Here is a 72,089-nt window from a genome sequence, read left to right on the forward strand (position 1 = left end):
AGACCCAATTTTGAATTTCCCACGTGTTTTGTACCATGCTATAGAGGCATGAACCTCCTCAGGTTGTTTATCCTTCTTTTTGTACAAATATTCAAGAATGCTGACTGAATCTTCCAGAACAAATCAGGTGAAGGCAGCGGTTCTACAAAGAGTGACATGCTCATATTTGACATGCTGTTTCACGTTTTATAAAAACAAAACAACAACAAAAATGACACAGCTCTTCTTAAACATTGTTTCTACATTTTAACAGTTAATATAATTTCAATTTTATTTAATCAATCAGATAAACTTAAATAGTTTAAACATATTAAAAATATTAATTGATCAGAACACTTCTTTTAAACATTTAAAAAAAATTGTAGGTCTCACTGGGTGATCAATCCATAATTTGTACATGTTAGGCACATTTCCGTTGTAGGCCTATTATGAATTAGGCTAGCTGTTACTTCTAGGCTAAACTGGCTCTGACCATATTACAAAAGTATAAAAGTAGGCAATAAAATCATCACCAAGAAGTAGGTTAATAATAGGTTACTATGTTGCAAGTGCAATTCCGTAAAGAAGTTGATCTGGAGTTGGGTATTTGGGTATGTCATTACATCTTGTCTCCCTAAACCTGTGACCCGCCCCCCAACCACTAGATTACAGGCAGATCCACTCCAGAATCTGATAACATTATTGGATGTCATTCAACATGTAATTTCCCCACTAGCAGTATCAGCCTGATACTATCAGGTAAACTGTTTAGACTGATCGGACATTCATCTGTTAAAAGTTTGTTGACTTTTGCTCATTTCATTCGTGTTAGATAATGGCAAGTCCTGAAAAAGTCCTGTCAGGTTCAAACCTCAGGTGTCAAACACCTATAACATTACATATCAAACTGGCACCAGAGGCAAAGTTTCAGCTCTCACAACTGGAATCTGGCACTTGAATCTTGTTCGTCCGTCCATTCCCCATGTGAAGACCCATGTCCACAATCCACCAGGACTTTCCCAAGGGTAAAAATAGTGCTTTTTTATTCAAATGGGTAATCGTAATGCCATAAGAATATATTGTGTAAAGCCTGATTGGTGAGAATGTTGAACTTTAATTTAACTTTTGTGTGGGAAAGTCTCACTTTGACAGTGCTCCTGTCACTGATTTTGTAAAACATGACACAAAAGACTATATCGACTCTGCACACTTGTACCAGCATTTTACAGAGGGAAAGCGCTCAAAGTGAGAAGCATTAAGATCCAGCTCACTATCAACACATATTAAATATCTTTCCTCTGCAAACTGTCTTATTCCTCATTTTCTCCCTAATATGTAGTACAATGGGATTTTCACACACAGAAAATACAGAAATGTCTTTTAATCAAAGATAAAGGGTTCCTCTGTAGACACAAGAATAAACATTAACTGAATTTACACTTGATTCCTTACACCTGAAAACACTGGTTTATACACTGGTCTTACCTCAGTTTAAGGAAAAAATCTTTTTAGATTTTACATCAGTTGTATGTTTCTCTGTTAAGACACATGACATTGTCTATCTGAACTAAGCCACAGAGAAGTGATCTAGTGTGGACTAGAAAGGCCTCATAATTTTCCAAGAAACAGGCCCATGTGAGTTAAACCCTTGCTAAGGGTCCGGGGGAAACTAGGTTGCTTTGCAGATGATGCCCTTGCAAATAGTAATAAAATAAGAGCTGTGAGAGGTCAGAGGTGAAAGGTTAAAGCAGTGTTGCGACCCCTCCTCAGCAGGGACAGTTTCCCATTGAAATGCAATTCTTCCCAGAGTGCGGCCTTTCTCCACTCTCCTCCATCCCAAGCTGAGCGCCCAAGTTCCAGAAGCTGATCAGGAAGGGGTGAAATTGGCCTGGTAAGTTGAAAAGGTTTAAGCTCTTTCTACAATAACTCACAGCTATTCAGGCGTGGTGTAGGATCATGCTAAACCATGCAAAAATGTACCATGGTTCACCTGACTCACCCCCTCTTCAAATCTAGGAGTGTCTTTACTCAGTATTGACTGACAAAATATCTAACCAGGAAACTGTTGTGAAAATGGAAAGGACTTCTGGTAATCAAAAAGAAATCAGACGTCACACACACTTTGTCGATTAAATAATTGGTGACGTATTTAAAGCTAAGGCTGATAATTACAGGTTTTGTAAAACATCTGAGCTGTCAGCAGTGAGGTTAAATAAGCCTATGACATCCCAAGGATGTAGTCTTGTAAACTTGTAGTTGCTTATTTCTCTGTCTTTTGATTGTTACCTTGTTAGTGTTTGGTATAAAATATCTTAAAACCTTTAAGATGCAGCAATGTACTCTTTACTGTATTCCTACTGATTCTACTGGTTTGGAATGCACATCAGTCTAAGAAAAAAAGAAGTCCACAAGGTTATGCTTGGATTTTAAAAATTCTTTATGTGGTAACAAATTACTCCACATATATAATTTTACACGGCAACAGTTGTCACCACAGCAGTTATTGAGTGCTTTTATTTACAGGAAAAGAGTGACTACAGATCATAAATGTTACATTTTTTTCTTACATAGATTTTCATTTTTATTTCTACCCATAGGGTAATAGATCCACAGGAGCTCGGAGTGCATTTAAAAACACACAAACCTAGGTTATTCAAGCGTTTTTCACACTAACCATACAAAACACCAAACAAACACTGCACCAACACAGCCAAATAGAGCAAAAGGATAGCATGTTATACAGCTACAGAGTATATATCTATGATAAGTCCCTCCACAGATGCAGTCAAGCCTTCCTATTTCAAGAGAGCTCACAGAAGCCTGTCAAGGCAAAGCATAAACTCATTCCAAAACACTTACTTATGTGAAATGACAACTTTCACATTTGAAAATGAGCTGCTGCAGTGTAGATGAGACTGATTGTGGCTGCCGGCGGTTTGATTTGCAGTGACCCTCAGGCACCCGTTTGTTTTGTGACACGCTTGCGTGTGTGTGGTGGCTCCCACACAGAGAAAAACTCACAACCCCTACACTTCCTGGTCCCCCTCCACACAGCACTGGAGCAGAAACAGTTTTGACGTCCAACAAATAAGTCGAGCAGGTTGAGGTCGCTGCACCAGAAAACAGCTGAGGGATGAGACGGCTTTAATGACATTGAACAATTGCACTGACGTCAAGAGAGGCGCCGAGGGTAAACACAGTCCCGTGAATTGCGTAGTTCTGGCCATGGCTCTGCTCCAACTTGTTTGCTGAGCTGAGTAGCAGACCCAAGCCCACACTTAATAAGGGCACGGGAGAGGCGGGGGAGTGCATGTAAAAGGCACAGAAGAGCAGATTGTGATTCTCACTGAAGAGAAAGACATTTAAGAAAACAAAAAAAAAAGAAGGTCAGAGAAGTTTGCAGGCAAGCTATCTCTCCTCTCTCAGAAGACGTCTTGGCGGTCGTCGAGTTGAGACTGTGCCTTGTCTGAGATGAGATGGATGGGGCGACCACTCGTTCCTCTCCTCTGGCCTGGCTGGAGCCGTTGTACAGTCCTCATGCACAGGGCTGGCTGGGTGTGGGGGGGTGCGCCCCCTCTGATGAGGCACGGCTGTATAGAGGGCCCCCACCTTTTACTTGGCCCAACCGGTGGTGGCCTCCCCGTTGATGTAGGCGAAGCCGGAGAAGTGTTGCGCGTGCTCGTACTCGGTGGTGCGGCGCGGGGCGAGTGGCGCGTAGACGTCGGCACTGGCGCTGTAGCGAGACGAGTGCATGGGCGGGGTGGTGTAGCAGCCGTTGGCGGGCGGGATGTCGGGCCAGCGCGGGGCCATAGGCGAGGGGTGCAGCCTTGACGTGCTGCCCATCAGGCAGGGCTCCATGCGCGTCATAGGGCTGTTGAGAGGGTACTGCAGGGTAAGCAGAGGAGAGGGGGCATGGGTTAGTGCACTAGAGAGTGAGAGAGTGTACTGTACAGGATGTACAGGAAACGTAGGACAGTGAGCTAGGCCCCACTTCATACAGAATTACCTAAACCTAAGTATGACAACAAACAGCTTTTACATTTTTTTTTTTAGAGGGTGATATAGTTTTTTGTCATACTTGTATAGCCAGTATATCCTACATTTCCCTCGGGATAAATACAGTAACCATCTATCTATCTTTCTTATCAGTGGCTTTCAACTGGTGACATAAAAGCATCTTAATCTGTGTACAGGACACTGGGTGTCTGTAGGTTGGATGACAGGAGATATGACTACTATATGAGGTCAAGTCTGAGCTTTGAGTTTGACTTCAGTGAGTGGACAGCTGCTAGTATTTGTGTTGCCATAGGTTACCAGCCCGCAAACACTGAGGCCCCAAGTGGAAACAAGTGATACTTAAAAAAAACTCCACATGCACGAGAGCGACCGTACTACATAACGCTTTACTTGTGTACATCAGTGTCCCTTCCTCTTGACAGACCTCCTCAGGACAAAGCCTGTACATTGTGACCAATTTAATTTTAAATCGGGGAGGGAGAAAATAGGTCTGGGCGAAAAGATTCACCCTCTCGTTTCTAAATATACAGCCCCGACAGTCAGTCCCATTATGGTCTTCTGAGCGACGGAAGAGGAGAGTCATCCAGGGTCAGAGAGCAGGGCAGCCAGCTTAGTGACTCCTTGTTCATGCACAGAAAAGAGACTATTGAATAACAATATTTTAATAAACACGCTTCCCTTTCCTCCCTGACGCAAGCACTGACTTGGGGTGTTAGGGTAAGGAGGGGGGGCAATAAGCCACTGTTGAGTCCTGTGTGGGGTTGGGGGTGGGGGGTGCATTGGGAAGGGGGCATTAGGCCGGGACATGCTGGGCTGAGGCCAGGCCACCCTTCACTGGGGCTTCTGCTGTGTGGAGAGGGGGCACTGAACCGACCGCTGCAGAGGCACTGAGGCCCAGCTGATCCCTGCTCCACACAAAGCCTGTGTGTGCTGGAGGGCCCTTGACAGGAAATTACCATAGACACTGTCAGCTAGCTAACCCCCCGCTACCACTGACAGTGCACCCCTACAAACACACACACACACACTCACAATCCCTCACCGCCTCCCAACTTTTCAAAACTATTTAATGTATTTGCCTCACTGTTTCCTTGAACTGCTGACACACCAGTAGGGAATGGGCAGTACAATTGACAGGATCAGAGTAACTGTGACTAACCAGCAGTAGGATTAGGTGGAGCAGGATATTGCACCTAGTACACACACTGTACCCAAAACACTGAAAAGATGTACTACACTCTCATGGGACTTGAAGGAAACGAGAAGGAGAATCAAACCTCACAGCATAGAGTTCTCCCTCAGTGTGTCTCACTAGTGGAGACGTCCACCTGCTGGTGAGTGAGAGACCGACAGTGCGGTGCACTGGGAACAGGAGTCTGCCGTTCAGTAATGACACAGGCATACTGTCAGCCCCACAGACCTTTACTGCCCCTCACCACCTGCATTCAACGTGCTAACGAGCCCATCCGTCATTAGCATCCATATTAACATTCCTTCCTGACTTACGGGCCTTGTAAAATTCAACCTTTCAAAGGCCAGCAAGGAATTTACACTCCCGGAAGACAAAAGAGGGTGAATACACAACACCGAGCTTCCATTATTCAGCCATGAATACATACACACACACACACACACACACACACACACACACACACACACACATATGTCATTATGGAGTTACAAAAGGATGGATATAGGAGTGACTATAAATACTAAGAAGATAGGCTTGTGTTCATCTGGACCTCTTGGTCAGTTTTCATGATCACCCTCACAGGTCAACAGAACTCCTCTCATTGAAAAGCATAAGCATTTACACCACTTCCATAGAATCTTTCCATAAGACAGACCCCACAGACGAATGCAAAGCTACTTTGGATTTAACTGTTAACAAAGAAACATTTATGAGTCAAAGAAATCTCTTTAGCACCTCTGAAACGCTGTCATCCAACAAGAAAAGAATCAAAGATGTGTGTGTGCGTGCATTTGTAAATACCTGTTTGCGTATGTGTGTGTATGTCTATCTTAATATACTATGTAAGTGTACACCAAAATGTTAAAACCTGTCCCCATCCCAAAGTACAAGGTGCAAACTACTACACTGCGGTAAGGTTTGTCATCACTTACAAAAACATTTTCAGAGGAGATATGTGCAGTGCAATGATATGCTTATTTATATTTCACATATCCTACTACTATGTTAAATATCACTCACGCTTACGGGGATGGTTGTGTATCTCTGTGTTTGTGTGTGTGTGAGACTGACCTGGGTAGGGGTGCGGTGGTAGGCAGGGTAGTGGAGGGGTGTAGGAAGGCCTGTTTCATGGGGCAGACTGGGGTACTGGCTCTGGATTGGGTGATGGTGCTGGTTAGTGTAGCTGCTGTAGTTGTAGCTCCCCGTGTACCTAAAGCAGGCAGAGAAGGGAAACAAGAGAGTTAATGTCTTAAACCCTCCCAACACATCCTACATTTGTGAGGACAACCGAGACACTGACAAAAGTATTAGGATGTTCACATTTTTAAGCAAGCAATTTTATAGCCAGTGAGAATTTTCAGTGCGACTGTCTGTCTTTAGTGAAAACATTTGGTGAGACATGTGTGTGTAAGTGTGTGTAAGTGTGTAACAGTGTGTGTGTGTGTGTGTGTGTGTGTGTGTGTGTGTGTGTGTGTGTGTGTGTGTGTGTGTGTGTGTGTGTGTGTCTGTGTGTGTGTGTGTGTGTGTGTGTGTGTCTGTGTCTGTGTGTGTGTGTGTGTGTGTGTGTGCTCACCCGTGTTCATCCCGGTGTGGGTAGACTGGCATGCGGTGGCTGGCGGCTGGAGGGGTCACGGAGGGGGGACTGCGCATGCAGGAGACCTGGGATCCGCCTTCAGATGGAGAGCCTCCTGATGTTGTCACTGTGTACGTAAGGGACCAGGTATATGACTGAACAGCACCTGGCACATGCACACACACACAGAATACACACATATGGAACACATGTGTTGCAACTGTGCTTTTTAACCATAATGTAAAAGGCAGTGACCAGGTTCCCCTCAACTCTGATAACTTCAGGATACTTTCTATACTTGGTAGTACAATGTCTATCTCTTGCCAGTATTTTATGCATTTCAATATTCATTTCCTCTAAAACATGACATAATTGTGCTGTGAACAGGAAGAGCCAGACATGTGCTGCTTACCTGTGGTGGTGGCTGCGCCGGTGTATTCGGGAGACTGGGCAGAGGTGGGCGAGCTGAGGGCCGGGACTCCGACCGAGGGAACGGATTTGGCGGGAAAGTAGACCGCAGGGGATGAAGGCGTGGTCTGTGTCAGCATCATGTCTTCAGCTCGCTCGGCTACGAGGAGGGGTAACAAAGGTCAGTCACTGCCAGGATGATCACACACTGGTTGGTGTGTACTTCCAAATGATAAAGATACAAGAGCAAACTTGTATCTTGTACACTTTAAGTGTTTGTTCAGCTGAAAACAGTGTTTATTTTATTGTTTTTAACACTGAGTGTATGTTGTCATTGTAAAGCACCCTCAGATGCAAGGGTCTGCTAAGGGTGAGGGCATTGAGACATCCACTCAAATAGATGAACAGAGGTAGGTGTTGCGCTGCTTCTCCATTGGGTGAAGCTCACACAGAGGTGTCTGAGGCTGGGGCTGATGGCTGGTCTGGACTCACCTGTGCTGGCCTCTCCCTTCATGGCCCTCATCAGCTCGTTGGCCCTCTCCTGGCAGTGCAGGGACTCCAGCAGGTACAGGACATAGTCATCAAACATCAGGTGGATCAGGTGAAACGAGCCTGAGACGAGCAGGAGGAGCAGAGGGGTGAGACCATGAGGCACGGAGAAAACACTGCATGCACATAGACTGCACATCAGACTGCTTGTGAGTGTGTGTGTGTGTGTGTGTGTGTGTGTGTGTGTGTGTGTGTGTGTGTGTGTGTGTGTGTGTGTCTGTGTGTGTCTGTGTGTGTGTCATATTTTGAAATTACTGGATTAGCCATGTATCATTCTACTAAAATGAGCCAAAGATGATAAAAGGATTGTCATATTGCAATTTGCAAGGAACTGATGCTATTAACAGCTGATCATTGAAAAGTATCAACAAAGAAAATATCAAGAGAGACATACAAACATTTTACAAAACACTATCAAGAAATGTATCAACAAAATACTTGAGACGAATATGTTTAGAAGCATTTATCTTGTGTTAAAACCCATACTGCTGACCAGACTCCTGGGAGGGAAACTGCAGCTGAAATAGTTTAACTTAGTCCCCCTTCCAAAGTCACTAGCACAGATATGACGTCTGCACCACAGTCCATGAATGAGAAGGAGTGCGAGAAAAAGAGAGAGGGAGAGAGAGAGAGCTTGGGTGAAGCGTGACACAATTCACACATTGTGTTGGTGGTTGCAGCTCCCCGCACGCATAATAAACACCGGCCGCTATTCAGCGTGCGGGCGGCAGCACTGCCGGCTCGTAAAATGGAGAAAGGAGGGAGACTCGGGAGGGGGGTTAGCCTTTGTTAATTAGCTGTTTTCGTACAGGGAGCTGCATTATCAAAACACTGCAACCAGCTGTGTCTTTGATATTCACAGACAGGTCCGGAGGGGAGGGGGCCTTCTTTATTCTTTCTTCCTTTCGCTCTCTTGCTCTCTGGCTATTTTTCTGCCTCTCTCTTTTTCTTTAAAAAAGGAACTCTTGCCATGAGTGGCAAGTTGGTTAGACTGGGCCACTGCCTGGCCTGTCGGCCATCTTGTCTGCAAATTGGAGATTGTTGGGAGAGTATGGCCAGCTTCACTGGTCTGACGTACAGTGTATGCTCGTTAACTACTATGATTTGAGTTTACTGTTACATGGTCAATAAACAACAATAAACAACCTAAATGCACGTTCAAGGTTTGTTTTGTTTCGTCAAGTAAAAAAGAAGGCAGTTGAGTGTCCCAAACATCTCTAGCCCTCCCTCCCACTGTGAAGCCCCGGGCAGGTGGACTGTGGACTTACCGAAGCTTGGTGCGCTGTGGAGGGTCATATCACGGATCACCCGCGTCCCAAAACATGACCACATGAGCAGGAACTGCTGAGCTACCCTCTTCAGGCTCCCGGGTCGCTTCTCGGACTCCTGAAGGAGACATTAGCATGAGAAAAGCCCTGGAGGAGAGGAGGAGGTGGGGGAGCAGAGCTCCGAGGAGTGAAGAGGGGGTCGCTTTAACCTATAGGTCCACATCGGCTTAACCACCAGGAACGCCAAACATGTCAACAAGTCAACTATTTGATTTGCCCCTGGGGACACACCCACCCATTCAACTATTGTCTGGCAAGTCCGGGATGTCGCCATGGCGACCAGATTTTACAAGCCCATATCTTGGACATAATGGACGCAAATAGGGGCCATGAAGACATCATTAAGTTGGAGAATTGCATAACAAGTGCCCTGGTGTCAGTACAAGGTGATGACGTTGGCATTCACATGCACAGCTCACATTCCCAAAGGCACTATTCTAAATGACTGGCTATTCCAAAACATTCCAGGTTCCTCAAGAATGGTTCCTCAAGAATGTTTAAAAAGAAAGATTTACACACCACAGTAAAAAATCATACAGATTGTGGAAATTGTTACATGGGTTAAATGTCTTCTTAATTTGTAAACAGACCGCATATAGATGCCAGTGTTGGTGATAATGCGTCAAATAAATGGAGTATGCTTACATTGTTTCTCCATATTTATTTCCGAGGAACTAATTATTGAGGAACTAATTATTTTCCTACAATTCTAAGATGACTCCAACCATTCAAACAGAAGCATTCTGGTAGCCATTAATTCCCTTAAAGGCACCCAGTGCAACTTTCGAGGCTTGAGACTCGAAAAATAAACATTCAATTTCTAGTCTTTTTTACACGTAGTAAGTTTAAATAAATCCATACCATTACATATCGACATTCAAAGAGCAAAGATGAGACGTCGTTGTGTGGGGAGAGGCCATTTTTCCATTGACTGGAATCCTGCTTTATTTATTGGTGGCACCAATAAATAAAGATTGTTGGGGCGATTGTTGTTGTTTACGATTTTCTATCAGTTCTCACCACACAACGACGTCTCATCTTTGCTCCTTGAATGTCGATATGTAATGGTATGGAGTTATTGAAACATACTACGTGTAAAAAAGACTAGAAATTGAATGTTTATTTTTAAGCCTTGAAAGTTGCACTGGGTGCCTTTAAAAACTCACACATTATCATGTCCAGAGTAGGATGTTAGTAACTCAAACATTATCATGTCCACAAAAGGATGTTAGTATCTCACACATTATCGTGTCCAGAGTAGGATGTTAGTAACTCACACATTATCATGTCCAGAGTAGGATGTTAGTTACTCACAAATTATCATGTCCAGAGTAGGATGGTAGTAACTCACAAATTATCATGTCCAGAGTAGGATGGTAGTAACTCACACATTATCATGTCCAGAGTAGGATGTTAGTAACTCACACATTATCATGTCCAGAGTAGGATGTTAGTAACTCACACATTATCATGTTCAAAGTAGGATGTTAGTAACTCACACATTATCATGTCCAGAGTAGGATGTTAGTAACTCACACATTATCATGTCCAGATTAGGATGTTAGTAACTCACACATTATCATGTCCAAAGTAGGATGTTAGTAACACACACATTATCGTGTCCAGAGTAGGATGTTAGTAACTCACACATTATCATGTCCAGATTAGGATGTTAGTAACTCACACATTATCATGTCCAGAGTAGGATGTTAGTAACACACACATTATCGTGTCCAGAGTAGGATGTTAGTTACTCACACATGATCAGGTCCAGAGTAGCATGTTAGTAACAAGTGGAACAGACTGAACTCACCTTCACTACACATCTGTCCACCATGGAGTCCAGCCATTCAATGTAGGCTTCAATGGGCGACTGGTCCTCCAGCAAACGATCAAACTCTTGATAAACTGACCAAAGAGGGAGAATTAAGTTAGTGACAATCTGCTTTTGAGAGGATGAATATAATTCAGTTTAAAGCCTCTGAAATGGGAGCCAAGTCGGCCCAAGCAGAGATGTCAAGTCTCATTGTACATGCTTGGAATGACAGAGCAACTGCCAAGAAAGTGACCCACATGGCAGCTAACTCATGCCGGATCCGCGCCAGATCCGTGCCAGATCCGTGCCAGATCCCTGGCAGAGTCAACCAATATCAATAGAGAGAAATGGGACTTTTCTACTGAAGCTCCAGACAACATCCCCAATCTGTCCTAAGCGGTGGTCCTCAATACATACTTCAAATCAAAGCTGGCTTTCTCTAACCAAACGCTTCACTGCAGATTAAAACATCAGCCATGACCACATAAAAGAGAAACACAAGAGGAACTCCAAACTCTCTGTCTGTCACTTTATCTCTTTGGAATGACACAAACAAACAAATCTCTGAACTTAACACCCCACCCCCCACCCCCGGTCAGACAGACAGAGCCGACACTAAAATGAATTTGAAATGCTTCGGCAGGGTGTCAAGGATGTGGGTGAACCTGGTTAACCTCTGAGTGTGCATAATTAAATCTTGATCTGGTGGTCGTGGGAATGATCTAGCACTCACTGACAGCCACTTAACCAAATTCAAAACAAAACAAAGAGTTATACAATATTAAACCTATGTTCTACCCATAAATTAGACTTTCAGTTCAGATGAATAGGATGGGAAAGTGCTGCTCGGTTTTCATTCTGCAAGGCGTAGACAAAGGCAAGACATCGCAAGGCAAGAGACCCAAAATCTAAACAACTAACCAACCAAGTAAAAAAAACTGACAGCTCTGCAGAACTCACTGTGCTGAAAAAAGAATGCAAGCCGTAATTTTCCATGTTTATTGAACAAATCACCAATTAACCAACTAACTAACCTACTTAAAACTATTTTAACCACTAAACGACCAATTTTCAGAAGCTTGTTAACAAACTAACAAAATTCTCTAACTAACCAGTTAATCAACCGACGCAAAAGAGAGCTGGTGTGTGTCTAGCTTACGCTGGACGATGAGTCTGCGCTGGTCCTCTCGCGAGTCCTCCATGGTATAGAGCGTCTGCTTGGTGATGCTGTTCAGGTCCACGTTCCGCCAGTCTTCCAGCATCTGAAACGTGATGTCCGCACTATGGATTACTGTCCGCGAAGCCTAAAACAACATACACACAAACATACACATACATCAACACAGTCAAACATAATTAACATAGGCCATTACAAGTAATGCAATAAAATAAAAAGTTTATTTTTAGTTTGTGTTTTTTATATTTTTAATATCATCAGAATAGAAAAAAAAATGAAAATATACTGTATATGCTACCTGGCATAGGTGGTTTAAAGAAGTCTGCCTCTTTAGAATCTGGGAGAATCTTCGAGCCACTGAAAAAGAGAATATATTTTGTTATTTCTTTATATTACTTGAGTGAGAATTGTCCTCTGGGAGTGTCAGTATTTCTCACTGCACAGACTGTGTATTCTGAGTATACTGAGTGTTGTACGATGTGTGTTGCTCAGGCACATACACTCAAACTTGATGTTCCTCAGGTTCTCCGGCAGGTCATGCAACGCAATCTTCAGCCAGTCATCCAGCTGTTTGGCAAATTTTCGAATCACCTGCGTCAAACTTGGCAAGAAAAGGGGTAAAAAAGAAAAAGCAGTCCATTTATTTAGCATTTCAGTCAGTTTAAAATGTTTACTTCACTTACAGATAGTTTATGTCCGAGCCTCACTGGACTTTTATTTTGGCATCTTTGTTTTGTAATGGGCTCATATAGGTTTGAGAGGGCTGACTGAAGGACCCAATGGTCAGATCTGATTGTATTATTATATAGGACTCATTATATGAAGATTAGCCCTTGATACGGTAAGTACATGACTCCGTCTTTGGAAGCCAGGTGGTAAAGCTGAATGCAGCTGTTAATGAGTCAATTCAAAAAATATTATAGAATTACACGAAACTACGATGAAGGAGAAGAGAGTAGTGGTATTCCAAAATAATCCAGTGGGGGAAAAGGAAGTCTCTCTTTCTTTCTTTCTCTCTCTCTCTCTCTCTCTATCTCTTGTTCTTTCTCTCTCTCACACACACACACAAATACTCAATCACTCACTCACTCGCTAACTCACCTGTCTGGCAGTGCCTGGAGTACAGTGGGCATGAGGACCCCAGAGATGGCCTTGTAGAGGATGGAGTCGCAGACCCCGACGATGTTGACCACGACGGCAGAGCACATCACGGGTAGCATGTGGGGTGGCATGCCCTGCCAGAAGTGCAGCAGGAAGCTCTGGACCTGTAGACAGCCATGGCCCAACGTTAGAAACACAGACAACCACTCAAGCATTCACCGGTGCCGGTGTAAGACATGCAGAAGCCACGGACAAAATGTTTTACTTCATGTTAAAGGACAGTTGGTGAGAAAAGACTGAAACTGGTCAGTTTATTTGGCACAAACACTTCATCTCCTTTTAAAGGTGAATTGGTGCACTGTAAACCTGAACAAGTTCAGAGAACTCAAAACTTTTGATGTAACTGATTACATAAGAAAATTTGAGTACATATTAGAGGTCGACCGATATATCGGTCGGTCGGTGTATCGGCCGATATTTGTCATTTTTTAATCTATCGGCATCGGCCGATTTAAAAAATAAATAAATAAATAATAATAATTTCTTGAAGTAACAACACATGAAAACATAAAATGTGACGGATTCAAGTTTTACAAAGAATTCTCCCTTCCCCCCTCCCCCCTCCCACGGCCCACACAGCAACCCTAAAATAAAAACAAATCATAGTCTGTACACATACATATATGTATATACATTGAAGAAAAGAATTACTAAAATAATAATAACAAAAATAATAAATAATACATTAAAAAAAGGGGGAGGGGGGTTCTCTGGATTCCTAGATTATGGATGTTTGTAAGTATTAGGCTGTGTGTGTGTGTGTGTGTGTGTGTGTGTGTACGGGGGCACGGACTTCAGACTTAAGATACTAGTAGGGGAGTAAAATTGTGTGCATCTACTTATTATTAGTGTGACGCTTTAGCATGCAAATTAATGGGAAAACTGATAGATATCGGCCCTAAAAATCGGCCAAAAAAAATCGCCAGCCCATATCGGCTATCGGTTAACCCTGACCTCTAAGTATCGGCATCGGCATCGGTTATAGAAAAACCCATATCGGTCGACCTCTAGTACATATATTATTATTTTTAAGTGAACTTAACTCAAAAATTATACATCGGCATCGGGTTATCAATTTCATAATTTTTGAGTTCTCTGAACTCATATTATTCCAAAATCGTAAAGGATTTAGCCTCGTCAGATATTTGTGTTTCTCTGGGTCTTTCTCAAACTAGTTATTACGCCCTTACAAGTTTTTGAAAGGGTATCTTCCTTATGTTCCAACTTCTTGCGCAAGCTCTTACTGTAGAGAGAACTGTCATTGGTTGACCGCCTTCCCAGTTTTGCCACTGCATTTACATTTACATCTGTGATTTAGCAGATGCTTTTATCCAATGCGATTGACAAGGAATTTTGCATTTACAGATCATGAGCAGTTTAGGTGTTCACACTTATACACTTGGTTAGGAGGAGTGGGGAATCGGACTAGCAACCTTCCAACCTCTGGATTACTAAACGACTCCTCTACCTTAAGTCTGCTGTGTCCTTCTCTCATCACAAGAGCTTTGCAATGGTGTTCTCAACGACGTTGATGACGTCAGATACTAACACTTTTTGAGTTATCAGTCAATGTTAACTCAAACAAATACATTCCAATAAAATTAAAACGTCTGCACTTGCTCAGAAAACTAATACATTTTAAGTTGGGTCAACTAAATACCAGGTTTTAAGTACTGAATACATAATGTTAATGAGTTAGTAGAACTGTCTGGGTTTACAGTGTGGATGCATATATAAACACATGCAAATGAGACACAAAGTGGTCGCTAGGAGGAGGGTGAAAGAGAAGAAAGAAATGATTAATAGACAAAAACTGTCTTGCCTCATCAAAGTTGGCCCGTATGACCGTGTCCAGTATCCTCTGGCAATGGGTGCGATACATCATAATAAACGTGGAGACCTGGGGGAAGAAAACAAGATGGTCGTTAGACATGTTGCTAGCGCTTTGTTTGATACACTTTTTCTGAGGCTTAATACTTTTTTGTTAATTATTAATCCGTCATTTGATTTAAACAAAATTAAAGTACAATCTAGGCATTACACAAGTTAACAGAGGTGCAAATTATGTGACAACCAAACATACTCTCACATTGAACAAATATACGCAAGAAACAATAGATTGCAAAATGCTTGTGCAAGATAAATTCCCTACACCAAGCCATGCCAGGAATACACTGCACTGTATAAAAAAAGGCTTTTGAGATCAGCAACACCACAAACCATTTAAAATGACTGCCTTCTCTTTAAAGCTGGACAGCTAGGGCCTGTCCTTTGTCTGACGCGAGATCTTATTATCTGCCCCCAAAAGATTAAGAGTTCGCCAGGACCCAGCACATAAATCCTCCAGGTCCTTCTTTAAATCCCAGCACGGTGCGGGGCAGGTCCGGAGGCCAGATGAAAGGGACAGCCGGAGGGGTGTGAAAGTGTGTGTGTGTGTGTGTGTATGAGAGAGAGAGAGAGAGAGAGAGAGAGAGAGAGAGAGAGTGAGAGAGAGAGAGGGAAAGAGAGAGAGAGTGTGTGTGTCTGAAGGGCTCGATGGGGATGTTAGTCAGAGGGGAGGGAGTGTGTGGGGGGGGTGTAGAGGCTGAGCGTTTTAGAGTCCTGTTTACCTTCTCCCCTGGCAGGCTGGCAGGCAGATTTAGGTCTTTGACATTTGGAAAGTCTGGCAGAAGCGTCCCCAGCTTGGAGCGCGGTGAATACGCCACTGTCTGCTTGGTCACCTCCTTCTTGCCCGTCTCGTTCACCCACGCTGCGCCCTTCTTGGAGTACATCACATCGTAGTACTGCGAGCTCTCCTTCACCGCAATGCCATAGTAGTGGTACCTGAGGGAGAGGACACGGACAGCAACAGGCTTAAATCTCTCCAACCTTAGTCGGGGAAAACATTAATCATTGAAAAACATATATGTTTGTTCCTGGGTTGTTAAGCATTTAATGCTGTAAGCCCATTTTGGCTGCACGGGCGAGAACACAAACTGCCCTGGGAGGCAAGGAGTGTCATTTGTATGGGAAACACAGGAGAGAGTTGGCTTACTTTGACTGGCCTCTGGTTCCAAGTCTCCGTGTGGTGAGCTGAGGGAACTGTTGTCTTATGATCTGTTTAGCAGAGTGATAAAGAGAAGTTCTACAATGATTTGGTTGTTCAATACAGGGGTAATTGCTTTTGTTGACCGAGAAATATTAAAGGAGTCAGCTTAAAAAAAACAGTCCACATGGAATAAATACAGAGACACTGCAGGCCATTGAAACATCTGAAACATTGAAAAGCATGAAGGATTGTTTCTGCTTAATATTTTGTATAAAAAAAAGAAACATTTTGGGGTAGTTCCTCTTTTCTCTTTTTATGTGTGCGTATGTGTGTGTGCGTGTGTGTGTGTGTGTGTGTGTGTGTGTGTGTGTGTGTGTGTGTGTGTGTGTGTGTGTGTGTGTGTGTGCATAAGACTGGCTCCTCGGTCCAGTCCAAACTTTAGCAAACAGTGGAGCTCTCCATTGTGTGGGATGAAAAAAGAGGCCAAGCTGTGAAGTTTCTGTCAGGCCCCGTTTGATAAATGAGCCCAGGCTCCCTCTCTGCTTTTTGTCCTGAATCAATGAAGCCTCCCTAAAGGATACCCCTCGCTGCTCCGGCCACTGATCTAACATTCCGCAACATCTCACCCTTCCAAATTTCCTTTAATTACACATTAATCCAAGCCCCCACTCTTTTTCAATATCCTCCGACAGGAGCTGGGAGGGGCACGGGGGGGGGAGGCATCAGGGGTGTTAGGGAGGTGTGTGATGGTGGGTTGAGGGGTTGTGGGAACAGAGGACATGGTGTCTCTGGGGTTAGGGTTGTCCACCCAAAAGGTTTGCACAGGCATGTTGATGTGTCAGGTCACCCGTGTCTCATGTTAAAATGGATTGATCTCCATGGTTTGCATGATAACCAAAATGATCAGAAGCGCATGTGTCTACCTAAAAATCACACAACAGCAGACAACTTGATGTGGTTGTAAAATCATAAATGATTCCTTCCTGTGAACCCTTTTTGTCCCAGTTTAGTCTAAGACCTGAGTTTCATACTAGATGCTTTTTTTCTCTTTTTTTTTTTTGAAAAAAAAAATGTAAATTAGGAAAAAAAGGGTACCACTCAGCTGAGCAGTGGGGAGCTGCTTACCTTGCCGAAGCTGGCTGCGTTCACCGGCTGAGAGTCGTGCTTCTCGCAGAAGTCCAGGTAGTGCATGTAGAGAGCATTGCGAGGGACGCACACTCCTTCTGCTATCTCATAGTTCTCCTCCAGCCTGGACACACGCACACACACAGGCCTGGTCAGATTAGACCACACTCAGTGGACAAGGGTTTGGCCGCTCAGATAGTGTTCTCTCTAAAGTCCAAATTAGCCAATTAAAATGCTCCCAGCATTACGTGGTGCTGTTACAACTTTGAAATCGAAATGACAGAAATGGATATGAACATGTTGTTTTTCTATGAAACACGACATAACCATGTGTATAACAGTGCTCATACTCACACTGAAGGTTAAAGGACAGGGATTCCAATCATTTCTGAACATCAGGACACATTCATTTTCTTAAATTCTTTTCAATAAATTCAGCAGGGATACAATTTGAGGAAATGGCCAAATACTTTGTGAAGAATCTGTTTTAATTCATAACTAGACTATTGCAAAGTTTTGAGAGTGAAAACATATTTTGAAACCTGTTCTTTAGACACAGTAAGTGATAAATGAAATGTATCTAGATGAATTCTGACAAGAACTGTCTAGATGTTACAAACATTACTGCGAGTTATATAATAGACATTGACTTTCCTTTAATGGGATGCAAATTCATACATGAATACAATTGACTCTCTTCCATACGATGAATGCTTTCTGTATAGAGGAATGTCTAGTGGATTTCTTTGGATCCAAAAAGTTAATTTCCAAAGCAATATTAAGAACATCCCATTTCATATATTATGTGTTCACCTTGCCTCCTGTTGCTTTTCACTAAGTCTCTTCTTTAAGCTCAACACAAACCCTACTCTACTGATCTGCTCACTGCAAATTCAAGCTTGGCAGTTTGCCAGAAAGGGGGGGTTTTCTGCTGCAAAGTCCGAAATGGGATGATCAGTGGATGTCAGTCACAGAAATGAATGCAAACATGACTACAAATTACAAAATGACTAACTGCTTCCCAGTACAGCTGATTAGGTCCCGAAAAATTCTTCTGATTTCAAAAGACAGGACCTTTTTTCAACTAACTGTAACTAACTTTGTTCCCCTTTCTGCTTTTATTCTCTCTCTCCATGTCACTGGCTCAAGCAGACAGGCAGGACATTAGCATGTACGAGCACGACACAGGCAGTGAATGTAAGATGGCCACTTACCACTGGAGTGTAGCTGGCGTGGAGTGACGCTTACATGCTCTGTTGTTCTCCTTTTCCTCATCTTGTGTGGGGGAAGAAAAACACAAAACCATCAGATGGATTGAAAATGTAGTGCTAGCTGAGTTAATAAGCTGGTGATCCTGCTGATCATATTCCACACTATGTTAATAATACACGCAATTGGTATAACAACACTTTTTTGGTAACAAAAATCTTGTTTGAAAGTTTTTTTTTAGCTCATTTGCTGATTTATTATAGCACATAAAATCGTGACATTTATTTTACAAACATATGATTAAGCAAATCATTTGCAATATTCTGTTTTAAAGATTTGACTGCTTGCTGATTAAGATTAGTATCCTAAGAGAACAATTCTGAGGTCAAAATAATAATAATAATAATACTCAAAGAAAATATTTGAAGACTTTTGGAAATCATTAAAACGTGTAGCCTATGACAATATGTTAATTCAGCAATTGCATTATTTTGGCAACTTTTGTTTTGAGGTTGACTGTGTTAGGGTGGTCTTACTCTCATCATTGGACAAATTCCCCAGAGACGTGTGGCTGGAGTACCGCTTGCTCTCGCTCTCACTGAGGCATCTCTCAATCCAACTCTCTAGAGAGGGGTGACAAGGTCTTGGGGTCAGATACGATCTTAAGGGAATAAATAGCTCAAACAACAATCTGCATGTGATCCTACTGACACGGTAGGACTGTGAAGGAATTCCGCCATGCAACTGTGAGCGGATTTATGATGAAATCGGCAATCTGGACTGTAGCAACAGGTGCATCAGTGACGGTGCGATCTGAAAGGAGTTACATTTGCATAATCAAACGAAGCAGCATTGCGTTGAATGATACTTCACCACCATTAGCTGATTCATCGCTTAACTGTTACTGAGACTATGGTAAAAAAAATACATTATTTTTATTTCAAAATATGTGCAATATTAATAAGTGTAAGCTACATAGACCTGCCTACGACTGCTCTTCAAACCTCAAAAGAAAAGGGACAATTGGACAACAATTTATTGTGTGGGCTTTTGAGCAGCTGGGATTCTCTTTGAAATGTTTTCATCAGAACGGCAGGAATCCCGCATTGTTCTGAAGGAAGCTTACAAGCGCGTGCATGTTCCACTAGGTTCTGTTCTGCGCCATACCGGCGCCTTTGTTCCTTTCTTATTTTTTACTACGGAATAGCGCGACTGGTGTTCTCTCTAGTGGCAGAAACAATTATTAACAGTTACAATGTTTGGGTAGACTTTGGGCCTACCTTAGTTCCTATTTCCCAGACTGGTTGTGACAACTATTGCCATGGCAGCGGTTCCCAAGGTAGACTGTGGGCAAAGCAACAAGTTCCGGTTGTTCCATTAGAACAGGTTAAAGTTCATAGGAGAACTTTCGAGACTGAACTTTAAGTGGTTAACTTAAACCTTTGCAAAAATGTACGTTATAGTAGAGTCTGAGTGGATTTGAGAGAGTGTTTGGTAGGTCAGTTGGACAAATACTTTATCTCACCACAAATATTGGGTAATCTAGACTGCTTCACAAGCAGTGCCGTCACTGATGGAGTTTTGCGAAAATGCCTTATTTTTGGAAAACAAATAAATAGGCTGTGCTTTAAGATTCGGCCTACCTGTAACAATCTTGCCTATATAGGGGAGACCGGGTAGGGGTCATATACACAGAAAGTGGTATTAGTGACACCTTTAAACTTATGCAACATAGACCTACATGATTCGTCTCTATTGGCCTTTTTCCTTCACTATTTCAAACACTTGCCTCAAAATGCAGCAGGTGCCATGGGGACAGTTAGCAGTGGCCAAGGACAACTGTAACATTTAAGTTTACGGCAACAGTCATGCATGCATTATAACCAAAACAGTAAAGTAATAAGGTTTTTTTCTGTAAGGTTGTAGCCTTCAAAGCGTTTGGTTTCAAAATGCAAGTGAGATAGATAGTCGCTTACAAAACAAGAGTAGGCTATCACATTGTTTGCAATAGTGGCTAGCCTATTTCTCTTGCTAGCTATGCTTGTTGGCTGCAACCTAAGGTAATGCGTAATTCAATTGTCCCCAGCCGACCTCCCCTAATATTTGATCCGATATAATTGGAATATAACACACTGAATGCAGCGAATGAAATACTAGCATCTAGTTCGGAAACCACTGATCACAAACCACCTGTTACTTGTGTTCTAGTAAAAACGCATCAAGTGTGCAGTCATAATCTTGCGCAAATCTTCAAAACGACTTAAGCTAATAACTTTTGACTGAGACACAAACTGAAAATTTGAACGTAGCATGCTGATACCATCGCACACGTTGTCTGTGAGTTTCATCGCATTTCCTCAGACACCAGTTGAGAAATTGAGCAAGTTACAACTGTCCCCATGATACCTGGTCTGGCAGGGCTATTCTGAGGCTATATATTTTAGTTGTGATTGTAATGAGTTTTGTCCTCATTTTCGTTCACGGATAATGGACGTTTAAATCTACAGTTTTAATCTCAAACTACTTTTTATTTATTTTTTCCTCATGAATGTAGACCTAGTCCTACAGTTGCCAAATACATAATTTTGTATGTATAGATTGGTATAGATTGGCCTACCTGATAAAAATGAGTCCTTAGTTACTTATATTTTCAGTTTGCCATTGCCCATTAGATATAGGCCTATTAGACTATTGCCTGTATATAAACAATATCATAGCCTATTCACTGGCTCTCTGCAATGCTCCGTATATCCTACACTGCATTAAACATACGCCTATGAATTTAATGTAACTAAGATAGCATGTTAATTTGTTCTCTTTTTAATATGTCTGATTCTGACAAGACTTAATTGTACCATGGTGGTCTGTTGTCAGTCTATGGAGGATAAGATAAAGGTGTAAGCTAATTGAATCATTGATCGCATGCACAGCTAAAGTAGAGCTCTAAATAATTGGATTAAATTCCATCTAAAGTTGAGACGGATCTAGGATAATTTGTTGCAATGCCCCTTTAAATTAGGCGTCTTATGTTCTGTCGCATTAAATAATTAATATACAAATAAACGATCGAAAAAGTAATAGGAAAAATTAAAGGAGGCCATCATATCTGAACTGTTTTTAATTTCTAAACTAGCCTTACAAACATGTTTTAAACTCAGAAATATGTCCTCCAAATTCGACAGGCTGCTTCATTACACTGTTTACAACAAGATGTAACTATTGTGCGCACTCAGAACTTTCAGTTCTGCCTAGGGCAGCAGTCCAAATCCTAATGCACTAAAATAAAATAGGAATTATTTTGTCTTAAGGGCCTGATGTTGCAACATTAGAGCAATATTATTAATACGTTCAAAACCCACATTTTTATTCTACTTTAATGACACAATTCCACTGCATTCTAATTTACTACACTTTTACGAGCAGGTGCACCGTAAACAAACTCGGTTCCGGCCTCCGTCCAGGATGTGATCATGTTGAGTGCCAAAGCAATTCAAACCTGTCATTAAATTCCTTTTGCATCCAAACTTATGTTTCATGCATTTCTGTTGAGATTCTTTCAGACTTGTAGAGGTTATTGTATTATTTTAGATTAACAGACTGGAGGATAATCTGTTTGACAGGACCAAAGGCCCTCACTCCCTCTTCAGCTATGAACATAACACTCAGATACACCCTTAAACAAGTTAAATAAACCAAAAATCTTTGATATCAGAGATGAGGTCCCTTGCTCCCAGGCCCCAGTATCCATGAGCTCCAGAAACCTCCTAGCCAGCTCTCTCAAGCATCCCAGCTTTCCAATGCATCTCGGCCCCAGGGAGAGAGTAGACGGACCAACCTGTGGAATCCATATCCGGCTCCTCCAGCAGCCCACAATGCATCCTCTTTCCATCCACAGTGCTCACGCTCCTCCAGCGGGGAAAAGAAAACAACACAACACCGCGTTCTTGCAGGACTGCCCCTCTTCAGCGAGCGTTAGTGCCTCTCCCTCCGCCCGTCCGTCCGTCTGTCCGTGTCTCTCAGCCTGCTGCTGACCACGGCACAGGAGCATGGGGGAGAGACAGTGAGAGGAGAGAGAAGAGAGGCTGGCGTTGGGAGCCAGAGGACCCAAAGGAGGTGGGGACAAGGAGGTGGGGTGGGAGGGGGGTCAGAGTCTCCAGAAATCCAGCGGGGGGAAAAGCCAGAGCCGTCAAAATGTTTGCTGATGTTTCATGGGAAAGGCTGTGGTTTTATAGGAGCCCTGATGGGGGCATGTCATTGATAGGCTGGGAGGCTGATGAATGGCTGCGAGTCAGATGGGGATGTGGCAGGGCTCACTGGAGGCCTTTTGTGGGGCTGTTTTGAATAAGAAAGGCTGCCTCCCCAGAAAAAAAGAGGCTTAGATCTACGCAATCCTTGCACTGTGGCCTCCCCGTCTTCCATTATAGCATTTAATACGTTTTCATACCCCCTCCTCTCTCTGTCTTGCTCTCTCTCTCTCACTCTCACACACACTTTCACTCAAAACACTTCCAACACCCGCAACTTTTTAAGTCTCCAGTCACTTTTGCAGACTTTTGCTTGATGTCTGTGTCCTATTCCTCCATGCCTACGAACCAGGACATTGGTGGACACAGATATTTCTCCTTTTAAATTCACCACTGTTGTGAGCAAAAAAGTGTCACCATCTTTACAACTATATTAAACCATTCTTCCTCTACTCACAGAATCCACATTTTGAATATGTCCCCTTGGAGAGAAGGTAGGCCTGTCAAAACTTTGGGGGGACGTTTTTTGGACTTTTTGCTCGACTTTTCACAGAGTTTGGCGCACACTGATCTGGAGGGGTGGTGGGGGGACTCTCTCTCCCCTCTCCCCTCTCCCTCTGAGGCAACCTTATTTGAGTGTGCCTGGGAGGAGAGCAGCGGCCACAAAAGAGGGAAGTAAAAGTGCAAAGCCCGAGGCTGGGAGGCTCTGATGGAGTGCCTGTGAGCTGGAGAAGAGAAAGCTGTGATTAGAATATGAATGGAACCATGGGGGGAGAGAGAGAGAGAGAGAGAGAGAGAGAGAGAGAGAGAGAGAGAGAGAGAGAGAGAGAGAGAGAAAGAAAGGGAGGGTGAGAGAGAAGCCAGAAGAAGACAGAGTTGGAGAGTTAGACAGGGAGAGGATAAGGCAAAAGGAGTTGAGCGAGAGAGAGAGAGACAGAGCGAGAGAGAGAAAGAGAGAGAGAGAGAAAGAGAGCACGCATGAGTCAGTTGTGTGAGAGAGTGATGGAGGGGGAACGTTGGAAGGAGACCTGTTCTAGTCCCAACACATGCATTAGACAGCAAGGCTCTTCAGAGCCACGGATACTCAGGCATGAATATACACACACACACACACACACAAGAATGCATGCACTAGCAGCTTCAACCTCTTAAGTGTGTAGCTACGCTTCGTTAGCAGGTACATTTGGGAATGTAAGGGCAAAATGTGCAATAAAAAAAACATGTCCAACAAATGATTAATACTTTTCTATGAAAATCACAAAAGCAAAAAGGTAACTATAAAACTAAGAGCAGACTGAAATACTAAAGTGGTTCCCCAGCAATGCAGTGTACAGTACTACTGTAAGAATTTACAGATGTTAAATTGCCAGGGGCTATTTGACCAGTTGGGGAGAAGAACAAGCTGTTTAGCCAATACTGTCTTTCTGTTTCTTTTTGACCAGCATCATGTAAAATGGTTGAGTTGAATTACAAAACTCCCTATCTGGGTGGCCGATGGAAATGAGAAGGTGTGTTTGTGTCTCCTTTACATGAACATGTATTATCCGTTTGAAGTACATTCTGTCAATGGTATGTTCTTGTGCTTTAAGCACGTCTGTGGTTTGTAGGCAGAGTTGGCTCCTACCATGCTAGCTGCTCTAATTGCCTTGTGTAGCAGTAAGGCATTATAGTGTAGGTACTCTTGTTGAAATGGGACATCTTTTTTAACTAGCAGCCCCCTCATTTGATAGTATACACCACCTATGCTACGGTTTGTCTGAAGTCTGAACTTAATTTAGGCCAAAGTGGAAAATTGACATTTTCCACAAGGTTACTGGATATGCATCCACTATTGCAGTCTCCTCTCTCTGATATTGGATGTTACATGAAGGGTTTGGGCTGAACACTACATGACTGGTATTGCAACAGGTGCTTACTGCTGGTGTTGAACTGGTCAGATATGATTTTCCAACTGTCGGTTTGATTCTTTGTCATGTTAGGCAGGAATTGGGTAACATCCTTTAGGAATTATAGGAACGATTCGCAAGCTTACCAATGATTTCAACCAGTAAGCTATTATTTTGGTTGACTTTTGTCAGTCAGCCTGCTTTGATATTTATGCACATTGATGTATTTCATGAATGCTTTGTATTGACACAACAAAACGACCACCAAGCAAGCGTTCAACATCTTTTGTCAGACATGGAAACATGTTAGTTGCCTGGCACAAAGACAAGTAGCACACCCATACATGATTAGAAGGCGTCCACTCCCCTCTTGAAGCATCATCATCCCCATTCAGACACTCAAAGTCTGTGATTTCTCCCCCTTCTGATCTCTGGGGCCTCAGGCCTTTCACGGCCCTGATATCAAAAAGCACAGCTGCCAATTACAGTGTTAGTATGAGGTGAAGGGCCCGGCGCGACCTCACATCCCCAACACCAGCACACTGCTGAATCCCACATTGGGATTGAATAGGCATTGACGCATCAAACATGTCTACAGAATGGGTTCAGAGAAAGCGAAAGGTCCAATGAAGATCTAATTAATTTGAGTTTGAGAGACAGGGGAAGAGCAGACATGGGGGTAGGGTGAGGTGAGGTGAGGTGGGGTGGGGGATGGTCTGTCCTTCCCTTCTTCTCTGCACATCCTTTTCTCCTTCCTGAGACTGTCACTGTATCATTAGCCCCTCATTAGCTGGGGCAGGTGCAGTTGCGGCAGAAAAGGACGCCCCCTCAAAAATGCCCCCCCACACACTCACACTCCCGACTCACTCACCAAAGGGTGATTCACTGTTACCAGTAGCTCTGCTTGTGTGTGTGGTGTGAGCTTTTGTCCAATCAAAGACCGGCAGTGATGTGGGTGTGGGTCGGTGGTTGTATGTGTGTGTGTGTGTGTGTGTGTGTGTGTGTGTTTGTGTGTGTGTATAGGGCAGAGCTCAGGACTTGTGTAAAAACAGCGGCGGAAAAAGGGAGGAGGTGGTCCATACAAAACAAGCCTCTTTTTTTCCTGCTGTCAATGTTGTTACACTAGCACTTAATCAAGGACACACAATACCTTTCAGCAGAGCTCCGACACCAAGCCTCCACTCCAGCAGCTTTTGTGCGACTACGCTCAGATTTGCTGTTTGCACCTCTTTAGGCTAATCATAGGCAGGGCCTGAAGGAAATCCGGTAACAAAATCAAATGAATGAACGAATGAATGAATGAACGAACGAATGAATGGTGCTCTACTTGAAATAATACAGTTTATTCACCCATTCACTCCCCTAGTTGTGGTGTCCAGCAGTAAATATACACAAATAAAGCCTTTGACAGCTTAATATTCATAACAGCAAACAAAAAAGTACTCATGTAAAAGTTACATGAACTCAGTCAACCAGTGGTTAGTCACAAAAACGTGCTAATCTCCTCAGTTCTATTTATTAATAGAATCATAATTATCCAATTCCTCTGTGTAACTGGCAGAGTCACGATGAGGTAAAGACATCTGATATATGTAAACAGAAAAATGTATATGGCACATCATTGCGCCATCCGAACAACAATCGACGTGATGACCACGAGTCAGCGCCCAGTGAGGGTCTGCACAGGTGTGGTCTGGTCCCAGATCAGTCGTTGTAGCGGGACAGTTTAAGGCGTGGCACAATGTTCATGGACTGCAGTTCCTGGAAGAGCAGTTTGCAGGCGTAGGGGATGCGTAGGGAGGACACGTGGCAGGAGGACTTGCAGTAGTGGCACCTGCAGCACACAAACACGAGCATGACTTTAAAGGACGGTTGAAATGTTTGAGAGGATTTTAAAACATACTAGCATCAGGGATCATGCAATGCTGAAGGGCACACATAACAAGGTGCCTAGATGATAGTGATGATACAAATGAAAACTATACCAATGAATACAAGATGACATACCAGCCTGAGTACCCTAGCAGGCCACACTGTCCACACACGTCCACTTCGAAGGCATCGCTGGAGATCATGAGCCGCTCCAGCAGTAACATGCTGGCACCGTAGCCAATCAGACAGTCCCTCTCCATCTCACCCAAACGCAGGCCACCGTCTCTGGAGCGACCCTCTGTGGGCTGCCTGTGGTGCATCAGCAGCAAGCACAGACCAAAAAAGAAGAATGTGAAGACACAACTTAGGAAAGTCGCAGCTGAATAGAAAGTACAGTTGATTCAAGTCATAAAATCAGAGGAGGCCAGAAATCAGTGGACTGCTTGGATGTACCTGGTGAGCACAGCCCTGGGTCCACGGGCCCTGGCATGCATCTTATCCAGCACCATGTGCTTCAGCTTCTGGTAGTACACGGGCCCATAGTAGATGTACGCCTCCAGTGGCTCTCTATAGCAATGCACAATGCAAAATCAAACAAACATTTAGACCACATACAGGATTAATTCACTGCCGTGTGAGTCTGTACAGAAGTGCTGGTGTTGGTGAAGTGAGGCTGTGGCTAATTACCCGGTGATCCCGGAGGTGACGTAGTCCTTGCCCTGGTAGTTGTATCCATAGCGGATGAGGTCCTCACACACGTCCTTGACCTTGCTGCCCCCGAAGGCTGTGCCGTAGTGGAACTTGCCGTCCAGCACACCTGCCTTCCCTGCCAGCAGCTCAATCAGCTTTCCCACCTGGCCATCATCAATACCGTGTTACATTACAGCAATGGCAAATATTACCACATCACTACTCCATATTACAACCCAATTTCCCTCACCAAAGTCCTTCCTCATATACTTACTCATTTTTGGTGTCCCATATTTGGGCATTAATAGTATGTAATAACACCCTTGTAATCATGTTATTAAACATAACAACCTTAAGAGAAAAATAAATATGAACAGTGAATAATGAGCAACATTTCTTAAACCCCACAGACAGATGAGCAATCAGGACAGACAAAGCTAGGCCAGCTCTGACTCCCAGAGCCTCCACACACATCATGTAGGTATGAATAGGGCTGTGGAGTAAGGGGTGGGGGCATGGTGGGAACTCATTAAAAGAGTGTATCAGCCCTCTGCGTCACACACAAAGCAGCTGCCATTCATCCCGAGACCAGCCGGGTCAGGGGCAGGAAGAGCCATGGGACCTTTAACCCTACTGCCCCCTGTGCATCGAGGGCGGGGTCAGGAATATTACTTATTGATAGTTCATAATCTATGTCATTAATATCTGCACAATAATAATGACTTAATAGCAACATCTTAAAATTGTTGTCAGACTAGTTTTTGGCACGCACACACGGACCAAAACATTTTTGAGAGCCTCTGGCTCGTCCCACAGGTGAAGGGCATCTTACCGTCATACGGGAGGGATAGCCGTGTGGGTTCATGATGATGTCAGGGCAGATGCCCGTGTCACAGAAGGGCATGTCCTCCTGAGGGACAATCAAGCCACACACTCCTGAGGGGGACACAGACACACAAATAGACAACTTGGTTATTCAAGAACACTTAGAAATCAGATGTCAAGTGGAGATGTAAAATGTGGAGAACGTGTTCAGTACATGCATCCTTGTACTTGTATTTTAAAAGCAAGAGAATGCAAACAAATACAATTAAATGCTGGAATCTTATACATAAGGCACATGAACAAACTCCATATTTCTTAATGCCTTCAGAGTGTAATTACTGTGAAGCATCTATATTCAGTGTTTACGTGCTATACATCTCATACTTTTGGTTTTCAGAAATGTCCCTCCACAATTTGCAGATACTTTCTGTGCCCAGATCTTCTAGGATGCCCTGACTAGCCACGACCTGAGATCCCTCCAAAACCAAAACGGTTTAAATCCCAAAATCTAGCCTGGACCTAAAGTCTATGTCACTTGGCTGGAGCAGTACTGAGAGTCTCCTTGCACACATGCACTACGGGCGGGGAGTAGAGAAGACACCCACCGAGAGGTGCTAGAGGAGAACCATTAGGAATTCACATGATGGGACAGCCAACCATAGCTGGCCCTAAGTGTGAACGCAAATGTTTACTGAGGGACCAGCACATACACACACACACACAGGCCCCCTCTCTCTCCCAGCCCGTAAGCAAACACATCACTGGGCCATTTGCAAGTGCTAAAGAGAGAGAAAGTGAGAGGGGGCGGGAGGAGGAAGTAGGGGTGGGGGGGTGTGTGGATGAGGGCTGCTGGGATTATGGAGGACAGTGAGAGGGGTAAGCAAACAGCCAGCACCCAATACAGCTCGGAACGAGTGGCTGACCTGACTACAAAACCCAGCGCACCATTCAGCAACCGCGAGGAGGGGATAGGGAGAAGAGGAGGGACGATGTTCTTTTAGCGGGAGCGGAGCCTCTAGTGGGCTTCCCACTGCTGGTCTAGGGCCGCCTTTTTCCTTTTTTTTAAACATGGGCCACACACACACACACACACACTCAGAGGACGGAGTAAGCACACAACCAGTGTGATTATCTCTACAGGTGAAATGGTCCTTTGTGTCGAAAGGCAAGAGTGAGAGGATCTAGCAGGGTCTGCTGCTCGGTGAGTGGGACCAGCTGAGAAGTCAGAGAACCGATAAGAGCAGGAAGGTAGAGAGAATGTTGAAAGAGAATGGCGAAAGAGAGAGTGCTAGAAAAATAATACATAGATAGTTGAGAGAGAGAGAGAAAGAAAGGGAGTGATATAGGTAGAGAAATGAATTGAGATAGAGGGGATAGTGTTTTTGGAGCAGGCATCCACTGGGTTGTTTGTTTTGTGTGAAGGCTAGTGATGAAAGAGCCATGAAATCAGCAGAGAAAAGGACGACAGGATCGAGGGTCCACAGCAAACCCCCCACGCCCACTCACACACACACACACACACACACACACACACACAGACACACACACACCTCCCAGTCGCCCCCACAAATCCTGATTTCCCCCCACTAACACACACACACACACACAGACACACTGAGTAGAGCCTTCCATCACCCCCTTATTGCCACACTCTGGCACCTCACACAATAGAACCCCCCGATGCGGACTCTCCCCTGCACAGTAACACTGCCAACACAGCTGTGGATGTGAATGTACACATATATATTTACCTATTTGTGTGCGCATGTGAAATCACTGGCAAATTATTTGCTCATCATGCTCTGATGACCAGAGTGGGTGACAAGTGAGAGACGGACAGTGGCAGGGGTGCGCACAAGAGACAAAGAGAGGGGAGAGGGGACGGACAGCAGTGGAACTCATGTCCCCTCACGTGAAGGCTGCTGGGAAGACTAAACACTGCATGCTCCTCAGTCAATCTCAACACTGCCTTTAAGTATGTGACTATCTATTATGTCTGTTCACTGTCTCTTATGGCCCAGAGCTAGCATAAACTAGCATTATTATCCTATGAACACATGCATTTAGGTAATACCATTTCGAATGGAATGCTACACATAGGGGAGGTGAATACGTTTACGCTATACATGGATATTGAGTTCTGTGCTGAACTATGCAAAGGCTCAAAATACTAAAGACACTGATGACATGAGATGGAGGATAGCAGTGTGTTAATTTCTCCTGAAAGTTTATCAATTGTTGGGAAGTACCCGACAGTTCTGTTCAAAGTCTACCAAAACTACATTAACTCTAAGTAGCTTGTATAATGACTGAAAAAAAATAAGGAAATGATAAAGAAAGGGCTCTAAACTCTAATCAGTGACACAAGCTTTGAGTAATGCTCTTCTTCATACCCCACTGACAGCGGCTCTGTAGCCCAACTCAGATGTGCCTGTGATGAGTGGCCCATTTAACCCTACAGATGACCCCGGCATGACCTCTGTGTTTAGGTGCCACAGCCATATTGCTGTCAGACCCAGGGGCGGCCTTTCCTACAGGCGGGGTAGGCGGCCGCCTAGAGCGCCATCTAGAGGGGGAGCGCCAAATAATGCGCCCGAAAGAAGAAAAAAAAACACAATAATAATTTCCTTTTTTTTCCCCGGACGCATACATTGGCGCCCCTTCTATATCTCCAACCAATATTTTGACATTAAGAACTAAATCTAACATTCGGGTATATGAGACAAAAATCTAAAACGGAGGGGTATGTTCTTCATTGGTATTGACAGAACGGCGTGCATGAATAGACGGGCCGGATTACAGAACACACCAAATTGCTCTCTCTACCGTTGTAAAGACAGGTGAAATTAATGATGTTGTAACCTCGCGAGGTGCAGGCATATGTACTTATGATGTACAATACACATTAAGGGTTGCTACAATATGTTATCATGAAAACATTAATGAACACAGTATTTCAGAGATCAAACTAATTTTGGAGAAACAGTGTATAATGAGCAGATAGACAACACGTGGGAAAAAATTTATACAACTTCTTCAGGGGGTTATCAAACATTATTGTGAATGACGAACATTAACATGGATTTATGGGAACAGCCGCTCAACAGCGCCTCGTCTGCTGCAACTAATTACAAAACCAACTTCCTCCAACAATGTCACGTAGGCCTATGCGCAAATTAACTTATTCTTTTAACGACATTGAAGCGAAAAAGTAAATTTCGCCACAAAGCTAAATTTAACAAATAATGAGAATACATACTGTAGCGTGCCGGCATAGTCGCCCCATAATGCCTTGCGGCGGGCGCATCATTTTCTATGTGTGATGATGAACTAAGGATGTACCTGTTCTTATTGCATGTCATTGTACTGTGTTGGGACTGAGTTTATACAGGTGCGTGACGGTAACACAGTCTATTTGCTGCGATCGTTGTTGTGTTTATGTGAAATAATTGCAGTCTTACAAGGCAAAATAGCGTTTGAAAGTTTTCCGTTTTCGTGGGGGGGGGAGGGGGGGCGCCATGAGTGAAGCTCGCCTAGAGCGCCAAATGTGCTAGGGCCGCCCCTGGTCAGACCCCATGGCTGCCCATTCCAGTGCCTATTCATTATTAGCTGGGTGAATTATGCATGGCGCCAGTTAGCTTTCTGATTAAAACATCAGGCTGCCCCTGCCTTTGTGGAGCAGCCATAAAACAATGGGGGCGGTGAGCAGTTTTTTCTTTCCCAGGAGCGGCCCAACAACACTGCTGTGGTGGTGTGAAACATTTGCATAGTCTGGATCCGGACAAAGAGCCAATTAATCCAAAAACGGCCCCTCGAGTAGTTGGGGGGGAGGGGGGGAGGGTGGTTCTTCTTAGTAGGATCGGTCTTGACACCACACTCGGCTCACACCACTGAAACTGCTCATGTCTGGAGAGAGGCGAACAGACCAGAGGCTTACTTTGGGGCTTTTCTAGCTTTTACTCGAAGAGGCGCGCAGACAGAAGAGAGAGAGAGAGAGAAGGGAAGAGGGCTCAGGAAACGACCTCAGGACGTACTGGACCCTGGACCCATGCACGGTGTGGGATGCCACCACTGTTGCTGTCACTGCCGTGGTGCTACGGCTCCCAAAACACACCTGATTCCACGCGAAATGAAAGCGTGTGCAACAGTGTGTAACACACATCTGGGACAGGTGTGTGTGTGTGTGTGTGTGTGTGTGTGTGTGTGTGTGTTAGGGGCAGTGCACACTCAGTACACCTGTCCTGTTTTTCACCCAGTGTTGAGAACCATTAGCTTACCTTTTTCCAGGCAGCATATCAAGTTAAAAATAGTTCAACCTACAAGTAATTAAAAGTTCTACTTTTTTTTCAACCATCCCGTTGCATCCTACCATTTTAGGTATGAAGAACGTGTGTTTTTCTGTACTAGCGTGAGTTCTGTGGTGTGTAAGGTGGCGAGCTCTGTGAAGTAGAAACAGGTATCCCACCTTTCTGGCCGTGCCGGCTGCTGAACTTGTCTCCGATCTCGGGCCGTCTGGTCTGCCGCAGCAGGATCTTGATAAGAAAGGCGTCCTCTGCGTTGGAAGAGATCATCACCTTCTCAATGTACGAGTCTGTGGAGCCCTTATAGCTGCAGCGAAGCAACACAAACCAACCACTCACTTCAGATAGGATAAAGGCCTGGAAACACTTCTGAATAAGATGCTGCTGAGACTCACTGAAGGGGTGTGTGTGTGTGTGTGTGTGTGTGTGTGTGTGTGTGTGTGTGTGTGTGTGTGTGAGTGTGTGTGTGAGTGTGTGTGAGTGTGTGTGAGTGTGTGTGAGTGTGTGTTTCCTCACGTGATTGGCACATCTCTGTACTGCGGTTGGCCAGGCTGGGCAGTGCCCTCCAGTGGCGTCTGGGTGACGGTGGGCATGTACTTATTCACCAGCACCTGCTTATTCTCCACCTTCTCACCTGAAACACAACCCACCACACATACAGAGTGAGCTGAATAAAGAATGAATTGAGTTCCTGGTTTAACGTCTCTAAAGTCCCAAGCCCTCACCAGGGGAGCAGATGCCATCAGCGTCCAGGTTGCTGTGCCTCCAAATAGGCTTGCGTGTTTCTGCGTCCAGCATGGGACCCATGACCTTGTCAAACGTCTGGTTAGTGTAGCGCTTCAGAGTGCACTTAGCATTCTTGTAGACCAGGCACCGTCCAAACCCTGAGAACATCAATCACAGAGCCATGAGCAGATGTGAAGACGTTGCAATGGAACAAAGTACTAGCGGGAACAGTCTCTGAGAAAGGGGTATGGTTCATTAAGAATCTTTTGGCAGCAAACAGCTACAGCTTAAAGTGTTTGCAAGTCAATTCAAGTCTTAAAACAATATCATATCAATTATTAATCAATGTATCAATGAGTACAAGAAATTTTCTTTTTCCATAAACAGACTGGCTAACTTGACTCCTAAATAACCCAGGCTTTCTAGATAGAGCTGGTCCTGTTGGGTGTTGAGCACAGCCCTGTACGTGTCCAGTGGGCTGAGGCTCCCCTTGGGTCTCACCTCGGTCCAGAGAGGCCTTGTTGAGCACCAGCGCGTCCTCTATGTCGTAGCCGCTGTAGCTCATGACTGCCACCGTGGCGTTCTGGCCCGCCGGGAGCTTTTCGAAGTCGATCAGCTCGATGGTCTTAGTCTTCACCATGGGCTTCTGAGGGTAGCCCAGCAGGTACATGAGTGTGTCGATGCGGTTCCTCTGGTTGTAGCCGATGGTGCCTTGGGTTCAGGACGAGAAGATCATTAAAATGAAGGCTTAAAGTGCTTCCTGCATTGTACCACCACACAAAAGTTTAAGAGAGGAAAACTACATTTAGTATGCATGCAGTGAGCTGTTGGCGACATGAACACACTGGGTTCTCTGGGTTCTCCAGGCTCTGTTGTAACCATGCAAGTGGTCATTTCTGATTCAAAGCTGCTTGTGGATTTGGACACTTGGTTCTGTTGATTAACTCCACCAAGGCGGTCCTACCACATGGCACTACCTAATGAAGATCAGTTACCCTGCTCAATCACAAGCAGATGAAGTCACCAATAATTGATTGAATAACTTCTTGAAGAACATCTCAAGGAATCAACACTACGCCTATCCCAGATGGCCTTGATTTAGATCATCAATCTGCTCAATAGGTGTGGCAGAGACATAATACTACATGGGTGGGGTGGTGGGGCAGGATCAGAATTACTAAGGAACACTGGGACAGGTTTAACAAACAGATAATCCTTTTTGGAGAAGCGATTGCTTGTCACACAAGCCATCCACCCGCTGAATACAGTCCTCGCTTGAGTGGTTTCACCCTGCCTCTGATGGGATACATCTCTAGTGGCAGAATGTGCTTAAGCTACTTTGTTTTGACAGGATGGTGGGGGGGTTGGTGTGGGGATAGTGGAGATTGGTGTTTGGGTCGTGGGGGGGGTTGTGGGGTTCTGCTAGAGTTTGGAGCAGCAAAGCAGGGCAGTTTATGGCACAAAAGCCCCTGCCCCTTGGGCCTTGACATTTGTCAGATGCTATTATTGCACAATCAGACTACAAGTTCAGATCCTGCCATTATAGGCCAGGGGCCACACAGATAGATTTGCACATGTATAGGACCTGTCCACACACACACACACAGCAGAGGGCACTGGACCAAATAAAGTTGCATTCCCTGTGTTTTTTTGTAAAGATTTGTGAGGGGGAGGGGCGGGGAGTGGAGAGGGGTCTGAATGGTAATGGTGTGTTTGGTGGGCTAGCCCAGAGGTTTGGAGTCGTGTTGGTAACAGGGGCTCCCGCTCCCTCGTCCCCTCGTGCAGCTGAGCACACTGACCCCACTGCACTGGGGCCGCTACACAATGACAGGGCCCGCCTGCGCTCGCAGACAGCGGCAGGGAAAGGGCCCCTGTACACACAGCACACAATGGGACCCCTACGCAAGCACGCCAAAGTTTGATGTGTGCGCACAAACACACACACACACACACACACACACACACACACACACACACACACACACACACACACACACACACACACGAACATTATGATGAGTGTGTGCACTGGACCTGGTGAAAGTCTGTGGATAAGGATATACAAGGCAGCCAGTGAATGCTGAGAAAAAAAGAAAGAATATTGGTGTATGTGTGGGACGGGTGACTGCTTCTATCAGTGTGTTGTGGATAGTGTCATGTTGTGTGGGTGTCTGCATGTTGTGATGTGTTCAACGTGTGAATATGATAAAAGGATTCAAATATTAACGATATTGTAAATGCATTTAAATGGGACTACAGTGTCTGGAACTGTTTGTGACTGTTTAGTTTGTTCCAGAAGCTGGCTACAGCAATCAGAGAGATGCCAAAGCAGATCAATAAAATTACCACGACTACATTCAAACAGGCAAATGTTTGAAATCCTGCAGAATATTAACTCATTCTTACAGGCAAAGTTGTAACATTTACAGACATAATTAAGAGACATGGACAGGACTTTCAGAATGATCAAGACACTAATCTTGTGTTAGACTACAATACATAGTAGATCTATAGACACCTATAGTGGAGAGAGTGACAGGAGGAGTGCAACAAGGAGTGAAAGTTGCTTGGCTCTACTATTCACCATCACAGACATCATAATATAATCAAAGCCGCTGTGCCTTACCCATGGCCTGCTTGCCCATAGCACACTGATAGGTGTTCCTAGGGGACTGGTTGTGATGGGGGTATGGGATGAGGCCAGCACACACACCCAGCAAAGTGAACGGCTCAATCTCCAGATGTGTGGTGGTTCTGTAAAACACACATGTGCGCGCACACACACACACACACACACACACACACACACACAGACAGACAGACAGACAGACAGACAGACAGACAGACACACACAGTGTTTTACTCCAAATGTAACATAGACTCAAGTGTGTGTCCCATAGGGTTATAGAGCAGTGGCATCACTGTCAAGCTTGCATGAGGGAGAGGCCCGGTCTTCAGTTCTTACTTGATGATCATGTGCTCATAGAGAGCGATGCTGCAATCATTCTCCTCGTTCACGTCCAGATACTCCACTAAGCTCTCATGCAGGAAGTCATCAAAGTTCCTGAGGGGGTTGGGGAGAGAGAGAGAGAGAGAGACAGTTGCAATTGTTAATACATCATTCACAGTCTTTACTATACCGACATATGCTTGGCAACATATCAGAATACATGTAGAACACACGCACACATTGAATATTTAGTCAAATTCACCAAATACAAAGCTTAGAACATCAAGCCACAAGTGAAATGGAAGCCCAACAATTTCACCAGTATGTTGGAGAGTAGATGAGTGTAGGTGGGTGGTGGTGGGTGGAGTGTAGATGGGTGTAGGTGGGTGGTGGTGGGTGTAGATGGGTGGTGGTGGGTGTAGATGGGTGGTGCTGGGTGCAAGGAGAGAGTGCGAGAGCAGCACCTGTAACCCTGAGACAGCTCCTCTATGTGTCTGTTCTTCACGGCTGGCTGCCCATTCTTCACTATGATGTAGGGTCTGAAGAGAACACAAAGAGGGCAGAAAGAGACCATAAACATGGGCAAGGTGGGTTTGGTGGCACTGATGATTAAGTGCTGATGGTATCTTACAGGCCTCTATGTCTAGCACGTGGACAGAATACAAGTCTATAGATACACATGCATTACCAGCTGAAAGAGATTGACTTGTAGCCAACAGATACAAGTCAGAGTGGGAATCATTAGAAACAGCAATTGAGCGAATGCATAGGCCCAGAGCATTGGATGAGTTGGCATGTTGGCATATTTAGAACCTCAATAATCTTATATGGAGAAAGAGAAAAATAAAAAGTTTAATCCACTAAGTGAGACTGAAGCTTGGTACCTCCACCCGACTGGAGTCAGGTATTTGGGTTACTGCCAATCTCAGTTGATACGTTGATTTAGTGATTATTTACTAGGCAGCTGAATTAAGTATAGTTTATTACATGGATCATTAAGATCATAAATCAATATGTATGTCCATATGACCAGTATGGCCATAGGAGTGGGAAAAAAACTATGAATATACAGTATGTCAACAACAAAAACATTAGCAGTGTGTCATTAGATCGGAGTACCTGCTACAAACTGATCCATACTCTGCAGGTCTTAAGCAGCATCGAACATTGAGTGGGTTTGAGTATACCTGCACAGGACTGACTCAAGACTTTCTCACACACGTCAGAAGTATATACCTGCACAGTCTCCCCCCGTCTGAGGAGATGTAGACGCAGCGGTCTGTCAGGTTGGTGGAAATGGACACAAACTCGTTGATGAAGCCTGCTCTCCGCATCAGCCGGAAGGTGTTCACCAGCTTGAGGTGCTCCCGGATCACACCCAGGATATTACCTGGAGGATGATATGGTTGATTATCTGCTCTGACTGCCATACCGCCCAGCCTGGCTTTTTGGGTATTGCTCTCTCCCTTTGTTACAGAGATACACACATCACACACACACACACACACACAGAATGTCTTGCTGTCACAGAGCAATGAGAACATGGATGCACAGAGCTTGATCTTCACTGTAGGAATGTCAGATGGCTAGTATACAGAGTACACTAATGACACAGACTTCAGCAGTGGTCTGTCAGCATACACAAAGAATGTGCAGCTTATGCAAGAGACCCTTTGTGAAGCAACACTAAACTCTGGGTTTGTGTGTGTGTACATTTATAACTGAGTGTGTGTGTGTGTGTGTGTGTGTGTGTGTGTGTGTGTGTGTGTGTCTATTGGCCTGTGCTGCTTTGACATCAGCTGCTGTTAATTAATTAAGCAGGAAGGCAGCTGGTTTAAAGACACTTTATCAGTGCTTTAGAAAACATATACATTAATTAATACCGAAGCGCCTGTCCTATACAACATGACATTGAAAGCTAATCTTCAGCAAGCTGGTTAGCTCTGTGGTCCACAGGGTGACTAGACTTATTATACAAGGATTTTGTTTTACTATAGACTTCAGCCGCAAACTATTTGAAGGCTTCCTCTTTGTGCAAAGCAGCCTTTTTAAAGCCTTTGTGCATTTTCAAACTAAAAACATGCAACAGTGTAAATCCAGGAAACACTCTTAACATGTTGATATTTCCATATGCATTAACAGGTGCATACATGTACGTATGTACTATTGTGTGTTACAAAAAGGAAATTGAGCTTGCATGTGCTTGGGTTTGTGTATAATTTTGTCCCCCTCTCTCTGTATGTAAGTGTGTGCGTGCGTGCAAGTGTCTGTGAGAGGGAGAGTGTGTGGGTGAGTGTGTGTGTGTGTGTGTGTGGGTCTTCACCGTTGAGAAAGACCAGAAAAACACTGGGGTACGACAGCTCCTCTCCACAGAGCAGGTTGACATCCTCCACACCCAGGTTGAAGGCCAGCTTGACGATGGGCCCGTCCTCCATGTCTGTGGTGATGTGTGTCATCAAGGCCAAGTTCTTCACAAGCCCACAAGCCTAAACACAACACACCACACAACACACCTTACTGGGCAGAAATTCCCCCAAACAACCCCGAAACAGACCATCAACCAAACCCTTCCGCAGTTGAAGGGCCACTATGGAAAACCGTGGGGAAAGACTAACTATCATTTGTGCATTAGAAGTCCATCACAATAATGTCTGCCCAGTGTTGCCTTGTATTGCACATTTGGAGAGTTCATTGACTTTACCAATCAGAACTACAGCTCATGAATATCCAACTGGAAAATGCACTACTCTAGCTGATGTAGCATTTCAAAAAAATCATGCTCAACAGCCCACCGGCTACTGTCTGATACCCTGCCTCTCCTGTCTGATACCCTGCCTCTCCTGTCTGATACTAGGGGTGTGCCAAATAATCGTCATGACGATGCATCGTGATTCTAATTTTCACGATCTACTGCATCGATTGTTGACGCCAAGTATCGATTATTAATTAAAAAATAAATAAATTAATAATTAAAATTGCATGAATGGTTGGCGAACATCAAGCATTTCCGGCCGCGCGATACTGCGACAAGTCATTCATAAACAAAACATGCAGTGTATCCAGTAATAATAATATTTGTGTTAAGTAACCTCCAAAAGTCGTTTCAATAAATACAGCTATGTATGAATTGAGTTGCTTTGAGTTATCAATTGAACACACTATCCAGATCATACACAGCCAGTCAACCACTGGTAATGGCTTAATTTTTTTCTAACAGTGTTCAGTGAAAATTCGCAATGCATCGCAATGCATCGCAATAATTCAAGTATCGCGATGCATCGTGATAGAATCGCATCGTGGCATGTGAATCGTGATACGAATCGAATCGTGACTTCTTTGGCAATACCCACCCCTATCTGATACCCTGCCTCTCCTGTCTGATACCCTGCCTTGGAGCTGGATGATGCATCCATCAGTCTCAGGGAGCTGACCATTTTGCTTCAGAACGGACCAGGATTTTCCTGACAGACAGGTTTGCGGCTTCTTTCTTTAAACATCTGAAGCGTCTGTTGTTTCTTACAAGTGCCAGTAGGTGAATGTTCACACACTGTTATAGAGGTCTAACTGAAGTAGTGTGACAACTGCATGGGAACTCTGTTGTAATACAGCTCAAAGCACAGTGTCCATCATATCAAGATGGAGAACTTCTATCCGAGAGGGCTTTGACAATCCCAAACCCACGCATTAACATTTACACAAGGGTGTTTACATGAACCACTCCTCCTCGATTTCGTGGCCCTGCATAGATGAGGAATGGGGTACAACTCGTACTTTGGGTCATGCTTCTGGTACGGGTGCCTGAGGGCCACTCACCTCCCCCTCAGGGGTGTCGGAGGGGCACAGCATGCCCCACTGGGACGGCTGCAGCGAGCGCGGACCGCTGACCTTGCGCGTCTTCTCGAACTGGGAGGAGATGCGAGTCATCATGCCCAGCGCCGAGATGAAGGAGAGGCGAGACAGCACCTGCGTCACGCCCTGCCTGTCCATCTTAAATCTCTTCAGAGACCAGTTACCCTACAAGGGGGCGAAGAGAGTGGGAGAAGCAGAGGAAAGAAAAGAAAAGAGAATAATATGAGGGTCCTCTGGCAAAAAGAGATGCAATGGAGTCTGGAGCAGTGGCTTTGCTGGTGCAGAGCTCAGTGGGAGTTCGATGTATGAAACCTCCTCATCAATAGTGAGTGGGCTGGCCTGACTCACTGTGGAGATGGCGTTGACCATGCCGTTGGTGATCTGGTCCTGTCTCATGTGCTTGACCACGTCAAACTGAGCCGCTCGCTGCTTGGGGATGATCTGGTCGGCGATCTTCTTCAGTTCCGTGTTGAACTTCTTAAACAAATCCTCAAACAGCAGGGACAGCAGCTGACAGACAGAGGGGAGGAGAGAGAGAGAGAGGAATGAACATGATTATTCCACACCGTCACAACGATCTCGGACTACTTCCCTCGCTTTAGTTACTCAAGCAATCCTACACATCTTCATTTCAGTCAAGGAACTTTCAATTTCTGTAGAATTAAGGACATAAAAACACCAGTGACTTAGATAGCAGTGGATGTAGCGTGGATGTAGCGTGGATTTAGCCTGGCTATAACATGGATTTAGCTTGGATGTAGCCTGGATATAACATGGATGTAGCGTGGATGCAGCCTGGATGTAGCATGGATGTAGCATGGATGTAGCGTGGATGTAGCGTGGATGTAGCGTGGATGTAGCAGGGATCTAGCATGGATGTAGCACTCTAAATTTAAAGGTTAAACGAGAGGGGCCCAGTAAGGCAACAACAAATATTCCAGTATGGAATTCAGCTTGTGTAGTCATCTAAACTGAGATGCAGTCAACCCCCAAACTTCCAGCTCAAACTCAACTGTCTACTGCTGAACTTTCAACAGCCGATTAATCTCTAAGGTACCGCAGCGCTCCAGAAACTCCTTTCTGACGGACGGCGCCGCGCCACCGTCTCTCGAGCAGCGTATTCATCCGCCGCCATTCACGCGGCCCATCTGGCTCTGGTGCCATCTCATTCTCTGCTTATCGGCTCGCCGGCTGCACAGGCCGGTTTAATTAACAGGTGTCCCGCCACCACGATAAGCTTAACCTGGACCCTCTCCCAGGGCATTCTACACTCTAAACAGGGTCTTTGCAAAGCACCTCTTCATCTTGCCTCACTGCACTCTTACACTCACACACACACACTCTCTCACACACACACACACACACACACACACGGACATATTTGCATACATCAAAACAAGCGGCAGTGAAAAAATTAATAAAGAAATTAAGCTCCTACTGCACAGCCGGGCCAATTAGTTGAATGTCAGGGAATCGTAATTGCGGAGTGAAGAGATTGTGTGTGTGTGCATGTGTGTGTGTGTGTGTGTAAGCCCCGACTGAAAGGGGACCCTGCAGCTAGCAACAACCCCTCAGTTCAATCCGAGCCCTCGACCAAGAGCAGGTTGGCACTGCTGGGGGGTGGTGGGGGGGGGGGGGGGTTGTGGGGTGGAAATTAAAAGCCTGAAGACAGACATAATTACATTATCAGAGCCTGGCTCACTGGATTAGTTCAATCGCTGGAGTCAAGGCGGCCCCGGCTCTTTTGTGGCTGCGCGCTTAAAGAATCCCGCACGCTGGCGTTCGCACCGCCGAAGCCCTCGGATTTGGTGCCGCCGCCGCCGCGTATCTCTTGGCCCACCCCCCGCCCCCCTCTTCACCAGCCCCCAAAGGCGACAAAAGCACACCGTCTGAGAACGAGGGATGGCGGAGGACAACAAAAACAGGCAAACAAAGCAGCGGGAAGAAATAATTAAGGTATTAATAAAGACAGAAAGAAAGAGAGAAAGGAAAAGAGAGGGGGATAAAGGGAAAAGAGAATGGAGAATGGAGACAAAGAGGCAGGTGAGAGATTAGGGCTCATATCTGCTGGCACATGCCCGTGATCAACACTCATCAATGAATGCGTGTTCGTGTTTGTGTCTGGGTATGTGTGTGTGTGTGTGTGTGTGTGTGAGAGAGAGTTAGCGTATATTTCAGTCTGGAGACAAAACTAAATGTTTCTAAACTAAAGTTTATGTGACTCTTCAACAAATAGATTCAAAGTAAACAAACATGAGAATGAACTCAGCGATGTTGAACACTACTAGAACCGTGGCGACAGTGAGGTACACAAACCAAGGCCTTCAAATGGAATGGAATTTGACCATCATTAAGGTGTGTTTTTGTATCTAGTTTTTGTAAAAAAAAAAAAAACGTCAAATATATGAATACATAATTAGAAAGCTAACTAGCTTTTATCAGTGCCAACCATGCCATTTTTGGTCACTTTAAGCCAGGACTGTTGACTGCTAGTAAACACTCTATAATGCTTCTTTTAAATGGATGCTGTAATGAAATTCACAAAACAACCCCATTAGTTCACAGAGAAATAAAGGCAGTGGCAAACAGATGAAGATAGAAGCAGCACACTGACACACTCACCTGGCCAGCCAACTCCAGACGCTTGTTACCATAGTAATCGCGGTCATCGACTTTGTTGTTGTTCCCCTGGGCAAGGATGACCCTCCGCACCATAACAGCTAGATAAATACACTTTGCACGGAAGTTAAACTCCTTCACCTGGGGGACAAGGAGATTATGGACGCAAATTTAAAGCTTAAGAGAATACTGACAATTTGTGTATATCTGTGTGTGTATGTGTGTGTGTGTGTGTGTGTGTGTGTGTGTTTGTGGGGGGGCTCAGGTGGATGCAGTCCTTACAGACTGGTGAGTGAATGAATGCGTGTGTGTGTGTGTGTGTGTGTGTGTGTGTGTGTGTGTGTGTGTGTGTGTGTGTGTGTGTGTGTGTGTGTGTGTGTGTGTGTGTGTGTATGGTGGGTCTCAGCTGTGTTTGCTCCTTACAGGCACGTGGGTGAGGATGGTTGAGGCCAGCAGCTCTCTGGCCTCCTCCATCTTGGTTTTCTTGGGTCCACCCCACATCCGCTGTCGTCGCACCTTGTTCCCGATGTACTTCAGGGCCTAGTCACAGACACATGCGAGATCACATCAGACACACAAGAACAGAGATGTTTAGAGCTCTCAAGATATTTGAAAATGTAAAAGGCAGGAGGGTTGGGATTTAATTATTGAGTTCCATGATAATCATAATGATTCATGTTTTCTTTTTGCACCTTGCAGACACAACATAGTGTCACTAATCATGTCAGACAAAAAAACTCAGTTTGTATGGAACGCTAGTTTGAAAATGAACCATTCCAGGTAGTTTAATAAGCAACCCAGGAGAGTAAACGCACCGCCACTCAAAGGGTTTGATTCTAAGGCAGAGTCTGAGGTCGTGACAGGCCTTTTTGCAAACATGGACCTCCACATACACACACTCCACCTGAGTCAGCGCTTGCCTGCTGACTAGTGAGCTTTGGCACGGGGGTCAGAGGTCCCTGCAGCTGTGGGCTTCCTCCTCAGACCACCCACACTGAAGGCTGAGCTGCTGACTGGATTGGGCAGCAGCTCACAGGTCCTCCCTGCCACCCAGAGACCCCCCCTACCCCATACACACAGACTCCACACATCAGTCTATGTGGGGTAACTTTCCCCTACCAGGTTAATGCTACAATTCATTCCATGGCCACAGTCTGCCCCTATCAGCTGAGGAGACAATTTTAATAAAATGTGTAAATAATTCACTATCTAATGTGACACAATAGTATTGTAAACACATTTGTCTATATCACTTTGGTCCCAGTACAAATAAAGGGAGCGCAAAAACACTGAAGCATTCCAAGGAGTGCTTTAGGCGTGTATTTACGCTGACTTCAGCCCTGAATGTAGACTTGCCAGGATGTCTTGCCAGACACTGAGAGGATCTACACGACTCAATAAAGAAGCGTAATTTTTCAGCCTGCTAAACCAGTGCGCCTTGTCTTCTGGACAATGAGGCGGATCACGTGGGCTTATCATATAACTCATTAAAGCCCTATAGAGCACAATGAGAACTACCACAGGGACAGGCCAGCATTAAACGGACATTCAGAGGGGCTCAGGCGGGGGTTGCTAGGAGGCAGGGATGACTGCTGCTGTGGAAGCTCTCGTACCCTTCGAGGAGGTAGAGGTCTAAACCTTCGCTCACATGTATTTAAATACTACCCAGCTAAAAATTGGCTCCAACACCTGATGAAAACTTTTTTCCCCCTCTTTCTGTACAAAATACAATAGTTTAAATAATTGTATTCAGAGATGTAAGTAAGTATTCTAACACTCACACAAACTAACAGACCTTTTTCCCCTCTTGATACTCCAACACTATCATAAGAATGCCCTGATGTCCTTAACATTCTCTGGTGCAAAATAGACACGCAAACAGGACCTAGGATTTTATGTAATTTCCCCTATAATTTTGCCAAAGATCTTGTTTGCTGCTGTGCAGGTGTTTGTGTGGGTGTACAGCTCTAGACCATCTATACCTGCGTCTGGGTGAAGATCTGGGCCTTCTGACACTCCTCCAGACTGGGGGCGAAGGCAGCCATCACATGCTCCTCCGTGCCGATCATCTGCACGATCTCCTGGTCACTCTCCACACCCATCGCCTGACAGCACACAGAGAAGTAGAGCAGTGTGGTGAGATGTGTGGAGGACAAAAGAAGGAACGTCGGAGTAGACAGTCATAGCTCTCCACTGGCTCCATTTAGAAGTTTATGGAAACCTTAAGAGAGAGAGTGTACAACGCTCAAGTGAGTCAGTGGAGGTGTCGGATATATCAGCACTGCTCTGGACCCAAAGACAGGGAGGCGAAAAGGTTGTGAGAAAGTATGAGTTGGGGAGCAGGGGGCCTGTATGTCTAGGAAAAGGTCAGGCAGAGGAGATAGGGGTTAACTGCAACACTTCTGAGGCGTACCCTAAGGGCTCCGTGGTTCACTGGGTGATGCTCAGTTATGCTAGAAGCTGTTAATCATGATGCTTAAAGCTTATGTGGGTTCTGTAGACTCAGGTGCAATGAATATAACAAAATAGGTCATAGGTTGTTTGTGAACTGTTCTAGTGAGGTGATAACATTAATGCAGAATTAGAACACAGGACATGAAGCAAGTGAGATGACTAACAACCACAGAAGCCAAAGCAGAGCAGAGGTAGGTAAGAGGTACAAGTGAGATTCACATACTATGAGACCTACAAGATCCTGGACTAGTACATAGCAGGAGTTAATTTCACTTGCATTCACTTCCAAGAACACATCCGCAGTAATGAACAGCAGTTATGCTACAGCAGCTCGAGGTTTCTGTTTAGGTAAATGGGCTGGGGGTGTGTGGACTCATATCACAAAGCAGTTGGAATATTTAGATCAAGCACCGGAGAAGTGAAAGGCCGAGTCAGAGAAAAGCCAAGCTGGGGTGACTGGAGTGGAGAAGGGAGTGCCAGGGTTCCCTGACATTTGCTTATGCTAATGGGGCTGTGTGGGAACGGTGGAGCCTTGAGCTGGGAGTGGGGCGCAGCACGGGACAGGGCTGAGGGCGCAGAGAGGCTGGCAGGTCTGCAGGCTCCAGATCAGGGGCTCCACGCATTTGCGCCGGAGGCCTGAGTGCAGAGCAAACACACTTAGCTGCCAATTTAGCTTTGAAGCAATCAGAGCAGTCAGAGGCTACATTCCCATATGGATGGAGAGTGCATTGGGCTTTTGACTCACATGGATCGGGATGAACGTCCCTAATTAAAAACCCCATGTCAGGATAGAACAATCACCAACAGATGAACTAATTACCATTAGGGCATGGGAACATATGAGAACGACATTATGCCCGGGCATAATCCAACCAGCTGTTTCTAAAGAACATATCAGAATCAGAATTATCCTTAAAAGATGTGCCTGTTGCATCAACAAATTGTATTATACACTTGAATCATTTAAATTAAAGTGAATGATGTCACACCCCTGCATAAAACATGTTTAAAATCTATTTTCTCTGCACACTCAACTATTACTGGAGGGTAGACGTCACAACAGGCTGTGACTAAGGTTAGTCTGTAGCGCCCTCTTCTGGCCATTCTTCATTATATCACCACCATACATTTTTGAAAAATCATTTTAATGCCACATCATGCAGTTATTTTACCATTTGTAGGTATATTTTGTAGGCAACTCGTTTTTAGAACATCATTAAATTCATTTAAATGTTATGGTTATGTTAAGGACAGATGAATACACCGGTCAATCCCCCTAGCCACATAAGCTCTGCCCTATGTAGTTTTGTGATCTGGGTCTAAAACACCATGGAAATGTAAGACTAGCTTTCACAGCTCAATGTTGCCAAATAATGAAGCTAGCAAGCTGGTTGGTTTTCATCAGCACCAGTTGTGCAGTTAATGGTGTTGCAAAGCAAGCAAGATTGGCTTTCAGCTAGTTAGTTTGATAGCTTCAGCCAAAATCTGTGTAATGTCTCTAAACAAAAAATAAATAAGTATAAGATCCCACCTTAAAGATGATGCCAATGGGTGCATCCTCTGACAGCGTGTTGTGCTTCAGGTAAAACCGGCCCTGTTTTACAATCATGTTTGTCCTACTCTTCTTTTCATGAGTGGAGCTGTGGACAAACAACACCAGACAGACCATTAGACTGCAGATTCACACAAGAGGTCAACACTGACATAATAGCTCAGGCACCAAAAAAGTGTGATAAATAATGTAACTGACAATTTTATACTTAATCAACACATGAGGTTATTTCAAGAAATGTATTTTATTGACTGGGAACATTTTCAGTATGGACAAATGTGGAGGAGAATGTGGATGATCTAAAAGAAGGAAGATACCTGGTCACTGAAGCTCCGACGTTCCCCTTCCTGTCCTGTTCCACAATGATTCTGTTCTTGGAAAGCTGTTCCTGGATCAGAATGACCTTCTCTTGGCCTTTGACAATAAAGTAGCCACCTGCACCCAAAAACAAAACAATACCAGAATCACATCGCCCTTGAATGTGCATGAGAGCCGAGACCCCTAAATGCTCAATATACATTGGCATTAAAAAAAATAAAGATTGATGCTGGAAAGTTTTATGCGCGCTTGTGTGTCTTTGATGGGGTTGAATTGTAACTAACCTGGGTCCAGGGGACACTCATTTAGCTTGGAGAACTCCATGGGGGTCTTTCCTGTAAGAACACAGTTGGAACTCCGCAGCATAATCGGCATTCTGGGCAAATAAGACACATTTGTTTACAACAGATGAAACCTACTGCTGGGGGACATCGAAAGGATATCTCTTAACTCTCCTGAAGGACTACAACAACCGGCATGCAAACAGCTAATTCACCTTCCAACAGGCAGGGCATTTCGGATGATTCTCTGACTCCCTCTGGTGTACTCAATGTCCACTGTGATTGGTGCAGAGTATGTCATTTCTCTCAGACGACACTATCAGGAGTAAGGGAAGACAGAGAAACTGATCAGCTCCTACTTTTAGGGCAAATGTCTGTTCTGGTACAAACACACAGAGGAGAGAGGCAACTTCCAACTCTCTGTAGATAATCACCTCATGTGGAGATACTGGTCGTGTTACATTGAAGCTCTCCTCCACATCCGGCATACCGACATAGATATTGAGGTATCTAGAAACACAGAGATTTTATGAGTATGAATACAGGGTGAATCCTCTTGAAAACTTCATATTAAAAAATAGCAACTTACTTAAGGTACCACATTGGGTCAGCATCACTAGTGATCTTTTCATTAGCTTTCATGATCTTCTTTATCTAGAAGTGAAAGGTGGGTGGTAGTGAGAAATAGAATGTTGCTTAAGAAAAAAACATCTTGTCAAAGTGCCTATTCCTTGCACTGACTTACCTCCACATTGATGAAGTAATTGAAGGAGTCTATGTGTTGCTTCACAAGGCCTTTGACCTAAGTATTGATATGAAATGACAGTATGAAACTTGACATTTTGTCTCTAGTATGCAAAAAGAAACAGTATATAACTTGATGATGGATTAACTTGTTACATCGCGACTTGCTGGCTATCTATTAAGCCTTACCTTCAAAAACGCTGGGAGCAGTTTCCATTTTTCCTGTTAAAATCAGAAAGGGATCGACAGTTAAGCCTTCCATTGCAAATAGGTTGCTATCTGGGCGTTTCTGCACTCTTTATTAGCCACAGAGACACTGATAATCGAAGTTAAAATGACAGTGGGACAAAGCTACTAAAAAGCTCCGTTCCCCCTTAAAATAAAAAGGGCCAGACAAGTCCTAATTTCAGACATATCATGTCATGTGTTCCACATCTCGTGCTAGTTCTCTCACCTCCACAGTATCTACAGGCGCCGCAAGTTGTTGATGGGACATGTCCCCGAACTCGTCGTGTAGAACTTCCATAGTTTACACGTTCCTTAATTCACCATGTAATGTAAACCATGAAGTTGTCACCGTTGCATTACCTCATAATCACACCTTGAAACAGCAAAACATGCATCAGTCGGAAGTTCGCTGTACATGTGTACTAGTGAGTGCAGCGTCGTAAAAGCACCGTGCAGCAGATTGTAAATATTAAAGTGTTCCGGTGGACAGCGACTGATCATGGCGGTGTCTTCTTCACTGGAATCTTTAAAATGTTACAATTCATTAAAATGGGATTGGAGTGCGTTATATGTTCTACTTTCATAATCAAATACTATATTTGATCACATGTGACAACACAAACACAGTAGATATGAGGTTAGTAAAGTTGGTAAGGAATTTTCGATTTTCAAACACAGACCACACATTTATAAACAAGATTTTATTCTTCTAAAGGCAGATTATAGGCAGTAATATAAAAGGTACAGGGTGTACAATGTTTTGTGATCAATGGAATATTTTTGAGAACAGTCACCATTTACCCTGAAACCAAAAAAGCCTGGTAAAAAGTAAGCTATAAAAAAACCTTACGTGCTTCAATTCATACACAGAAACGAATAAGAGAATCCTAGCTCTCAGTGCTGTGTTGTGTAAATGTGCTGCTGGCACAGCTGGCAGGGCTAGCTATTCAAGAACATATTGGGCTGGAAAGCAATAGACATGACAAATCTACTTTTGATAACATATTGAAGATTATATTGAAGATCTTAAGATGCACAGCACTTAACCTCAGCACTTCAACATTACCTTTTAACCATAATTGAATGATTTAAATGCAGCTTGGTCTCAGGCATGGCACACAGATGAGTGACAGGGGTAGAAGGAGGTTAAGTTGTGGCTCTACAGAGTGATGCAAGTGGGGTTCAACAGGAGTCACATCTACAGATGCCTGTTGTTGCTGCTCAGCAGCTTTGGATAGGCAGTGCCGATGGAGCGGCCATGCCTGTACACCACCAGCTCCAACTGGTACTCATCCAGGTTCACCACAGCGGTGGTAGACTTAGACGTAGAGGTGAGGAAGAGGATGGTGAAGACGGCCATCTCAAACTCAGGGCTGACCCCAATGAAGGCGCTCCCCACTGGCTTGATCAGGCCGTGCCAGCTAAACTGTGTGTTCAGGACATGATCATCTGCATATGGCTGGGTGAGGGGTAAAAGACAGGTTAATCAGACAGATAAATGTCTACTATACTGGACAAATTAGCTAAATTGAGTGCTATATCCAAATATCTTTGACCATGCTGAAAAAAACTGCAGACTACGTAGAATTAGCAGGTTTGCTAATGTAGTCTGGTAAATCATTTTCTGATATATTGCCAACTTCTCATTGCCTTACTTATAACATGATTAATGTATGTACCTTCACAGTTAATGTATACAATCGACATTCCTAAAATGCAAACCTGTTTGATATTAATGTTCGCCTCTGTGCATCACGGTTCTGTTGTCACATGACTGTGTTGGCTATCTGTATGAATATTCACAGTAAGTTGCTATTACCACATCATTGCGTGAGGCTTTGTATCCTTTGTAGTCAAGGTGCTTGTTCTTCTCCTCCATGTAGAATTGGACCCAGTTGTGGAGGCCCATGATCTCTCTGCCAAATTTGGTCTCTCCAACAAACACATGCTCAAATCCACTGGAGTCAGCACTGTCCCATAGAGAGTTAATGAGCTTGTTGAGCGAGCTTCCTTTATCAGAAACGTAATATAACAATAATGTACACATAACTCACAAGGAGCTCTAACTCACCCCCCATTGCGGTCTCTGTGATAGAGGCGGAACCACATTTCATACAGGTCGGTCTTGAAATCCCTCTGGCTAGCCCGAGCCTGGTGTTTATCCACCAGGTACTTGTGTGCTCTCTGGGGGAGACATAGCAAAATAACACCAGCATGTTAATTCAATGTGGTCTGCATCACAAATAGTATTTTATACATCAGGTACAACAAGCAGAGGGAGTGATGAGGCATTTTGATGTGTTTCACTTCTTGTCCTGTTCCGCCTGGGCCTGTTTATTTTGGCTGCCTGCACTGTGTACTGCACTTTTCTCTACATTTTGAGGAGTGTTTAAACTTGCTGCATGTGAATGTTTACCACAGTCACAGCCATATTGGTAATGATCATGAACTGAAACGGCATTACCAGACTATTGTCAGTAATAATTCTCTATGTACAGTGCTCTAGCATTCATAGGCATAAGTAATGGTGTGTCGATACTGGAAGGACAGCTCTTACAATAAATCATGAAAAAAACGATTCAATTGCTGCAGCATGTTGTTTTTATCCTGGCTTTGGCAAGTGTATTCCAAGAACAGAGTGTGACAGGACGTAACAGTATTCCCAGTGGAGTTTGACTCTGCACTGTTCATGTCAGGACAGGGAAGGATAAGGACAAAAACATGTGATTTCCAAGAAGTTCTGAGAGAAGCAATGAGCTCCCAAAGAAAGATTGGTTTGAGGTTTGGGAAGTGAGATTCCAGGTCTAACCTTCATAACCTCAGTCTCCAAGATGGCGTCTAGGAACTGGTTGTTCTCCGTGACCTCCTCTGGGGTGATCCTCTCAGCCGTGCCTGTGGCCATCACATAGTTATCCAGTAGCTTCATGAAGCCTGCAGAGAAGACCAAGACCAACCAATACAGGATTAACAGGGAAACTATAATAAGATACTGTGTAGTCTTTGAGTAAATTATATCAAGTGGTATCAATAAATTACAAAAGTTTGTGTTTGAAACATCAGTTTGAAACAAAAATGGAGCTAAATGCTTTTGCAAAGTTCACGATTAATAGAAAGACTCCTGTAGGAAAATGTAGTTCTTTTTTATTGTATATTTAGTAACAAAGTTTTGGCAAATCCAATTGGCTTGCACACTGGGTTTTACTGAGCCCAGGCTTGTTTTGTATGCCAGACTCCAATTACAGGTTGTTACACAATAACATGCTGAGGCCTGTTCTGCATCAGCCCACTAAAAGAGGCCTGTTCCAGTGAGCACCCCTCAAAACGTTAGGGTGGAGCTCTATCAGCACTGTGGAAACTTTAAAAAAGCAGTTACATAAACACATAGTCTGTTGGTGCATCAGCAAGTCTGAACAGTATTCTCTATTATATGAGATGCAATATTCTGGGAAGGAATGTCACTAAGACCAAGTATACTCACAGGAATATGTGGTTATGGTGCTAAGCTTAGTCTCATCAACATAGGAGAAGAGGGGTTTTGAGGCAAAATCCCTTGCATAGGTGCTTCCATGGGTAACATAGCCTGCTTTCCCCTAGTTTCAATATAAAGTAATGGAAAGAAACTTCTTAGGCAAATTAACTTCGAATGCATTCATTCACAATAAAGGGGCGTTACTCAAACTTCACACCTGCAGAGAGATGGTGTAGTCTGTCCCTGGGGACAAGCGGTTCTTATCCAGTTTCCACAGCTCATTCAGAATGTCTGACAACTCCTGGTTCACACTTTGACTGCAGTACAGTGGATAACATTAGATTTCAGTTTCAAATACCCCATGTGGGAGGAAGTAATGTTCTTATTATCAGTGGTCTGAAAAAGCATCACCAACCTTGCTGCATTTACCAGTGGCTGGACCACTGTTAACAGTATCATCAATGTTCCAAAGCTTGCCCTGGAAGAAGACACAATATAAGTCAAAGATATCGGGATATCTTTGACTACTTCTTAGAGGATAATTTGAAATAGTAGATTTCGTCTGATCAGTTACAGTATCTTATTGCAAAGCAGCACTGCATAGTCAGCACCAAATAAAGTAACACAAGCCGCGGAAACGATCTGTACCATGCTGCAAAGTCGTCAAACTAACTTTAAGAACACTTTTCGACAAAGACTGTTGGCGTCACAAAACGTAAAACCTGTCCATAAAGTTAACAGGCTGAATTGACTCAACGAAAGCCACACTGACCATTTTTCAATTTAGAATGACAGAACAGCTTACAACAACAATCCTGAGAGAAGAATACTCACCCGTACGCCATGGTTGCAGTCCGGTGAACTGCTACGTTAAAGTCAACAGTTGATGATTCTGCAAGCGGCCAGCCCCTCCCCTCTGGTAATTAACCTGTTAATGGCATTAAACGCTGTTCTCACATGTCTATGCATGTCAAGATATCGACGTATAATGGCATTAAAGGCACCCAGTGCAACTTTATAGGCTTGAGACTCAAAAAAGAAACATTCAATGTCTAGTCTTTTTTACACTTAGTAAGTTTCAATAACTCCATACCATTACATATCGACATTCAAGGAGCAAAGATTATACGTCGTTGTGTGGTGAGAACTGATAGAAAATCGTACACAACAACAATCGCGGGTGGGGAGAGGCCATTTTTCCATTGACTGGAATCCTGCTTTATTTATTGGTGGCACCAATAAATAAAGATTTGGGGGGGAAATGGCAGCGATTGTTGTTGTTTACGATTTTCTATCAGTTCTCACCACACAACGACGTCTCATCTTTGCTCCTTGAATGTCGATATGTAATGGTATGGAGTTATTGAAACTTACTACGTGAAAAAAAGACTAGAAATTGAATGTTTATTTTTAAGCCTCGAAAGTTGCACTGGTTGCCTTTAAAATGGAAGACTATTTTGTTTATGAAGCAACCTGTCAGCTCCACATTGAAATGAAGACAGAAAAAATGAAGTGATTCTGTGCTGTAATATGAGTCATAACGTTATTATAGCACAGGGAAGGTGCTTGAACTGAGACTATGCACTTCATAGGGAGGATACTGAGAGGGACAGGGAAGGCGTGCAGGTTGGCACAGGTTTGGCACCGTCATTTGCGATCGCGATTTGGCACAGTCCCTCACATGTTAGAGTCTTCATCAGTCACACTGGGGTTGGGGGAACTTCAGATCTCCTTTAGCAGCTCATCATCTTTCGTTATTGATTCCCTCGGAGAAGTCTCCAATCTGCCTAACTGTGCCCTCGGAGTCCTTCATCTAATAACAAACACAGTTAGAACACAGTCTGTTCCTAGTCCTATATGGGGTGTTTGGCAGACAGAATGACATATCCTGTGATAAACTCAAGTTGTGTCACTACTGTTGTACTATCTTTACCAATTTTGCATGACTGCTTATGATCTTACTTGATTATGTTACTGGCTTAAGTTAAAATATACAAAAATGTTCCCAATTTAATTGTATTCTGTATTCATTTGTATAACAAACCTAACCTTGTATTGCCGCAGTGTTAACTGCGGTCAGTTCTTGTCAGCAGCCTACAGTATATAGATAGTATTGGCTTCTCAGGACTACATGACCCATTTTGGAAGACTGCACCAGTTTTAGATTATGAGGCCCCGTCCAGCCTTCATCACCTGTTCTAGCCGGTCTAGGTCATCCTCGTAGATCTGCAGATCCATGCCCCGGTAGCCCTTCTGGAAGCTGCGTCCCTTAGGCATCTCTACATCCATGGGGCAGACATACTCCTCCCCATCCTCTTGCTTCTTCTTCCTCAGGGTGCCGAAGCCTAGCTTCCTTGGCTGGGGACAGAAGAGCAGCACGGTATTAAGGGGGATGGGGCACTTACACAAACGCTTACAGACCAACCCAGTCCTGCATCACTGTGTCAAAAAGCACAATTTAGTTTTGGGGCAGGTTCCATTTTGTTTTGAGGAAGAACAAATCCTAGATATCTTATATTTTGGGGTTGGTAGATCCATATTGTAGGAGAATGATACATCTCACTACGGAATATGAATATGACTTCTAAACGTAATCTAAGCAGGGTCTTTTAAACCTCATTCTGAAACTCATAGACATTGCAGACGGACTGTTGTGTCTGCAGGCTCTGTGGCGTGGTGCATACCTTGACCGTGGCAGTGAGGAGTGTGTAGTCGGGTGATCCACACACTCCTGCTTGGAGTGCTGGGCCTGTGTGCCCACCAGCAGGGAGAAGTGGGTGCCCAGGATGTGAATCAAGTGGCTAGAAGATGCCAGGGATAACTATAGACACCCATCATCATTTAATCACTTTCAGGGGGTCTTTTCTGATTCCAGAGCACTATACATAATGCATTGTTTTTCTTTTAAGCCACAGTCAAGTAGCTAAGCTTCAATTGAAATATTTATTCAATGAATAAATCTGTATGGCACAACATCACTAGATGATGATGATGATTTAATGGCACATTCTGGAGCACATGTCTTCAAGGAATTGAATAGAAGTGAACCGAAAAGTGTTTTGCCATGAAAGTGAGCTTGAAGTCGCTGGACTTTTAAATTTCGCTTACAGCCAAAGCATTACAAAAGGTGACAGGGTGACTGATCACCTCTCAGTAGAACTAATTTGGAGAAAAAAAAATGGTTGAATGTAACTGCAGGCCATAGCTCTATTTATGGATAGGGAAGATTCTTGGTCATTGATTCTAAACATCAATCACTTTGCCATCTGTGGAAACATCCCTGGACCTGGTAACATTAGCTCACATATTAATTCATTCCAAACCAAATGTAACATTTCATTGTTTGAAATGGATATCTAAAAATTCTTGCTGTTTTACCTCAGTTGTTATCTTTGCCCTCGCCACATCAGGTATGGAGTCTGCTGGAATCCAGGAGACCGAGTACAACGGCATCATGAAGTGCGACATTGACATCCGTAAAGATCTTTATGCCTACAATGTCCTGTCTGGTGGTACCACAATGTTTCCAGGTATTGGTGACCGTATGCAGAAGGAAATCACTGCCCTGGCTCCCAGCACCATGAAGATCAAGGTAAAGCACCACATATCATTAAGCTATTTTAAATATTATAAAGTACTGCAGGTAATGCCAAGGACAACAGTTAAAAAGGCCAAGCTGTTTCCCTAAACTATTTCAAATAAAAGTTTGACTAACTCAATTATGTTTATATCTTTGATGGGATCATACCACCATCATCATCACACCCCTGCTGAAAAGAGCCTACATCAGTATTGATGTATTTCCATGCATTTATCTGTAAACAATCACAGTGTCTCAGTTCACAGTCACATTGTATTATGTCAATTTGGAATTTCTTTATTCCAGATGCTCTATTTCTTTGTACTCACAGTACTCTCTCAGTCAGTGAAGAGAGCTGTGGATTGGTGTTAACCCAGCCTGAGGACTCTTGTGTTTGTTGTCTTGTAGATAATTGCATAAGGATTGGTGGCTCCATCCTCGCCTCCCTCTCTACTTTTCAGCAGATTTGGATCAGAAAGGATGAGTATGGGGAAGCTGGACCCTATATTGTCTAGCGGAAGTGCTTCTAAACGTCAGGCCCTCCCATTTTGCCAGCTCTCTTTGTGTGCTTCTTGTTTTCTGTCTTTAGTCTTCCCCGTCTCTCAGCACTCAAGCCCGTTTGTCATCATTATCACGAACAACTTCATGACATTTCTGTTCCAAACCTTGGCAACATACTGAATAAACTGACGACAAATCGTTACTTGCCAAGAAAGCTGTTCTCTGTGACCAGAAATCTCAAATTGACTCCATGGGGATGGTTTGGGATCACAGATTGACTAAATGCTATTGCACCCACTGTGTCCACTGGGTGGCAAAAAAGGACCATCCCCACCAATCAAGGTTGATAGAAGATCTTCCCCCACAGGGAGAGGTTTTTGTTCCAATGGTGAAAGTAAGTGATGTCTGATGATTGCCATTGATTGAATGTAATGGCTCTGAGTGAATCATATGCTTACGAGAGTTTGAGTTAATTGATCTGTGGTTCTTTTTCCACATTTTTCAGATTTTACAATCAGTGGGAAACATAATCAGAAAACGGGTCGGTAAAATCTAGGACAGAGCTCTCAGTCTTTTGGTGGCAGAAAACATGGTTTATAGATAAATTCCCTTTCCATCTCTCATGGAAAGCTCATCAGAAGAAACACGCTACGGAGACTCAGTGGTGTCCATCCTCTAATTAGACGCCAAACCCTTTTCTATCCACCTTCCATATGAAACAATACATTTAAAAAAAATAAAAAAAAGTTTGACAAATGAATCCCTTTGAACTTACAATACAGTCTTGAAGTCAAACTTTTCCTCGACAGCTATAAAATGTTTGAAGCTACAACCTAGAAACCTTCATCCTCTTCCTAACCTCTTATGACCACTTTTTGCACACAGTAAATTAGTTCCCAAACCTGCTGGATCTGCCTCTATGATGTTTCCATTTATAAATCCAATTGCAGGCCTAGTTCTCTGCTGCTGTCACGATCTGAGAATATGATTTCTTGTGGAGAGTACAAGAAGGTCATGGTGCCAGCCCTGGTAGTCGAATGCTTGCTGCTGTGCTAGCTGCCTCTGACCCAGTTCTGACTGCCAGAGGAGTCAAAGACAAATGAAGGTGAAGGCATCTGGGAGGGCAAGTGATTTATGCACCCACAAATCGTCTCTTTGGAGCTGGGCATAGGAGAAGGAGTCATTAATTTAGCCCACTGGCAGTCACAGGTAGTTTTAAAACGTGCACAACATTATCATGCACATTGACCACATCTTGGAGTTCTGACGTCAACTGCTTGTGCCGAAGGTACAAATTAAAATGTATTACACATTGTAGTAAAAAGCCAATAGATGTCACATTCGTGTCGCTTGGACCCACACGTGTCCACACAAGCTGCTTTAATTACATTTCCCGGCTCCTCCTCCAATCGGCAGCATCCCTGAGAGCGGTTTGTAGTCCATGTACCGATTGATATTTGCTCCCCCTCCCTCCTTGCTCCCACATCTACTGCAAGAGCTGCACACATACACACGCAGCCACCTCCTGCTACTTGTAATGCGGAGAAAAGCCGTTTGCCTCGCGCTTGGTAGGATCTCAATTATCATCTTTGTTTTGGAAAAGAAAAAAAGTCGTTCTTGGGAGCTCGAATGGTTTTACCGTTTTTCTCTTGTTTGGAAGACTCACATTTTCTCAATACAGGGAAAAGTACAGCAGAAAGGTGAGCGTTTTGGCTTTTTTTTTCTTAAGCAGTGCATTTGTGGAAAGTGGCTAGTGAAAAACTTATTGAGATGCTTTATTTGTTATATTTACTCAATGTGCACCTCTGTGGTCGTACTTTCTGTGCAGGAAACTTCGTTTTTGGTGTGTAAATGAGTATGTGAAAATATAAATACTTCCAACTGTGTAGTTAATTTGATCTATGCGATGAAAACTTTGCTTGATCTTTTCTATTTTGTTAGACCACTGCATTGTGTATGTTGCATTGTACTGCGTTAGACCCATACACCATGTTTCCTTGATGCCTCTGGACATTACACTTTCTCTACCACAGTTCAACCCTCCTGGAGCTTATCATTGATTACCACGGAGTTCCAATTACCTCAGTCATAATTACTGGAAGCAGTTCATTCTGTTGTGGAATTGTCCTTAGATTGCGAGGTCCTCTTCATTTTTTTCTGCCTATAGTCTCAGTGGGGAGTAGAAGAGGTGGATACTGGACCAAACCCCATCATATGAGAGCCCACAAAGAATGGGGTCATTTTATCTTTGGTACGCGTTCCTCATACCACTCCAGTGTACTGTAGTGTGGAGATTGCTTTGGTGTTGAAATACAGGATTTTCAGGGAAGCTGAGGAAAGGAAGCAACCTTTTGCAGGAAGGTTATTAGGTTATCAAACTGCAGGAAACAAATCCAGAAATACTTCTCTTGGTGGGTTAGATATGTAAATACAGATGAAGGGTTGTGAAGTGGGGCTAGCCAAAACACAAGACTCCTTGTATACATACAGAGAGTGTCTACCCATGTTCCACAGAGTGAAATTAACAACAAGGCATTATGTATGTAGTTTGTTGATGGTAATTGAAAACAACAATCTTTCTGACTACAGTGCGTAGGTGACATCATGTAAAGGTAAAGTGAGATACATTATGTTATGGATGCCTTATGTCAATCGACACATTTGACTTTAAATTAGCTTGGTTTCTTATCATCACAAGACTTTGTAAGATACAGACAGGCAGCAACATTCATAGCTGCATTCTCTGTGAGGAAAATGTAATTCCCATTGATCAGTCACTGCTCTTAACTTGCTTTTGTTTGATCTCCCTTTTGGATGTATGCTCTGAGCCTGTCCCCTCCCGTCCATCAAGTAGTAGTAGATTGTTTTTGATATTGCTGAGAATGGATTTTGCCTCCAGAATAACTGCATTCCCTGGCAGTGGCTGTCTGAGATAATAATCTGCTTGTTTCTCAGGTGATGTGTGTTTTTTTAGGTCAGCATTATTCAGGCATGCAATATTATGCATACATGGAGCTTTTCCTGCTACTGTACTGACTGGGGTCTCCAGGGCATATCACACAGCGGCTCCCTAGCAACTGGAGGGGACAGTTACCAATAGTTACACCCATCGATGTGTAGGTTTGAAAACACTGTGTGTCCCCATCCCCCAAAAACTTCAGACCCGTCAAATGCATTGAGCTGATTTTTACCATAAAAATTAGGAAGATTGGCTCATTGAAAATGGCAAAAATCTCAAATCAAAGCAATGGCATACATTTTTAATTATACTAATGCTGTATTCATAACATCTGCTGTGAACTTTAGCTGATTGCCAGCTGTGTGTTGCTGAATGGGCTGTTGAGTATCCTAATTGTGTCTGTGAGACTGTGTTTTGGTGAAGGCAACATGCTGAGGTGAGAGAGAGACTGCTGGATCACTGCAGGAAGCCCTCACCCTGAGAGAGCCTATACCTTCAGCACATAGAGGAGGAGTATGCTGTTAGAACTTCTCTACTGATACACACACACCCACACCCACACACACGCACGCACACGCACGCACACGCACACGCACACGCACACAAGCACACACACACACACACACACACACACACACACACACACACACACACACACACACACACACACACACACACACACACATCCACCCTCACTAACATGCATTAACACGTACACACACAAACGCATGCATACACACGTACACAGAGACAGTCAGAGGCACATATTCCATTTACATATACCAAATACCATATACCATCACACACTCAGACACACACATTTACATTCTATTCTATTGCTCCTATACAGACAGTAACACACACATACACACACATACACACTCACACACACTCTCTCTCTCTATCTCCCTCTCTAACGAACACACACACATGTAAAGAGAGCGTTCAGTTTGTGAATTCACTGTAGACTGTAGAACAAGTGGATACTTCTGACACATCTGAAAATGTAATGGAGAGTACCACAGCCTACTGTTCATGGGAATGGATATCGTGTACTACTGTATTGAGTCGGCTTGCTTTAACTAAAGCTGCCTGCCTTGTTTGTTTGTTTTTTCACAGGAGTACTGCAGTATTTCTTGACCCTGTAGGGTTTGTTTCTACCAAATATATCTACATCATTTCGTTGAAAGAAAAGGCAGTTTTAAGGCAATTGTCTTTGGGGAAGAACAAGAAAGAACAAAGAAACAAATAAGAGATCCCAGTTGTCCCCTTTGGATTCTGTGATGCAGTAACAAATTGATCATAGAGTGCATTCCTTATGTGATGCATAGATTAGATATTGAAGTCATTCTTAATATACAAGTATGCAGTGCATTCAATAATACCCTTTCACGTTTTCCAAGTTTTTGTTGTGTTTCAGACTTGTTTCTTCAAACTTCAGACATCTTAAAATGGATTACCTTTTTTTTTCTCATCAGTCTCCACACAATACTACTAAAATATTTTGGACTGTTTAAACTATTTGGCCACTTGGTAGACCATCAACTGTGAGACCTTATATAGACAGGTGTGTGCCTTTCCTAATTATGTAATTATTAAGTTAATTCAATTAGGCACAGATGGACAAGTTGTAGAAGCATCTGAAGGACCATAGGAAGAAGTAGGATTGACCAGAGCTCAATTACAAGTGTCATAACAATGAGGTCTGAATACTTAATGGAATATCTCAGGAATAAATGAACAAAACACTCCAAAAAGCTGTTTCTGCTTTGTCATTGTGATAATTATGTGTAGATTGATGAGGGAAAAAAAATAATTGAATCAATTTCAAGATGACAGACATGTCTCAGACATGGAGTTCTTCAGTTATGTCATGCTGGCGAGCCCAGAGAGAGAGAGCATTTTACTTGTCAGCCATAACAAAAACAAAACAAAAATGGGAATCCAAAACCTAGTAGCAGGACTCACAGTGGCAAAACACACGCCATAGTGTGGGAAATGACAGTATTCTGGCTCAGGCCGTAGGAAACATTATTCTAATCCAAACATTATTCTAATAAGGAAGGAGGACAGGTGCACTGCTGATTAGCTGCAGATAGGTGCATGCCTGGACTCTGTCTGGAATATCGTGTTCAATCTCTGCAGTGTGAAAGACATATCCCAACAGAGAACAAAAAACGAACAGTTCAGGAGCACTGTATTTTTTCACACACTATTAAAATTCTATAAACGTTCAAGAAAAGCTGTAACATACCAGAGAAGCATTTGATTTATTTAATGTGTTTTAACAGTGATGTTATGTCTTGAACCTTTTAAACACTAACGCTAATTGAAGTGGTGAAGAGCCATCAAGGACATTAGAAGTTATTTCTCTGAGCCCACCAGCGTTTTGTATTTAATGCAATATATACCCACGGGCAACCCAACTAAACTTCTAAATAGTATATTTTTCAAAACTAATTTGACCAATCTGTTGTGCGTTTCCAAGTAATTGCTCTTAACCTTCTATGAAGGCTTGAAAGATATACCTCACTGAAGATGATTATTTCTCTGGGTTTCCCAACCCATCTTGACTTGAGTTCTCTTAAGAGAAACCTTACAATGTTGACCATTATTTTATTGCTCCTGCTGCTTGCTTTTATTGATTTTATGGTAAGCACTTTGAATTGCAACTCTTGTACGAAATGTGCTATATAAATAAAGTCTTACTTACTTACGTATACCTCAAGAAGCTGAATCCATGTTTCTTGAATCAGTTGTCAATCAGATAGGCCATGCGTGAGATGGATATGAGTCAGATTGGAGCACAGTTGATCATTATTAGAAAGAACATCAACAAGAAATACTTTGCAAGTCAAAATAAAAAAAGTTCCTAAATCAGGACGGTTGTAGGTTAGAAGTTACACATAGATTTGTATTCACTCGCGATTCAAAATGAACTGCTAAGGTTAAGGTTAAGGCTAAGAGGGGTCCAGACCAACCATACCAGAGTCTCTCTTGGGGGTCTTAAGGAATTCCTTAATTAAAGACGCTCTGGGAAACACCTCAAAAAACGAAGGTACATCAGACATATCTAATGTATGAAGTAGTTAAGAGGGCTCTTCGAAAAGCGCCTCAGGCCAGTAAAAAATTTAAATACTTTCTTCACTCTTCCTCATATGACTTGGAATTGACTACAGATGCACACACACACACACACACACACACACACACACATACCAGAACAAACCCAACACACAAACCATTTTTTTATACAATAATAATACCCTAGTGTCTTTTGCGCTGTTCTATATTTGTTTTGCCTATTGTATAATTGCTTATAATCATTAAAGAGGACTTATAACGTTTTCCCCTTTTTTCCCTGTCCTTTAGTGTGTTATATAGCTTTTTGCTCATGTAAGCAGTCTGCAAAGTTACAAAGCCCACTGGGAGTAATATTCTCCCACAGGTACCACTTTTCTCAGATGACTGAAACTTCTTGTTGGAATACCAGCCTTTTCTTTTGTTACATGATGACACATGATGACACAATCTCATTAGACAATCCTTATTGGCCAATGACGATGTTGCTCCGCAGGCAGTAACATCGTCATAGGCCAATAAGGATTGTCAGAGCATACTGGGCTACCCCCAAAACATTGACATTGATGAATTTAAAAAATGAGGTAATCTTTAATACAATAAAGAATACAGAATAGCCGTACAGAATAGAAAAGGAATTAAAGGGGGAGAGGAATTCAAACCTAACCCCTGTTAATTAACATGAATCACGCATGCTCTGGCTACAAAAAGCATTTACTGGCTGCAATTTTTGCGAATATGGCCAACCAATTTTAGCTTCATTTTTTCACAACGTGAGTGCTGTCCATACATTTTACAGTCATTGGTATGCACACTCTCTGTGTTTCTTTCCTGTGTGTAGTTTTTCAAAGACTGTAGCTTTCTACCTTTCAAGCGTTGTCAGTGAACCAGTCTGCATCCCTTCCACCCCACTCTCCAGAGTCCTTCCTAATGTCTGTTGACATTCAAAAGCAGGTTTTCCCTGTGAGAGGTTACCATAGGGGTAAGTTTTTTTTTTTTTTTTTCAGGAAATGGCAAGATTTTGTATTATTGCTGTTGAACTGGTTTTGATTGTATGACTGATTGGTGATGGGCCATCTTGAGCATGTATACAGCATATATACTTCTGTTCTCCATTGTTCTCCAACCTGTTGAACTTTGTTTGTCTCCTTCAGTAACAGGACAGATTGAATTAAGATTAGTACATCTATAAATATCTTACATTGCTTCTACATCTACATTCTTCATGTACTGATGTACTTGTCTACATTTCTACTATATTATTTGTAATATGTAGATTTATTACATTTATTTCGAATTTGACTTAATATATTTCTGAGCCGTTGTGCTGATTGTTGTTTGGATTTTCTCCTTGTAATCACCTCCCACAGATCTAGTAAGACATGGATGTCACTAAGGGAAGGGGAGGGGGCTTCATGTCTGCTTTTGAGTTTAGCAGTTCAGCATGAAACACTGGCTATGCTTGGGTAGACACCAGTGGTATCCTTTTTTTGGGCCATGCAGTCTTTACTCCTGGTAAATTTGGTTTGGATTCAAGTTGTGGAAATTGAAGTAGTGTCATTCTATGTCAAGTGGGACAATGGCTCCCACTCGACCATCTCAAATTTGGCTGAAATAAAAATCAAGGTTGTTCATACACTTCTTAATAAGTATAGTCCCAAATATAAGCTCTCTACTCCCAGTAGTTTTGGCAACATAATATGTTTTAGGGGGGAGGGGGTGCTTGTACTTTTTTAGCAGCGTTTTCTGAAGAGCCATTTTCAAATTGCTATTACTAGAAAAGTATTTAAGCTAGCTCCTTCAAACTTTCTAGGGTTAAAATCTGATACCATTACTTAAAGAATATAGAATTACAAGGGTGTGGCTTGGGAGCTAATATTTGGGACAATACCTATTAAGAAGTGTATGAACAACCTTGAATTCTTTCAGCCAAATCTGAGACTGTCAAGTGGGGAAATTTCCTTAAATTGGTACATTTGGCGTGGAATGACTCAGTATAAACTCCATAGAGACAATGCCCTCGTAATGTGCTTTAAAGTTCAGACACAGACCTAAGCAAATACCTGCTCTTGAACATTCTTGTAAGACTTATTCTTCACAGTGGTGTCCTTTAGCCAGTTTCACACAAATGATACGTCTTCAAAGGCCAGCTTACTCTTGGTATAAAACATTTCTAAGTGCATTCAAGTAAATCATGAAGACAATAACCGTGATCCAATCTTCTGGAAGGGGGAGTGCAGTATGAATTGTCCTCTAGGAAAGATTTTGAGGAGCAATGGTAGATTTAAAGCCATTATAATTAGTTGATTGACAATATTTTACCTGAAGCCATACAAGCTTGATAAAAGTATGTCATCTTTAAAGGAAAAAGGAAATCTTTCTGTCACGTTTCAGTGATACACATGCCAGCTTAAGACTTACACGGCACTTGAGCAATTTGGAGTTGCCTGCGAAGAAACCCTGACGGAGAAATGGCTGTTGGCTCGCTGGCCTATTTCCTGCTGTGTGGCACCTGGGGTGGCTGCTGGCGCAGACAGAGATTCAGGGCAGCGCTCATTGGGGCTGAGTGATGTGTCTCTTCCCTTCCCGGTCCCCTGGGCGCCGCTGCCTCAGCTCGGCTTGCTCAGAGATGTGAGCCTGGCCTAGATGAAAAAAACATGCTCACCCGGTGAGAAGGAGGGCCCCAAATTCATTACAATTCACTAGGATACAGCGTGGGGTCGGATGTTCGCGGCTACAGAAAGCAAAGCAAAAAAGAACAGAGGGAAGAACACAAGTCAATCTTTAATGGAACTTGTGATGGATGTAATGAATGAGAAAAAGACTGCGAGTTGGTGCAGTTTTAGGATTAACTCAATTCAGTGGTGCCCAGATAACTGCTCACAGTATGTTTTATAAATGGTTTCATAATAGTTAGTCCGTTGCCACCTGTCTGCTGGGGGGTTATATGTTGGACTTACAATGAAATGGAACGGATGTTTTTTTCCTGCCAGAGGAAAGCTTCCATTTATCTTCTGTTCATTCTGGGGCTGAAACTATATCTGTGGTGTCAAAACAACCCTTACATTTGCACTGCCTGATTGTGCTTCCCTTTGCGCCCTATCACTCAGCCTTTAGCCATGTTGATTGAACAGGCACCTCACCTGCTACAGCTCAGGGAAAGGGAGACTCAAACATCTTCAAAGGTAATCCTCGCCCCCTGGGCCAAAGATAAGTCGGGGAGTCCCGTGGTTCTGCTGAAATACCATGCAATGTGTTTCCTCAACAGAAGGCTGCCCCTATCTGCACATCTCAGGAATGCCTTCTAGGTTGACGTCATTCAGACTGTTGCTGTCCACGTGCTGGTGCTGAAATGGGCCATCATGATGCGGATGCTTAAATTGCATATACATATGCATATGTAATTTGAGGAGGTGAAATCCTATGTATTCTTACGTTTTGAAAATAATGTCTTTCACCTTAATCTTTGCCTGTGCAATTGACAATTGGAACTTTTATGTTGCACATCTTGTTCAAAAGAAATATACTAAAATGGGCCCCGTTTCCTAATAACGATGGAACTTAGCAGTTATGAGTCTTCTCTATTGAGGGATTAAACAGACATTCATTAATTTGTACACGCATCTCCCAAACAGACGCTGTCTGTAAACGGTGCTGAAATATCACCTAATTTGGTGGTATCAGGTTGTGTCCCTGTTAGGCTTTCTCACGGCAAGGACCCAATCGCAAACCAGATTGCAAAAAACTCTTTAGATTTATTTTCTTCAGAACAGAACACAAAAAAAATCCAAAAAGGCCAAAAACACAAAAGAGCAAAAATCAGAAAGTCCAAAAGAGATAACAGGCAAACAGAAACCCGAAGGCAAAACACAGAAGATCCCAAAACAGAAAACATATACGATACCAGGTACTCGGAAAACACAGGATTCAGACATAGATTCGCATCGACAAGAATCACAATCCGACAGTGAACTAAAGAGGGACAGAACAATATATAACAGGGGGAACAGAATTACACAGGTGAAACATTTCAGGTAAAGCAATCAACGATACATTGGGGCAAGGATAATTAACACAGGTGAAACGAATTCATGCACAAACTTTCAGCGAAAAGAATGGGAACAGAGCAATACACGGGTGAAAACAATAAGGGGAATTAACAATAAACAATTAACATTTTCAAACTCTTATTCATTACTGTATTATGGATTCATGGATTTTCTCTGATGGAACTTCTATCACACAATTTCTTCTACTTTCTGCTGTTAGATTCATGATGGTGATCACCACCCCTTTAAAGTTCACATATCAAGACATTTAGTCTCAACAGGGTCTTAGCCTCAGTAGCAGCAGGAGAACAGAAACTTCCAGAGTTTCAGCCAAACACAATGACCCGCAGTTTCCGTACAGAGCTTTAATGGACACCATTGTGTATTTAAGGCCCGGTGGTCATTACTGTACGCTGAGTTTCAGGTCTGTGTTCCACCATGATTTATGTATCCAAATATCTCACTGTGCCGGCGCCGAGGCTTCTCTGCTGATCCCAGCTCACAGACAGTGTAATTGTTGTGCGTCTGCAGACTTAAGTAGAAGTACCTGGAGGCTATGGATATTAGGAGAATGTCGAACAGCACATTTCATATTGTATTCACTGTGTCAGCACACACCCTCGCAACGGTTTGAACCAAAAGCCAAGACAATTAGCTCCAGCCCTACGTTGTGTTTTAATTAAACACCCTCCTCCTCTGAATGCTGTAAACTGTTCATGAGGGGAGGCATTGACACATCCACGCCCAGTAGCAGGTTCTGTTCATGAGGGGAGGCATTGACACATCCAAGCCCAGTAGCAGGTTCTGTTCATGAGGGGAGGCATTGAGGCATCCAAGCCCAGTAGCAGGTTCTGTTCATGAGGGAAAGCATTGACACATCCAAGCCCAGTAGCAGGTTCCACTCTGCAGCATGAAAAGCTGCTGCGTAGACCTGACAGAAAAAAAAACCAGAATACTCACTTCCTTTTGGCCTCTTTTGGTGGTGTTTTTTGGGGGGAAGTGTATCTGACAGGCATGATGAATGGTGCCACTACTATACTGTGCTCGCTCTCTCTCTCTCTCTCTCTCTGTCTCTGTTTCTCTCTCACTCTGTGTGTGTGTGTGTGTGTGTGTGTGTGTGGTGGGGGTAGGGGTCCAGCTAAAGCTCTATGTTATTGAATACATTGATGACATTGTTAACTCCCAGTCTTCTGCGTGCCCCAGATAGAGATGGTTTACTCTTATCCTCAAAGTGTCTGCTGTGGTTACTCGTCTGGTTACCAAGTGAACCCAGACATTTGATCTCATTCCTAAGCCAGTACTTTTGTTTAACAACTGTGATCTTAGGAAAGCCACGCTTGTACACCAACATATTTCAACATTCACAGTGAATACTTTTTATTAAAGATTAATAATATAAAAATATCTGTTGGGGTTATCACCCCTGTATTTCACATACACATATTTCAAATGGCATGTGTTTGGTAAAGTCAGAATATGTGCAGAATCTCCAGACAAGCTTCAAAAAGGACTCTCTAATGGCCTCTTCTGCAGGATGGATGGCAGCACTCAAAGCAGTAGCAGCTGTCTGTTTGAATCCCCCCTCTGACCTTGTCCCTGGCTGTGCTATTCCATCCTCTTATCCATTGCCAGGCAGTGCAGCAGATCAAGAGCAATAAAAAGGTAAGCGTGACCCCTGTGTTCTTTCACCTTGCTGCATGAAGGAAGAGCTAAGAGAGAAATCTTAAAGAAAAGATGGGATCCAATTATTTTCTGTGATTTTGACCATTTTGTAATTTTTCTGAGGATAAATGTCAAGGAAATAAGTCTAGTGACAGAGCCAGCACTGTACTCGCCACTTAAAAGCTGTCGTGGCTGTATTGATTAAACCTGCACTGGAAAGCAGTTTCACCACAATTGGCATTTGCTAGGCTGAAGTGGCCGGGGCTTCAATGTACAGTGCTTTGAGGATGAAAGGGCGCTTTGGAGTGTGCAAGATCAAATGAGAAGTTTCTTTAATAGATGTATGGATGGACAGCTAGTTGTCAGAGAAAGATGAAGGTTTGGCAAAGTTTTGAAGGCATGTGATGAAGTCAAGAATAAAATGCCAATGTTCTGGGATGTGTGATTAGAATACCTTTTTGCTGTGATAAGTACTTTCTCAAATACTCAAATTTGCTGACTTTACATTCAGATCATTTTCATGAACAGTGTATGGGGCTTTTTATCTTTACTGACCAAACAGGAAGCTTTCAAAGAGATGGACATCACGACTGCCTGCCAGCAGTTTACTGATCACCGAAATGACTACAATTATATCTGATGGATCTCTCACTGTTCTGACACAGTCGTGTTGACACATTTAATGAGAGGATGAGAGAAACCAAGGGTTAGAGTTAGTGCTCCCATTCAGAATATACATATTCAGATAGTAAAATCTGCTATACATATTCAGATAGTAAAATATGGTAGACATATTCAGATAGTAAAATATGGTATGCATATTCAGATAGTAAAATATGGTATGCAGAATGACTAGGAGAAGTAAAATACCGCTGATGAAACTTTGTCATCTGAATTCAGTATTATATGGATATGTGATTTTAATCCAACACACTTTTGGTCAGATTCAGCAAACTGCTCCAAAGGGTCCTCCAGCTGTCTATTGTGTGTGTGTGTGTGTGTGTGTGTGTGTGTGTGTGTGTGTGTGTGTGTGTGTGTGTGTGTGTGTGTGTGTGTGTGTGTGTGTGTGTGTGTGTGTGTGTGTGTGTGTGTGTGTGTGTGTGTGTGTGTGTGTGTGTGTGTGTGTGTGTGTGTGTGTGTGTGTGTGTGTGTGTGTGTGTGTGTGTGTGTGTGCTTCAAGAAGAGCAATCCTGGCTCTGTAAATGGGATACAGACAAAGTGTAAACTATTCCCGCCAATCAACTCGTCGCTTCAGGAGCACAAAAGGCAGGGATGTAATTTAATTGGCTATTGAGCCCAAATATCAACAACCTTTCGCCAGAATCATGGACTGTATCTTTAATCTGAATTTCTGTGGCACTTATGTGATTTCTTCTCGATGAACATCCCCCCCAGAGCTCCACTGACAGCTGGCAATGCCTGAGAGTCCTTCATCCAGTGAGGAGATGGCAAGGAGCTTATCTGACAGCTCTGGGGGCTCTGAGTCGGAGAGTTCCAGGGAGGAGTCCCGGTTAAGGTCACGACCCAGCAGCGGCCGCCCAGACCTGGGTGCTCAACCGGACTCACTGCTGGTGGGCGTGGTCATCCCCGACCTGCAACAGTCTGTGAGTAGAGGCCTCTCCCCTTAACAACACAATGCAAATAATGAATGTGCTGGTGTCAAGTTCTCAGCAGGGAACTAACTTGAAACATCTGTTTAGAGAAACCATGGCATTTGTTTAGATTTTTAAGATCAACGTAAAAGACAGGATCAGCAGGAGTGCAGTAGGACCATTTACAGACAGTAGTATCATCTACATACAGTAGGATCATCTACAGACAGTAGGATCATCTACAGACAGTAGGATCATCTACAGACAGTAGGACCATCTACAGACAGTAAGATCATCTACAGACAGTAGGACCATCTACAGACAGTAGGATCGTCTACAAACAGTAGGATCATATACAGACAGAAGGATCATCTACAGACAGTAGGAACATCTACAGATAGTAGGACCATCTACATACAGTGGGATCATCTACAGACAGTAGGATCATCTACAGACAGTAGGACCATCTTCAGACAGTAGGACCATCTACAGACAGTAGGACCATTTTCAGACAGTATGACCATCTACAGACAGTAGGACCATCTACAGACAGTAGGATCATCTTCAGACAGTAGGACCATCTACAGATAGTAGGTCTTTAACCTACTATAAATGCAAATAAAAGCTACATCCTTATAACAGTGTTTACTGAGATGCTGGAAGGTTAAATTGAACTGAGATTCCAATAAAGTCTGTTCAGATAGGATCCATCCATGTTGTCTTCCCTGAAATCAAAAACTAGACTTGTGCATGCACAAACAGAGACGTCAGTACCCTGGCATTTACCTCCTTTGGGATGTCATGCTGAAGATGTTTGTTTATCACAAAGCATTCTGCTGCTGAAGCTAACGTCCTTTGTAAAGGCAGCCTTTGTTCAGAATGTCTCTTGTGATTCTTGTGTCTTCTTTTATAACATGACAACACAGCACAGTTATAGTTTACAGTACGCTGACATTGAACACAGGATCAGCAGTGGAGGTAATTTTTCTATCAAAGTCCCTGGATAAGCTCACTCAGTCATTTGAAGTGGAGGAGAGTGCCTTAGTCTCTTCCTGAATTAATCATAAAGACAAACTTATGAATTCTCTTGCCTCTGTCCCCAATCGAAATCTGTCTTATCTCTTCAAAACCACTCTGAGTCAATCCAGGTGCACAGGTTGTGATGCCAGCAGTGGTTAGTATTTGATTTGAATCACGATTTTTATTTGGATACAATTTTAACTTCAAGAACTTCAATGGGGGAATGTATTAACTGAATATAACCACTGACAAAGCAACACTTTGTTCTTCAGCATATTATCTTTAATGATGGATAATATCTTTGAATTTGAACAACAGCTGTGTAGCAAACATAATAGCACATGCCGAACAATGGGCTACATCTTACTGATTCACACACGCCATGACTCGAGGCTAAGAATTAACTTGTGTGAAAAGTGTGGTATAATTCAGTTTTGAGGTCACTGCTTCAGTCTAAAAGGAGAGGAGTGTTCTTAATGGGTGCTTTTATTTTCGCAACTCACTGGAGTATGACAGGTAAACCCTCCTAGTAGGGTCTTCAATTAAGTGACTGCATCCTTTCCTTTTTGTTTTCCTTTGTCAACAGTCCCTCTTTGGGAGGTAAAACTGAGCTGGCGTCAAATAAACACGGACAGCAACTCCCTGTTGTCGATGACTGTAGCAAACAGTTATTAGCACATACCCTTTTGAGGTGTTGTGTGATGAACTGCAGGGTTCTCCACAGTAAACAAAGGCTATGTGTGGAGAGGCACTAGCGGGGGGTTCCTGAAGCTGTTTTTCTGGCCCTGTTTTGTCTGATAGCATTATGTTTGTCAAACAAACGAGCCATAGACTAAGCGAAATTCACCTGACTTCTTCCCTCCCTCCCTTGGCCAGAAATCCATGCGGTTTAAAGCCGACGCCACCGTGTGGGTTGCCAAGCAGGAGATCCTCTGCACCCTCACCCAGAGCCTCCGGGACGTGCTCAACTACGGGCTCTTCAGGCCGGCCGTGGATGGGCGCGAGAGCGGCTTCCTGGACGAGGAGCGGCTCCTCCGCGATCATTCCCTGCCCACCAACAAGGGGGTGCCCACTCTGGAGGTAGGGAGAGCAGCAGAAGTCTCAATCTGCCTGTGCTTTCAGAACACATAATGGCTGAAAAAAAACCTTTCAGTATGAGGTTTCATAGATCCGTGGATGGAACATGCTTTAAGCTATTATGTATATCAGAAGGAAGAATGCTCCCTTCCACACTCTCTGCTGAGCACTGACATGAAAGAGGGCTATTATGTTTTCTTTCACTATAACTAATGCTTGCAAGGCTTTTGTAAATCAGATTGTAAAGTGCAGCAGGAAGCTTGTGAAGTTTTCTGTGTGCGCCACAGGACGGTGAGTCTGCATGGCGCCCTGAACTGCTGGTGTTCACCCCACAAACAGGGAACGTCCCCAGGATGTTAACAGGACATTCGCAAGGTCCCCAATCGTCCCCAATTGGTCCCCACCACAACGTTCGCTAGAGGACGTTACCCAAGCGTTTTTGACGTTCATAGCAAGTCTACGTTTGGTCCTACTGTGACGTTCGCATGAGCCTTAAAACGGACTTTTAGGGAACCTTATAATTTGGTCTGTCAGCACACGTCCCCAGGACGTCCTTTAAAAACGTCCCCGTAACCTTTACCTGCAGGTCCTCTGCGTGACGTTCGCATGAGCCTTAAAACGGACTATTAGGGAACCTTATAATTTGGTCTGTCAGCACACGTCCCCAGGACGTCCTTTAAAAACGTCCCCATAACCTTTACCTGCAGGTCCTCTGCGTGACGTTCGCATGAGCCTTAAAACGACTTTTAGGGAACGTTCTTATTTGGTCTCTCTATACGTCCCCAGGACGTCCTTCAAAAACGTCCCCGTTACCTTTCCCTGTGGTCCACTGCGCGACGTTTGCATTAGCCTTAAAACGGACTTTTAGGGAACGTTCTTATTTGGTCTCTCAGCATACGTCCCCAGGACGTCCTTTATAAACGTTCCCGTAACCTTTACCTGTGGTCCTCTGCGGGACATTCGCATTCTGTCCTTCCAAAATGTCCCCTTGACGTCCT

General features: G+C 43.6%; 4 protein-coding genes across 4 annotated transcripts in view; 1 reads left to right on the forward strand and 3 right to left on the reverse strand.

Moving 5' to 3' along the window:
* Positions 1-3,591: 3,591 nt before the first annotated feature.
* On the reverse strand, positions 3,592-22,440 carry rfx4 (regulatory factor X, 4; the record flags this gene model as incomplete). The annotated part of the gene is made up of 18 exons (XM_080841993.1): positions 3,592-3,864; positions 6,260-6,398; positions 6,762-6,927; positions 7,174-7,329; positions 7,662-7,781; positions 8,987-9,104; positions 10,860-10,954; positions 12,022-12,166; positions 12,338-12,396; positions 12,540-12,640; positions 13,141-13,304; positions 15,023-15,100; positions 15,810-16,023; positions 16,235-16,296; positions 17,354-17,477; positions 18,568-18,628; positions 19,099-19,185; positions 22,398-22,440. 18 exons carry the CDS (start codon positions 22,438-22,440, stop codon positions 3,592-3,594), a joined length of 2,205 nt encoding a protein of 734 aa, XP_080698119.1.
* Positions 22,441-26,014: 3,574 nt separating this feature from the next.
* On the reverse strand, positions 26,015-48,462 carry polr3b (polymerase (RNA) III (DNA directed) polypeptide B). Its single transcript, XM_080841854.1, has 28 exons — positions 48,328-48,462; positions 48,063-48,095; positions 47,875-47,931; positions 47,719-47,783; positions 47,564-47,639; positions 47,345-47,445; positions 47,133-47,224; positions 46,848-46,965; positions 46,510-46,618; positions 44,507-44,629; positions 42,948-43,064; positions 42,528-42,665; positions 40,254-40,415; positions 39,870-40,070; positions 38,380-38,542; positions 37,293-37,446; positions 36,521-36,595; positions 36,072-36,170; positions 35,733-35,860; positions 33,608-33,817; positions 33,106-33,264; positions 32,897-33,014; positions 32,545-32,687; positions 28,087-28,190; positions 27,252-27,418; positions 27,018-27,131; positions 26,700-26,873; positions 26,015-26,526 (listed from the first exon to the last, which is right to left on the reverse strand). Exons 1-28 carry the CDS (start codon positions 48,397-48,399, stop codon positions 26,397-26,399), a joined length of 3,402 nt encoding a protein of 1,133 aa, XP_080697980.1. The 5' UTR covers positions 48,400-48,462; the 3' UTR covers positions 26,015-26,396.
* A 343-nt stretch (positions 48,463-48,805) lies between these two features.
* Positions 48,806-52,422, reverse strand: endouc (endonuclease, polyU-specific C). Its single transcript, XM_080842845.1, has 8 exons — positions 52,405-52,422; positions 51,986-52,048; positions 51,788-51,887; positions 51,580-51,691; positions 50,911-51,032; positions 50,173-50,285; positions 49,921-50,071; positions 48,806-49,560 (listed from the first exon to the last, which is right to left on the reverse strand). Exons 1-8 carry the CDS (start codon positions 52,413-52,415, stop codon positions 49,300-49,302), a joined length of 933 nt encoding a protein of 310 aa, XP_080698971.1. The 5' UTR covers positions 52,416-52,422; the 3' UTR covers positions 48,806-49,299.
* Positions 52,423-68,817: 16,395 nt separating this feature from the next.
* The window catches only part of LOC308367798 (SH3 and multiple ankyrin repeat domains protein 2-like), a gene marked incomplete at both ends in the record, with an annotated part of 68,528 nt that continues 65,256 nt past the window's right edge, over positions 68,818-72,089 (forward strand). Inside the window, 2 exons of the mRNA XM_080841787.1 lie at positions 68,818-69,006; positions 70,891-71,094. Coding sequence (XP_080697913.1) covers positions 68,818-69,006; positions 70,891-71,094 — 393 coding nt within the window. The remainder of the gene's footprint in view (positions 69,007-70,890; positions 71,095-72,089) is intronic.

Source organism: Sprattus sprattus, assembly GCF_963457725.1.
Source record: "Sprattus sprattus genome assembly, chromosome: 7".
Taxonomy (NCBI): Eukaryota; Metazoa; Chordata; class Actinopteri; order Clupeiformes; family Clupeidae; genus Sprattus; species Sprattus sprattus.

Coding starts and splice junctions, on each gene's coding strand:
- polr3b (XM_080841854.1), bottom strand. CDS start 48,399: ATGGAAGTTCTACACGACGAGTTCGGGGACATGTCCCATCAACAACTT. Junction 33,265..33,607: donor CAAGGCCTCTCTGGACCGAG/GTGAGACCCAAG, acceptor TGATGTTCTCAG/GGTTTGGACGGTGCCTGGTC. Junction 33,015..33,105: donor TGATGGCATCTGCTCCCCTG/GTGAGGGCTTGG, acceptor GTTGTGTTTCAG/GTGAGAAGGTGGAGAATAAG.
- endouc (XM_080842845.1), bottom strand. Junction 51,692..51,787: donor ACTACACCATCTCTCTGCAG/GTGTGAAGTTTG, acceptor TATTGAAACTAG/GGGAAAGCAGGCTATGTTAC. Junction 50,072..50,172: donor CACAGAGACCGCAATGGGGG/GTGAGTTAGAGC, acceptor TCTATGGGACAG/TGCTGACTCCAGTGGATTTG.